The sequence below is a fragment of the Eupeodes corollae genome, chromosome 1, assembly GCF_945859685.1.
Source record: "Eupeodes corollae chromosome 1, idEupCoro1.1, whole genome shotgun sequence".
NCBI lineage: Eukaryota > Metazoa > Arthropoda > Insecta > Diptera > Syrphidae > Eupeodes > Eupeodes corollae.
The window spans coordinates 1,272,534-1,327,703 of record NC_079147.1 but is presented as its reverse complement, the minus strand read 5'-3'; the positions used below and the strand labels follow the sequence as shown (position 1 = coordinate 1,327,703).

At 32.4% G+C, this 55,170-nt stretch overlaps 3 protein-coding genes across 6 annotated transcripts; 2 read left to right on the top strand and 1 right to left on the bottom strand.

Annotated features, from left to right (window-relative positions):
* Positions 1-6,440: 6,440 nt before the first annotated feature.
* On the top strand, positions 6,441-19,909 carry LOC129939893 (lipase 3). The gene is made up of 3 exons (XM_056048077.1): positions 6,441-7,199; positions 18,596-19,300; positions 19,366-19,909. Exons 1-3 carry the CDS (start codon positions 7,065-7,067, stop codon positions 19,780-19,782), a joined length of 1,257 nt encoding a protein of 418 aa, XP_055904052.1. The 5' UTR covers positions 6,441-7,064; the 3' UTR covers positions 19,783-19,909.
* A 4,864-nt stretch (positions 19,910-24,773) lies between these two features.
* On the bottom strand, positions 24,774-38,814 carry LOC129939209 (uncharacterized). Of its 4 annotated transcripts, none has more exons than XM_056047136.1 (6): positions 38,459-38,814; positions 28,273-28,600; positions 28,036-28,203; positions 27,465-27,972; positions 27,250-27,397; positions 24,774-27,183 (listed from the first exon to the last, which is right to left on the bottom strand). In XM_056047136.1, exons 2-6 carry the CDS (start codon positions 28,414-28,416, stop codon positions 24,996-24,998), a joined length of 3,156 nt encoding a protein of 1,051 aa, XP_055903111.1. In that variant the 5' UTR covers positions 28,417-28,600; positions 38,459-38,814; the 3' UTR covers positions 24,774-24,995. The 4 variants fall into 4 exon arrangements, with proteins under 4 accessions (XP_055903111.1, XP_055903110.1, XP_055903112.1 ...); XM_056047135.1 differs by lacking the exon at positions 38,459-38,814 and adding an exon at positions 38,187-38,438; XM_056047137.1 differs by lacking the exon at positions 38,459-38,814 and adding an exon at positions 31,060-31,152.
* A 6,324-nt stretch (positions 38,815-45,138) lies between these two features.
* Positions 45,139-52,919, top strand: LOC129940873 (60S ribosomal export protein NMD3). Its single transcript, XM_056049393.1, has 4 exons — positions 45,139-45,288; positions 45,348-46,171; positions 51,953-52,397; positions 52,456-52,919. Exons 1-4 carry the CDS (start codon positions 45,233-45,235, stop codon positions 52,658-52,660), a joined length of 1,530 nt encoding a protein of 509 aa, XP_055905368.1. The 5' UTR covers positions 45,139-45,232; the 3' UTR covers positions 52,661-52,919.
* Positions 52,920-55,170: the final 2,251 nt, after the last annotated feature.

The window sequence follows — 55,170 nt, the reverse complement described above, 5'->3', positions numbered from 1 at the left end:
AATAAACTAAAATTAAAAATATTAAGCTTAAGCTGGAATTTATTAGCTAATGCTTTTTAATTTTATCTGTGTTTTATTCACATAAAAGCTGGACATGTCTAGATCAACGCCAACATTTTTTCCGCAAACTGTGTGAACCAGTGCCTTAGGCGGGGGTGATCAGGGGGATATATCCTTCCATTGGGATCGATCATTGTTGAAAATAACCAATCATGAACCAAATAAATTAAAGAAACGCACTCTGAAATTTAATTAAATCTAATTATTATTATTTCTTTTTTCATCAATGGATACATAATCTGTTGACTACAATTAAATTATAATTTATCATTATACATCATTAAAAAAGTTTAAAGCAATACTCTTAAACATATCCCTATTCATTTGAAGGTCGACTTCACTATGAATTAAATTAAAAAGAGACAAATTACGAGTTATGGGTTCATTAGGTCCATAGTTCGTCCTGTGACTAGAAATCAAAAAGAGAACGTCCCTATTTCTTAGATTTCTCTCAGGAACATAAAAAGATATAAGGGCTAGTAAGTCCGGAGACTTTATTTTACCATTTAGTATGTCCTTGATAAAAAGAACCCCAAGGGTATCTCTACTGCTTTTTAAAGATTTTAAAGCTATCAGTGCGAATCTAGAGCCATAATTGGGAAAACCATCTGACCACCTGAAATTCCTTAAAGCAAAGCGCGTGAATCTTCTTTGAATGTTTTCGATCCTGTCTGAGGAATTTTGATAAAAAGGTGACCAAATAACACAACAGTATTCCAGTATAGGTAATATTAAAGATATGTAAATCGTTTTCAGAGTATAACTATCTTTAAAAACCCCCGTGTTGCGTTTTAAAAAAAACCTAGCAAAGAATTCGCTTTTCAAATAATAAAATGTATGTGTTCAGAAAAAGAAAACTTAGTGTCAAAAATAACACCAAGGTCCTTTATTTCACTCACGGTTGAAAGACTTTCATTGCCAAGACTGTAAGTGAACAGCACTTTAGGTGTTGTACGAGAAGCTCTAAATATTTTACATTTAGAGATATTAAGCTCGAGATGATTATATTTACACCAATTAAAAAACGCATCTATATCTTTTTGAAAGTTAACGCAGTTTTCAACTGAAGAAATTTGGGAATACAGTTTCAAGTCATCTGCGAACATCAAACAATTAGAGAATTGTAGACAGTTCGGAATGTCATTGACGAAAAGATTGAAAAGGAGGGGCCCCAAATGACTTCCTTGAGGAAGTCCTGATAAGACTTCAATAAAAAAGGATTGATTGCCTTCGATTTTAACAATCTGTTTTCGATTTGACAAGTAAGATTCTAACCATTTAAGAAAACCGAATCTGAATCCCATCCTCTCCAACTTTCTTAATAGAAGTCTATGATGGACTCTATCGACCGCTTTCACAAAATCCGTGTACAAAACATCGACCTGCATTCTTTTTTCCAAAGCAGATAAACAAAGAGTGACCACTACAAAATCCATGCTGTCTCGAAGATATTATGTCTTTCACCGTGAAACTAAGTCTATTGAACAGCAACTTTTCAAAAAGTTTTGGAATCGCTGAAAGTTTTGAGACTGGTCTATAGTTCTTAATTAAGTGCTTGAGACCACTTTTATAAATAGGGCTGATGGATGATATTTTCCACTCTTCTAGAAAAACCCCAGAATGGAGCGATTTATTAAAAATAATTTTTAGACCTTTACAAAGCGAAACAGCACATGCCGATATCAAAAGAGGAGGAATCAAATCTACTCCAGCTTTTATATTAACATCAAGAGAAACTAAGCCTTCAAATACCTCTTGATCAGATAGAGAAAACACATTAAAATCAACTTGAGAACTAATATCATTATACAGGTTTTCACTATTAGGTATAATATCTATATTATAATTCGCTTGAAAAAAACTTAGCAAAAAGATTGCATGTAGCTTCAGTACTATGGGAGGTCTCTCCATCAAGCTCCATAAAGCTAGGAAAAGCAGAACTTTTGCGTTTAGAATTTAAAAAAACCCAAAAAGATTTCGAGTTGCATTTGATATTCCTTTCAACTGAACTTATATATTGTAAATATAGAAATCTACTCAAAAAATCAAATTCCCGTCGCAGTTGCATAAAACGAATTCTATCTTCAGATTTGCCTGTTACCTTACATCTTTTTAAAGCCTTGTTTTTTACATTTTCTAAATTCTTAAGTCTTTTATTAAACCAGGGAGATTTAAAAGACGATCTCTTTCGAACTACCGGAACGAACTTCTGAACACCCTCAAACAAAAGTGTTTTAAAGATGGTATACATCTGATTTAAAGATTTATCTGCAAATAGTTGCTCCCAATTAATGTTATTAAAATAATTATTTAGCGAAATGAAGTCAGCCTTCTTATAATTAAATATAAAACAGTTATTTGTAATAACAGGTTGAAAATTATAAAGTTCAAATACAACCATAATGGCTTTATGATGAATTTGGTTTCTTACTAAAGGAAAGTCTGATTCAAAGACCATAACTATCTACGCCACTGGAGTGATCCACACTTTGCAACGTACATATATTTTAAACCGACGGATTAGTATCTATTTTTGAGATAATTTCCTTCGACTTTTTAACAATCATTATTCTTAAATGTTCTCAAATTGAAGTTTCTTTTTCGGCAAATCCCTTACTTTTGAATACACATTAAATTTTTTGAGTTATTGTTTTATTAATTCTTATTTCATCATAATCTATTTCTTATTATTCTTTTTTAGATTCTTTCTAAAGCACACCTTTTTATCTATTATGCCATTGTTATGGTTTATGTTTCAATAAATGTATTTTTAGTGAAGAAAATTTAAACAACATTTTTTTAAATTTAATGTTGTATTAATCAAATGACTACTAAGACTTCCAGCAAAACTTCACGCATCGATTTTCCACAGAGCAGATTATTAGAAAGTTAAGAAAAAATCGAATAGGCATCGAGAAAAAAAGAAAGAAAAACAGACCATAAATATGTAACAACCTTTTCCATGGAAATGTTTATTTAATTTATGCATTTATAACATGTTTTTTTCATAAAGAATAATAACTTATAAACTTAATGTATGGAAAATTTAATTTTCTAAAAATTTGAAATGATTAATCATTTCGGCCCTATTTTCATCATAAAATTATTTTATTATTTCAATAAAAAACTTCATTGTGATAGTTTATTATAACATATTGTGGAGGTTTTTATTTAAGTTAAACTGTAATTTAATATCAAAATTTCCGAATGTCTCGGAATTGTGATTCAATATTTTTATAAGTGATTTTAAATTATAGGGGCAGGTTTACTATTAGTGAAATTCATCAGTTTATTTCTCAGTTTTGAGCATATAAGGATTTTATTTTCAGCAAAAGATAAATGCAGTAAGATAAGTTGTAAGGTCAAAGTATTTTATTTAGGAAACGATGCGCTTGAAGTTTAATTTATTTCGTACATTTTAAAAATTTTGAGGATACAATTGTATCTTTACTGAACAACGGATGACATTATAATATTTGAATGTTCTCTTTTAATCAGTAAGAAAGGTACAGCAAAGAGTATGTGCTCCTGGCTATTTAATATCTATCTCTAATTTATTAATTGCTAGAATAGTTCACCTATTTATATTTATATTTCAGATCCCTCCTGTTCAAATGTTTATTGATGGTTTTTACTTATAGCTACGCCCGTTCCCATATAAAATGAGTGGAAATGTACGTCAAAATAAACTTTAAGGAGGTACAGCCATGGAATACACTAACCCTTGTATTTTTTTGTTTATAAGTTACAGGCACTCAAGGGGTTATTAGTACCCTTTATATGATTATTAAACAAAATGCAAGCATTAGGAACATAGGGAAGGATTTAAAAGAAGATACAGGTGCACATTAGTCTTAAAGTTCTGAAATGGGAGGAAAAAACAGAGTTGGCTAAAGCATTCCACATCCTCGATGTGCGATTTAAGAAAGAATCTCTATACTTGACAGTACGCCCGAAATTGAGCTCAAGGGTAAACTGATTAGCATTCCTGGAAGTGCGAGTATTACGGCTTAATCGTTTAAGGGGTGGAATGCAACTTACTAATTCGACAGAACATTGTTTGTAAAAATATCGATAAAACAACGAAAGGCGATGTAAATTTTTCGATTATAGTTCTATCGCCCATCATTTTTAAGGCCCTTTTTGTATTCTATCCAAGAGATTTAAACTTGTTTTAGGGGCACCTGCCCAGATATGCGAATTATATTCAAGTTTTTGACGGATGAAGGCTTTGTAAATTACAGCCAGATCAGAAGGGGTAAACATTTCTTGCACCGCACTGTCGGAGAAATCCTTAGCACCTGGCAGCATTTTTGGCAATATCAAATATATGATTATTCCATAAAAGGTGATTTGTCATACACATACCAAGTATTGACAGTTGATTAGTTTCTTGGATGCAAGTGCCACTCATAGATAGTGGCATCGGGAGTGTGTTACGCTTTAACGACAGGAGACAGCTTGAGTTCTCAAAGCATTAAATTCTACACGGTTTTTGATTTGAGCTTATCATACGCTGTCGTTAAAGTTTCACATCCGAAGGACAAGGATGTGAATCTAGACACGAGTATGAGAAGCTGGGGGTACTAACCTGGGCGAAACAGTTTAATGGATTAGAAGTGGCAGACATAAGATCATTTATGAATATAAGAAAGAGAGTCGGAGACAAAACGGAGCCCTGGGGAACACCAGCATTTATTTTATGAATTTCAGACTTGGAACCATTAAATACAACTTGTATTGAACGGTTAGAAAGGTAATTTCTAATCCAACGAAGAAGAGATTCATCAATACCATAAGCACGCATTTTCGATAGGAGAGCTTGGTGCCAAACTCTATCAAATGCTTTTCAAGCGTACTTATCTTACTTTCTCCAAAACGATGTAGCAGTCCTACCCTCCGACCACAATGCCTAGGGCACCAATAGTGCTCTATATTTATTGAATTGAATTTGTTCATATTAATTCCGTTTACATATAACGTCTGGTTTACTTTACTAGAAAAGAAGTCTAAAGTTAATTTGGATGCGATGAGATGATGATAAGTTATCAATAAAATCTTAATTAATAGGCAAAACCAAGTCGTCTAAAAGCAACTTCAGGGTCATATAATAAAACAAGACAAAGTTGTGTTTTATTTTAAACTTATGCAAGATAAAAAAATAGATTATTTAGATGTAAACGTTATTTTTATTGAACCTATTCTTACTTTAATTAGTTTCTACTGGGTCTGCAAGTATTTGAATATCTTCGTTTAAAAATAAATAAAATAAACCGACCATAATAAAACTAGTAACCTTCACCCTTTAAAACTTTTTGTTAAATCATTAGGAAAAAAACTTTCAAAAATCTTTTTTTTTGCAAAGCAATCTGAATTTCCTTAAGTTTGATTCATACTTTATACTTCATCAGTAATGGATTCTTAAGTTTGGGGATAAATATTGTAAAATTTATCCTCCATTTATGTATTTTGTTTCCTATTTTTGAAGATCTCTGCTTTTTTATTTGAGGCCTCACGTAAAAAAATATGAGAGGTTAATCGAACAATTAAGCTTTCCTTACATGAAGTATCCATTGCAATTTTTTCCAAATAATATAATCGAAAGATAATATATGTACCTACATATAACGTGTTTCAAATATATTCATTGAAAATTCAATGGTCAGTCAACTTTTCAATATCAAGTCTTTTGATTTATACATGTTTTAATATTATTCGAGCATAAATTGAATATAAAAACATACATATTATAGTATGCCTAAAATAATATTTGTATAAAATTAATCTATTTACATCACAGAAGGGCAAAATTTAATTATGTATACCCAATTAAAATTCCAAGTGTCATCTGATGAAGAACCACTTAACACATATCAATCAGATATGCCTAGGCCTACCTGTATTCAGGGGCGTAGTGCGGTTTCAGTAGGGGGTGTAACACAGTCCCCGCTGTATAGACTATATGTTACATTAAATGTTTGACTTATTTGCATAAATTAAGAATAAGCATTAAGGAACTGGCGGTACTTTAAAATGTTTGTTTAATTTTAAATAATTCTGTTCCAGTCGATAAGTCTGTGTTTCAGTAAGAATTAATCCACCACAACGCAACTATATCCCTTGCTACTTTTCTGTTTTTATACTGACCAAATCTCAAGACCTATAAATACATATATTAAATAACCCGCCCAAAATTCATTCATGAACTTCGAAGCCCCAACAATCCCTTCCAGAAGAAGTAAAGTTTGTGTGTGGTTTAATATTATGAAACAAATATTTCCATGAAATATCTACGTATCCGCACCGCATTACCCATAACGAGTGTCGACCACGAACGACTCGACGCACCAGCCAGCAAGACCATATGTGAAGGTAAGCCAAACATTTGTCATTCGAATTATCCATTAACGAAAATTATTTGCATACGACCCGTCGGCGGGTAAGCATCGAGTTTCCTACTACTGCTTCCACTAAGTCTGAGTGCTGTGCCCAGTCTAAAATCCAACTCAAGACTCTAACGCTGCGCTGCTGTGGTGTAGTCGTCGTCGTCTTCGTGGTTTCTGTCGCTTCCTAGGCTCATATTAATTCCTCTGTTAAGTGTGATCTTTTGAGCTTCCAATAGCCAAGCTCAACAGACTAGTGTCGTTTGTCCAATCGCCCGGACGCGAACGGAACGGGATACTCACTCCAACTGCAACCGCGAGTCGTTTCGTTATTGCAGTGTTCATAACTTCCATGTCCTACTAAACAAAAATGAAAACGAGTTTTCAGCCTGCAGTGTGCATCTTTGAGATTCACGTGTGCCTATTATCTCGTTATCTTTGAGTGTGGATGACTTTCGAGTTTTGAGTTTCAAGTTTCGGGTGTAGATCGTGATACACGCGCCAAATTTCACCCAACGCAACGGAGATGTCCTAAGTGCGACGGAAAAATTAAAGTGCTGAAACGCTAGTAGATATTTAACACGACATACAAAGAAAAACTCGGATAGAAAAGGATTAACAATGCAAATGGAGATTTTCATATTGCCAACGTTAACGACGACTTTTCTTCTGTTTCTCTTAAATTTTGTGGCAACCTCTTTTACAAACTCAGATGCAATATTCTCGAAGGGACGAGAGATCATCATTACCGACGCGGTATGAATTTTTGTGTACTTAATTAAGAAATTGTCATGGTTATTTAGAGAAAGTTTAATTCAAAGGGAAATTATAAGTTTTATTTCATTTATTTCTTTTAAAATAATGAAAAATTGAAATTTCAACACAAATTAAAATGTGATGGTAAAACCAAGTAAAGATTGCGTCACATGTTGTCCTTCACATGGTTCAACAATATTGTTTTTTCGTTTTTCGGTTAGAATGTGCTATATGATTTTTGATTTGAATTTTTGCGGATTTTCCTGGAGGTTTTAAAATGCATTATGAAAATTATTTGTTAACCAATTGCCAAAGTTCTTGTATTTTACAAAACCACACTCTATACCATATTTTAGTGACAATGTTAACAAGAAAAATAATAGTAAATAAAAAAAATTAAATACTTTGAATGTTGTTACTAAAAGAATAATTTTGTTAATATTCTTTTAAAGTTTTTGAAATTTTTAAATTCTTAGTTGACTAGAAATATAAAATTTTCAAGTTCTGATACAAAAAAACGTTTACTTTGAGTTTGTAAATGTAATTGTATGTACTTTTATTAAAAACTGGAAAAAATGATTAGGGACTGTGAATTTCATAAGTGTTTTTAATTTTAGTGCATATAAAATAAATTTGGAAAAGGATAGATTGTAAATTTAGTGTTCAAAACTTTAAAAAATTCTGAAAAGAAAAAAGTAAAGTGCATGATAGAGCCCAGCAAAAAAATTAATAATAAATGTATCACAAAAGTGAAGAAGTCGAATTGAATAAATTCATTTATGAGGCATTTAAAATCTTATTTCTTCGAAAATTAGACATCGATACTTTATTTACATTCTTTCAAATTTGTGAAGTTAGGTGAACACAAACTGACTGTTTTTTCGCCATTTTTTGTTTACACAAAGAGTTCACATTCGTAGAATTTTAAAGACCAAAGGACTAGCAAGCATTTCAGTCTTGAACATAATTAAATTTCGATCGAAATGATAAAGGATAATTTACCATGAATATAAAAAGGCTAATTGAAATCAATCCGGGACATTTTTTTAATGGATATATAACTATGTTACCCTTTTGTTAGAAATGAAAATTATACACCGTTCGATCGGAAATCACACATAGAATTTTTTTGAGAAAAACAAAGTTTAGTTGCGCAATTTATTTTTTTGCTAAAAATTCATTTTTCTGTTTTCATGGCCGGAGCGAACGGAAATTAATTTTCCTGCTAATACTTTTATGTCTAAGGGGCCGGTTATAGCTATCAGTAAAATGTTTGTTTTTAGGTTTTGAACATTTTAGAGATTTATTTCTAGCAAAAGATTGATGCAATATGATGTATCCAATATTCAAGTATTTTTTGTTTCAAACAAAAACAATGCATTTAAAGTTAAATTTAATTTATAAATCCATTTTAATTTTGTTGATCCTGAAATTTTATTTAACTGATCAGCTTAGTGCCAAAAGCCAAACAAAATTAAACTTCGTTTTACTGTTGGTGTTGCAATTTATTTGGAAATATAAATTAAATAAAACTTCAAATGCATTGTTTCTATTTGAAAAAAATAATTGAATATATATAAAAAATGCATCTTATTGCATCAAGCTTTTGCTAGAAATAATTCTGTAACAGGTTCAAACACTAAAAACAAAAATTTGACTGATGGATTTTACTGATAGCTATAACCGACCCTTTACTGTTGAAAGCAACAGTCAATAAAATGTCCGAGACGCGAAGCTCGATGTTATGATCGCAAGAAAACAATATTTAATGGCGTAAATTTGCTGATTGCTTTAAACGTTCACCAGTAAAACATTTGACATTCCTCCTGTTTTAAATTGTACTGATAGCTATAACCGGCCCCTAAAAGTAAAACGTATACTTTCCACTGATTTTATTCCAATTTCACACAATTCCAATGATTTCTGTCAGTAAAAATTTGTCGGTGGATTTCAATCAGGAAATTTGTCTTAATGACATACAGTTTTAATGATCGCTATAAATGACCTGCCAACTAAATTCCAATGATTGTTTTGAATGATGAAAACCAATGATGGCTTTAATTGGCCCCTAAGTAAGAGAGATCAATTATCTCCTTTGATTCGTTCCATCGTAAGATCTTGTCACCTAAGAAATTTAACAGGCTGTTGGTAGTTTAATGCTATTGTTCGTTCAATTATGTAAAATAAGGTAGTGAAACAGTTCATTGACACCCAGGACCTACTAGTGACTTATAACTTTCAACTTTTCCTGTATACGAATGGTGTCAGGTATAGTGGGGACCTACAGTGTTTGCTTATTACTCGCGAGAGGCAATACCCGTGAACAATACTTTCGGTCGCACAGACAGGTATTGAACCCAAGATCTCTAACATGGCAGGTCTACGGACTAACAATGTCATAAGTCATGTCAAAGTCAAGAGCGCTTTTGTTAATTAGATTAGATTAAAAGCTATTTTCGAGACATTTAGAGTCCTTTAAATAAAATTTTATTTAACACGTGAAGAGCTTTTAAGCATACGAGTATGTGGACATTTTCAGAAGGCTCATTTAAATTAATCCTCCCTTCCTGTACTCACAACACTCGCACATTTATTCAGTAATAAAAAGTAATTTCTGTTGGAAAATAATGTGATTTTGGTACTTTTTTTGGCTGATTGACCGCATTTCATTTGTGATTGGTAAGAAATTCATTAAAATTCGCTTCACATATGACTGTTTTAAATTTCCTCGTTACAGTGGCAGTGGTAATGGCACGCGCTGCAATTGCCAACAGTGGGACATGTTGTTTCAAAATTCGGGCTAAAAAAGGTTCTGAATTGCATCGGCTCAAACCTTAAACTAAAGTTAATTGCTTATTGCTTGTTTTGAGCATGGGATGTTCTGATTCCGTATTGTAGCTGTAGGTGCCCTGACCAAAAAGCTGGATTAGCTATTTTTTATTTATAGGCACGGAAATAATTGTATTTTCTGATCTGATTTGAAAACTGTGTCATTGGATTCACTTTGTAAAAGTCTTCGACAGGCAATTATAACATAGATAGTTTAATTTTTGGTATTTGGCTTATTAATAGAAATAATATTTTTTTAAATATACTTTAATTAAATATTCCACTGTGTGCGGTGTTTCTCATAATACTGTCTCCAGAGTCTATTCTGAGGCCATACAAAATATTGTTTTGGCTTTTCTTATAGTAGTTCATATAGCATGTGCTATGTTTATGTGCAAACAATTTTATACTTATGCATACGTTATTTAAGATACGGTTTTTGTCTGAAAACAAAATTGTTTAAATAATTACGAATCAATCCTGTTCACGTAATATTAGTTATGATGTTGTTTATTTTTACATAATACTTTTTAACTTGGTTTACTTCCTTTAAATAATATATTAAAGGTTAAATTTTGATTACGTGTAATAAATATTGGTATTCAAAATAAAAATGATTACATACAAACCTACATAAAATTTAAATGAAACATGACATTCATTGTTGCAATTAAATTTTTAGTTAACCTTACTTTTGAATAGTGTAGACATTTTTCTTTCCTTTTGTTCAAAAATGTTTATTTTCAGATAATAAATCAGTGCAAAACTGTATAGGGATAGGAAGTCTTAAAATCATTTTAAATTGTAGTTTTTGGATTAAAATGGTTTGAAAACACATCAAAATAACAAAAGTGTCTTGATCTTAAAGCTGTGATATTACGTGGTATATGTATATAGGTACCGCATGGTTAATTTGATTATTTTTTTCTGTTTTGATTCGTGATTTGTTTTGTTAATTGATTTTGATTTGGGTCAGTGCCATTTGAAGTAAAGATTTCTTACGAAAAATCATTACAATATATTTTACGAATTCATCCTAAATCAAAAAATTATTAAACTAATTGATAAACGTTCTATTTACTGTTTGGGAAAAAAATTAAAATAATAATTAATGAATTTTAAAATTCTTTAAATGCTGTAAAGTATATTGACGTATCCTATGAATATTTAATTATTATTGGTGTGCATTGTTTTAAAAAGAAAATCACGAATTAACGTGAATACCATATAACTAAGTTAGTAAAATGAACTGTTAAATCATTAATTAAATGAAAGTGGCTGAAAAAAGTTTCAAGGTTTGTAAATACATATATTTACTTGGGGTCTCTATGTTTTGAGACTACATACATGACTTATAGATATAATTTAGAAAAGTTATTAAGTACATATTAGTTTTTTAATTTACCAACTCACGAAATTTGAATTCCGTCATTTAAGATAGGGTGTTTTTTAGACGCTTACATATTTTCGATCGATGTTGTCTATGGTTTGTTAGTTGAATATGGGGACATACACTGATATCCCGGTTTTTATATTCCCGTTTCTTAAAATCCCGATTTTAAAATCCAGTTTTTTTTTATAACCCTGCTTTTTATAATCCCGATTTTTTATAATCCCGATTTTTTATAATCCCGCTTGATTATTTAAAATTAAACAACTAGTTTTGAATATAAAAAATTAAATCATATTGAAAAATGAGGTATTTTTCTTGATTCATTTTATTGTAACCTTTAACAAAAATAATAATCAAAAAATACAAATATAAAGTAAAGTAGTATTCTTTTAAAACAAAACAACAAACTCAGATTAAAATTCACAAAGTTAATGATAGGGATAAGACCGTTTTCGAGAGGTAGATTTGCAGTAGGATGCATTTTGTTTGTGCTACAATTAATATTGTAAACAAAAACTATTGTTGTAAGTACAGTAAAGATAAAACAAATTACGATATTATTATATATTAGTTTTATTTGTAATTATTACATACATATTAGTCAAGTAATTTAACATTCAAACCATTGACTCCTATTGTTATTCAGTTTAATGCACTTCTTTTGTAGAAAAAAACGAAATTGTCGGGATTTGACGGGATTTTAAAAAGGTTTCCGATACACTCCTATTCAAATCTTATTATTATTGTTTTAGAAATAAGAATGTTTCTGCCATTAGGATGAATCGGGAGCACTTTCGAGAATGACCGATTGTTTTATTTCACAAGTCAATCAGCTTAACGTTCGACGGCATTTGGTTCAAGCAAAAGAGCGTAACTTTTCATAAAATTTGTTTGGTTATTAATTGTTAGCATAATCAATTTAATGACATAACCTTATTTCCAAAAGTTATATAGTTTTTTTTATAGATCTCAAGTTTTCAAAAAAACACTCGATGTGTTGAATAAGCAAAACATCAATCTAAAAAAAGCAAACAGACGTTCAAAATTAAATGAAAACCCCAGGGACGCTACTTTTTCAAATTTTAGGAATAATCGGTAATTGAGGATTACAGGCCCGGATTAATAGGGGGCTAGGGGGACCTGTAGCCCCGGGCCCCTTGAAACGAGGGCCCCATCCCATTAAGAAATTTAAACTGTAAAACCGCGATATTCAAACTGTACAATCTATTAAACCCCAAAAATAAAAACCAAAATTAATTGACCCCATAAAATCCAAACTAGAAAGCTATATACAACCCATTTAGCCCAACTCACAATTAATCACATAAACTTTAAACCAACATAGCTCAACTCGCTTGTATATCCAAAAGGTCAAACCCGCATAGCCCAAGTCGCTATTAACCCAAAACTGTATACCAAAAAAAAAATCAATGCAGCCTAACTCAGCAAAAATTAATCCCAAATCCAAAAAAACTCGAAAGCTATATACCCCAAAAACGTTACACCCATATAACCCAACTCGCAATTAATCCTATAAACTTTAAACCCACATATCTTAACTCGCTAGTATCTCCAAAAAGTGAGTTTAAATAGATTTGACGCCACCAATTCGTATTTGCAAAAAGTGGAACTAGATTTAAACGTACATAGCTAAAAACATGATGCTGTCATTGATTGAATATTTAAAAAATACACGAGATAATTTTTCACAAATTGAAATAGAATCGAAAGAAAAGAAAAATTACAAAAATATTGAACGACGCACGGAGAAATAGAATCTGATAAGTTTAGAATTGGCGCTTTTTACATCACTGATATCTTTAAAATTGTTTGCAATATTTTAAGTATAAGTAAAAATAAAGCAAACAATTTAGTCGAAATTTATCATAAAGATTTAGAAATTGAATTGAAAATTGGCCTTAGAATATTCGTAACAATACCTATAGCTAATTGTGAATATCTTTCTCAGTCCTTAAAAGAATACAAAATATGTACCGATATTCCATGTTGGATGAAAGATTATCATCTCTAACTCGTTTAGCAATTGAGATCGATTGAGTTTAATGTTTTGGTTCAAGATTTTGTAAAAATGTAATTGAGAAAAAAAAAATGTTGTTGAAACTCATTCAATTTAATAAATACTAATTACTAAATAATTTGTTACTTTGAATATTTAGAGTTTAGAATAATCAAAAAGAAATGGTTTGACGGTTCTAAGATCATGGTTTTTAGATTAATTACAAGTTGTTTTATGTTGGTTTAACGCTTTAGGGTTTACGATTTTGTATTGGCGATTGCAAAATAAACACATTTAATTTTTCAAAAACGTTAAAAAAGAGCCCCTGATGAATAATTAGCCCCGGGTATCAAAAATTCTTAATCTTATCGAGGGTTGGAGCACTTGGGGTATAGCTTCTTGGATTTTCCATGCGTCGGGTTATTGGGATGGCTCGCTTGGGGTTTAGGACGCTCTGGGTTGGCACGCTTGGGTTTATATCTTTTTAGGGGGCCTGAAATTTGAAATAGCCCCGGGCCCCCATTTTTCTTTAATCCGGGCCTGGAGAATTATATATTATATTTGTACATTATATTATAAAATTAAGCACTAATGTACGTTTCTTGTAACGAACTTTTCGGGTCTAATGAAAACTGGCTTTTAATTCTACAGCCGATATGTTCAAAGTTAAAATCATAAAAAAGAGGTCAATATAATTGGTCCTCAATACTTTTATTAGATTTATTTTCTACCTTAAGAAACTTTAGCAAGTTAGGTCTTAACCAATGCTTTCAACGCTAATAGGGACTACATATGTATATTTAATTGTCTTTATTTTTATTAACCGAAGTATACAAATGACCGCATTCTGTTTTACAGATCGAATTTGCATATATTTGTTGGTTTTAAAAGAGGTCATTGTTTCCATTTCGTAATTTTGCACGTACACGCAATAAACACTCCTTGTTTTAAATTTAATACATAAAATATCAAACTGGTATGTACGAGGTGTGTTCAGAAAATAGAGCCTTTAAATTCGCAGGTTTTGAGAGTATAGATTGTCACTATATTTGTTTTAACACTTATGTTTGTTTACATGTCCTTGAAGTACGAAAGCATTTTTAAATGTTTTATTTTTGTAGCTTGTTTGTGATTTATATCAGACAAATTTGCATACAAATGTTGGATTTTACTCAAAATTCAAAGCGTATTGAGTCATATGACTTGAAAATATTCTTGAACTTTTTTTTCTTTAAAGACCCTTTACTAAACTAAGATGTTATGTTTCAAACATTGTGCAAATTTGGCTTTAGTAGCTATTTGGTTAAGGTCCTGGTGTACTCCAAAAGGGCAAGTTCTTGTTTTTCTAAATACTATAATCTCGCTAAATTGAATATAATTTGTTTGCATTTAGGTTTTGTTGCTGTGTGCCTTTGAATAAGTAAGTGTTGATAATATAATTAAGTTGTTTTTTTGTTTTTAGGTCAGGTGTGCCTTATGCTTTTGGGTTAATTGATCAATTAATTTTGTATCATATGAATATAATAAAATTTGTTCAAGTTGTTCTTAAGACAACTATGTTTAAGTGTTTGGATGTTGTGCAATAAATTCGAACGCCCTTCAGCTTTCTTAAATATGATAATTTGCTAGGGTCGGAAGTAGAAACAATTTAGAGCGGGGAATTTGAAAAATGAGATTTTTATGTATGTATAAAATTTTATTGTAGGTACATATGAGTCATTACTTGAAATAAATTATGTATATCCATAAGTTTTGATACGTTTGCCATTAAACCAAGGATCTCTTCATAATTCACCTGTATACATGGATGGCGTGATAGTTAGTGCGGAGGACAGTTTTGGTCTTGGGCTTAATTCCTGTGCCATCTAAAATTTTTCACTGGTTCTGCCTCTTGCGAATAATTGACGAATCCTCCAAGAGTCATTCTAACAATGAAAAGTGCTTTCTCAAAGGAATCTATCGGATTCGGCTTAAGACCATTGCATTGCATTCCATTCAATCCCTGACAACATTACTCGCAAACAGGAATGGTTAAGAGTTGTAAGTTACTAGGCTCTACTTCTCAACGGAATGTTACGCCACCTAATTTATTTGTTTGTATACCTATGCATGTTAAGTATAACTTCAATCTCTCCTAGCCAGTGTTGTTTCCTATAAACATTTTTAATCAGCGAAAACAAGAGAAAGACCGTTTGAAGTCACAGTCTAGGGAAGAATTACTCCGATCTGCATAAATGATGTATTGTTTGATATATAGTGAAGCATTGCAAAAGTTGAGAGCTTTAATAAATGATTTTAAACGTCTATCCATCGAAATACTTAAGCAATTTCTGCAACCATACCTAATTAAACTTCTTAAATATCCAATAAAAGTAAATAGTTCCTGTTACATCTTTAAATTTATAATTTAATTTCAAGAGGATATAGGAACACATATAAATCCACACTTACATAAAAGCAAGATAATTTATATTTGTCGATAATTGTAAAAGTGAAAGTATTAAGATACAATCTGAACTTTATGTTAATTTGCATAGTAATTGTATAAAGGTAAAAAAAAAAGCTGAAAAAGACTCTCATAAGTAAGATATAATATTTGTTCTCATTATATTTACTAGTGGGGCTTACTTGTTTTTTTACTCGAAATGCATACAAACCGTTTAAACTTATCCTTTATATAATTACCTCAATCATAATGACACTACCATTATTAAGGAAGTCATTATTCTTTAAAGTATTTTAATCCAGCGTTTGTATTAATTTTTTTTATTTAAATTTTTGGTTTGAATAAAACCAATCAAAACTGTTTTTATCGTCTTTTACATTTGTTTTTTGCAAGTAGAACTACTTACCACTTTTTTTAGTGAAATGAAAAACCATTTTAAATTATGACAACAAATTTTTTGTGTTGGTCACCAGTTATGCTTTTTATTAAATCGGTACAAGTAGAATTTTTGAACACTTATAAATGGTAGACTTAAGTAATACAGGGTCCGGCAAAAAGATCTCCATATTTTAAAAGGCAATGACAAATAAATAAACAATTTAACAGAAAAATTGAATCAGACTTCTTTGTGATTCCTAGTAAAGTGATTTAAGTTTGGTGGGAGAAAAGTCTCAATTATGTGACAGTAGCAATCCGCATTAACTGTAACTTTTTGCCCATTTTTTTCAAAAAAATATGGACCTAACCCACCAAATTCCTCAACAGCACATCAAACTGTCACATATGTGTGTAAGGGTCACGCCATTATGATTACTAAAAACGGCACCCGGAATACCATTTTATCTATAAATAGCTTTTATATAAACATCTAAAAATCCCGGAGTTTCTTTTGCTGGACCCTGTCCTTAGAAAGGGCGGTTGAATTGGTCCGATGTTGATTTTGAATAAAACACAAATTATTTAGGAGCTTATTGCCTTTTGTTTTATAATGATAATGTTGGTATGGTTCAGTTTTGTATGGAACAAAATATCGGCCAAATGACCGCCGCTATCTCGGAGGCACACCTCCATCCGATGGTCAAAATTTTCGATGGCGCTGAGGCATAATTGAGGTTCTATGCCGTTTATCCCATCTTTAAGCTCTTGAATTGTTGATGGCTTATTGACGTACACCTTTTTTTGTCAAATACCCCTAAAGAAAGTCCAACGGCGTCAAATCATATGATCTTGACGGCCAATTGACACCGCCACCAAGTGGGATAACACGGTTATTGTATTGTTGCGCAAAAGAGCCATTGTTTCGTAAGCAAGTGTCAACGCCCTCTTGAAACCACACATCGTCCACATAAATATCTTCCACTTCGGGCTATACAAAGTTCATTCACAGTAACTGCCTGATCGACATTATTTTGGACAAAATACGTCCCACCGCCAGCCCATAAACCGCACCAAACAGTAACTCTTTGTGGGTGCATTGGTTTTTCAACAATCACGCTTGGATAATCATTCGCCGGTAATTCTGTTTATTGACGAATCCACTGAGGTGAAAATGCGCCTCATCCCTGAAGATAATTTTTTTTCCAAAATTGGACATCCATTAATGCCATTTTTTGCCACAATGGACGACGCTTGAAATTTTCAACATGCTTTACTTCTTGAGAAAATGCTATGAGAGGTGCAGTTGTTGGGCACGACGAACGAGTTAAGGTAAACGGCTCTTTAGTTCAGCCACACTATTGCGAACAGGAGCAATATGTTCTGCAGAACGAGCTGTACGAGCATGCATTGGTGTTTTAACATCTACTTCAGACCCGGTTTGCACAAATTTGTACACGATTTTTCTGATTGTACGCACATTTGGACGGTTAAATTGACCGACAAAATCACGAAATGCATTTTTATTTGAACATCCATTATCAAAATAAGTCTTAATTACAAATTGAGTTAATCTAAAATTGAGAAATGTCAAATAAAATACAGAAAAAAACTTGACGTTTAGTTGGGGTTTGCGTTCATTATCGGGCCTTAAAATTTAACCACCCTTTAGAATCTCAAGAAGAACTTACGCTATGCAGTTGAAATACTTAAAATTTGGAAATTTTGTTTAGATTCTTTAGGGTGAGTTATACATGAGAGTAGTATCTAAGAACATGACTGTGTTGGGTACTGCCTTTTAATGCAAGACCTTGACTTCCTATACACCTTTGTATGAACATTCTACTAAAAATAAACTTTAATAACTTCGAAGATACAGTATTTACTTCTTAGTACGAAGAATTTATACGAATTATCTTAAATAGAAATTATTTATTGGGCAGTTGAGATTTTCAATTACAATGCATTATAAGTTCACTTTTAACACGCTATGATTAATTGTTTTGTTAAATGTTCATACAACAAGTGCACGGGTCTGCTAATAGTAACAATAAAGACAATGAAGTATCAACTAAATATATTAACTAACAAAAAAACGCCACTGTATCGTACGTTCATACGTATGATGCCATTAAGATGCTTCAAGGGCGTTGAAATTGTTTGTTAATAAAAAAATATGTAGGTCATTTAAGTTTAAGCATTTTTAATCAATTAAACCACGTTAACCAAAAATGTTTACGTAATAGGTATCATGTAGGTTGTTTGCACTTGTCGACATTTACCTTTTTATTATTTCTTTCTACGGAGATTTTATATTGTTTTGTTTTATTTTTTAGGTAAAACGAATTAAACGAGATGGATACCCTGTTGAAGTGCACACAGTCCAAACACTTGACGGCTACATACTTAAACTGCATCGAGTTCCGTACAATGGTGGTGAACGCAGACCGGTTGTCTTTCTGATGACCGGAATATATGCGTCATCTGATGCCTGGGTGCTAAACGGTCGAGAGAATTCATTGCCTTACTTGCTTTCTAACAATGGATACGATGTTTGGATAGGCAACAACAGGGGGAACATTTACACAAAGAAAAACATCAAGTACTCGCCCAATGAGCGAGAGTTTTGGAATTTCAGCTGGCACGAAATGGGGGTTTACGACTTGCCTGCCATGGTTGATTACATCCTTGACCTGACTGGCCAAAAAACAATGCATTTCGCAGGAGTTTCCCAAGGAGCAACCATTTTTCTAGTCATGAACTCGATGTTTCCCCAATATAATGAAAAATTCGAAACGGCTCATCTGCTGGCACCTGTTGCTTTTGTCGATCATACAAAAGGCCCTTTGGCTGGCATATTTGCAGGAATACTGGGCACTCGGAACTTCTTGTCGATAATGCTTGAAGGTGTTGAGATGGTTTCTACTAATAAATTTGTGAAACGCCTCCTGACCATGGGTTGCCTGCAGGACGAAAATCCACAAATGTGTGCGAGTAGAATTTGGCCAGCGGTAGGATACGACTCCATGCATCTGAACAGGGTATGTATAATTTTGAATTATTATTTAATACTATTGATTTTAATTTTAAATTTAATTTTTTCAAGACTCTAATTCCTGATATAATGGCAAACTTTCCAGTTGGTGGATCATTCAAGCAAATCATGCACTATTTGCAAAGCTATAACTCTGGCAAGTTTCGACAGTACGATTATGGACCGAAAAAGAACAAGATGGTTTACAATCAGACGAATCCCCCTGAATATCCATTGGAAAAGGTTACCGTTCCTACGTTTATTTATTTTTCTGTGAAAGATTATATCGTTTCGGTCAGGGATATCCAACGATTGGTTAGCCATTTGCCAAACGTTCATGCTCTCTACCAAATGCCATGGGAGAAATGGAATCACCTCGATTTCATTTGCGGACATGGAGTCAGGGAATATATTTTCGACAAAGTTGTTGATATCGTCAATGCCTATACGTATTACAAGGAAAAACGAAAAGATATAAGTAATTTTTAAGTGTATGTTAAAAAATTGTGATGCGACTGAAACCAAAATGTAAAATAGTTTTAATTTTAACGATATAATAATTTAAATAAATATACATACATAAATAAAATCATCGAAGGAAAAGAAAGAATTTTCAGTATTGTATTTTTTATATGACTTCAATTTCACCGACTGTTCTTTGAATTTCCTTTCATTTGACCTTACAAATATTTCAGTTATTTTTCCCATCACTTGACTGCTATCGATTGATTGCACAGACTTAATGCTTTCATTTGAATTCTTTTGAAATCTTCATTATTATTATGCAGGTTCCGTTCAAGCAACATAAGGGACTTGAAAGTAAAGCAAGTTTCCAGCTCAGCATCTGATTAGCCAGCTGCTAAAAAATTGCCTTTCAATAAGGCAACTTTATTGGAAACTTGACTGGAAAGTAAGTCAAGAAAAATCTCCCTAACTATTAAGTCAAGTCAATCAACTGTCAAGTAGAAAGCTAATTAATTGCTCTAGGATTTATTTATTTTTTGCACAACTTCATTTAATGTTCTCAGTAAAAAGGTTCCTTGTCAATTTGGAAAAGAAATAAATAATATTTCTTTACAATACAAATTACAAATCTTTATGAACTTGTAGCTTGCATGATGACTGTTTTGTAGACAATAATTTGTTTGGTACTTTTTTTATGAACATAAATTGTAGGTTTGCAAATTAAAGTTCTTTATTTGCCTTGGTCAAAATGTACGTTCCAAGAATGAAGTTGACTGCAAATTAAGTCCTTCTTATGTTGCCTGAACCTGCCCATTACAATGCTCGTGATTGATAATGAAGGCAAATACTTCAAAAGAATCCAGGATTAGGTTAGGTTAAAGTGGGAGTGGCTGTCTATGATGGAGTAGGACACACTTAGCCCAGTTTAATAGCCCATTGTGCTAAAACATTAATCTTCAGGCTTTCTTCTAAGCTCAATGAAACTTGTTTGAGTCCCTAAAGAAGAAAAAAATTAAGAATTCTTCAAGGCACTTCTTGTTTTTTTGAGCTAGAGCAGGGCATGTATAGAGAGGGTGAAGAACTGTTTCCTCCTCTTCCTCATCCATACAGCTTCTGCAAAAATCATTTGAGAATATGACAAGCCGCGTAGCCTGCTTTCATATAAGACAGTGCCCGGTTGTGACATCAATTATCGAGCTAATATGCGATCTGCTTAGAGATAGCAAGCACCTCTCGCTTTTAATCAAGATGTTTTCTCTGACACGTGGTGATGTTATTCCACCAGATTTTTGCCGTCTTCATAGCGTCCTGCATTAGCAATAGTTTACATGTAGCGGTTGGTATGCCAGCATTTGCCAAACGTGGTAGAATGGGTTGTACTGTACCATTTCGGATATCAGATGTTGATATCACGTTTTGTTTATGCCACGACAAGACCTCTTTTATCGTCAAAATTTCATCCTGGAACACGCTACAATATAGTAGGCTCGTTTCACACTACACGGTGTTGACCGTACAGCAAAAAACCAGAAGGTATAAACCGGATCAATGGCTAATTACACATAATACGGTTTTAACCGTACGGTAAAACACGATATATGTATGCAGGATTCCTGTCCTTAGTATACTTTTTCACAGTGTCTTGAAGTTGCTGATCGAATTCTGCCGCACGAATAAAATCGTTTGATGTGAAAACAAGCATTTCGTCAATTACGCCACTAAGCTTACCGCGCCGTATTGCTGCCGTATACTGTAGTGGCAGTAGACGGTTGCTACACGGTGCGGCGCCGGCATTTTGCCGTGACTGTATAATATGAAAGGGTATATGCTCTTCTTAGCGCCTCTAAAAAAATGTCGCCGTCCGGTTTTTTTCCATACGGTGAAAACCGTATAGTGTGAAGCGAGCCGTAGGGAAGGCGTTCGGAGTACACACATTTTTTTATTATTATTTTGTTATCTTTTCTTTTTTACAATAATTTACAAAATAATAATTTAAAAAATGGCATACTTTTAAGTGTAAAAAAGAAAAAGATACAAAAGTTATTCTGTATCCATTTAAGCCTAGTGACGAATGACCCTTTAAAAATAAAAATAAATGTATTACGTGTGGGATCACGTTTTAATTATTTGTATATAAATAAAAATGTAAAATGCTAGAAAAACTGATGCAAATGTAATAAATAATTTTAATTTATAAGAGAAGAATATAATTATAAAATTTTTAAAAACATAAAGAATATTCAAAAAAATACAAAGTTTATTAAACTACATTGTTTATCAATAATTTTTTGATTTCTGAGCTACCTATTGTAAAGTGCCATATTTTGACTTTTTTTAAAAAGAGGCTTTATTGTGAGGCAGTTTATTTAAAATTTTAGGTGCTATGACATTGAAAAAATTCGAGTAGAGGGTTTTGTTAGAGGCTGGAACTTTAACTAAACATTTGCCATTTATGCTCAAGTTGTACTAATTTGAGTTTCGAATTGCAGAAGGAACCACTACGCATAAAGAAAATTTTAAGTACTTTATAAAAATAAAGATGTTTTAGCGGTAAGATATGAAGATTATTAAATAAACGCCATGTGCTAATAAATCTGTTCGTTTTGCAGATAATTCTTATTACCAACAAGGATTTTGAGCAAGATGGTCTTAACATAAAAATGTTTCGAGTAACAGATAACATTTACTGTTTTAATTGTGATGTGTGTGCTTTGCAGATCAGATTTTTATCAAATTAAATACCTAGATATTTGAAACTCTCAACCGACTCTATTTTAAAACAAGTAGATGAACAGATAACATTTTAGGTGTAGTTTTTACTATTGCAAGTGTGGATCGACACGCAAATTTTTTTACATTCTGCAGAGTGAAAATAAATGTCGCAATCAATTGCTTTTACATTTTGTAAACTGCAAATCATAAGATTTGTTTTTTCGCTTACTAATAGCTCATGTTTTGAAAACCATTGTCTTAAAACTTGCAAGTCTATTTGTAGTTTAACTAATGATTCAAATTAGTTACTGCTTTCGTACGTAATAGCCATATCCTCAGCAAAAGCCGTTACACTACTACTCAAATGTTGCTGGAATATGGAATTCACATATATTAAAAACAAAACTGGGCCCAATACAGAACCTTGCGGTACACCAATACTAATATTCATGACCTCGCTAAAGACATTTCGAAGTCTTGCTTTTTGAGTGCTGTGGCTTAAACAGGAAGCAAACCAGTTATGAATTTCACCTGTAAAACCAGCTTTATAAAGTTTGTTCAAAAAAATATCATGATTGACAATATTAAATGCTTGAGTCATGTCAATAAATAAAGCTATGGTATTACTTTTTTTTTGTTAAAACCCTCGCATATTTCGTTGCATAATTTAAATATTGCATCTTCTGTTGAAATCCAAATTGACTATCACTTCAAAAAAAAACTATTTTATTTAAAAATGTTCCCATTCGCAACTTCAAAAGCTTTTCAAATACCTTATAGAAAGTATGGAAATGAGTCTAAATTGGCTTAAACATTTTCTGCTGCTTTATTTCTTAAATTTAAACGGTATAACTTCCGCAACTTTTAATGATTTTGGAAAAATACCACAAGTAATACTCTTGTTAAACAAGTAGGCTAAAATGTCAGCAATATAAAAAGCTATATTTTTTAAAAGATTAAAAGATTATTATATTATTATATATACCATTGAGTGTTTGTTATCAAGCGACATTATACATTTGAAAACTTCATGTGACGAACAAGGTTAAAAAACACAAGCCAAATCTGAAAACATATCACAACTACATGGTTTTGATTCAGTCGCAATACCTTCACCAACTTCTTCTTTTGTTTTTGATGCATCTGTATAAAAGTGGACTCGTGTTCGAGGAATACCCTATCCTTCTAGAGAGATCTTGAAGTTATAGATATGGGAGTTTCTGTCGAATTGCAGTATGGGGATGGTGTATTCTGTGTGCTTTGGAATTGATTGTAAATACTTATGAATTACAAAGTGCCCAATCTTACTGTTAACCTACTACGACGAAGCTATAAGGCGAATAGCAAAGCTTGCAGCGATTTGTTTGCTACATATATCAAGAGGTGTTAGATAGAATAGGGTGTCCAGTGCCGCAGATGGGGTCGTGACTCGTGCGAAGCGATCCGCTTATATATAGGCAAGCTGAACGGTGGACTTTATTAATTTTGTCGCGGTTTATAGCCTTTTCTAAATCAGTCAACCATATTGCCACACCGTACATTAAAATCGGTCTGATTACCAATGTGTATACTGTATAACCAATAGCTTTTTATAAAAAAAGAGAGCTACAGTAGCTTTAATGACTCTTTCTTGTATATTTCATTTCCAATTTAGGTTTTTGTTGTCTAAAATAAGACCCATGTACTTAGCCTCGTCTGAGAAGTTTAATTGGATTGAACACTACCTTGCGGTGTTCCTCTACTAAAAAATCTTCTAGCAGAAGATTTTTCCAGTTTTGAGTTAATTATTCTGCTAGTCAACATTAAATCATTAACTCCTCAAGCGAAATCTCTACGTTTAGAGATGTAAGTGCAGATGTGTCCACGTTGTTAAAAGTGCCTTTGATGTTAAAGAAAGCAACCATAGTGACTCCTTATGATGGAGAATCCAGGATTGCAATTGAATAAAAAGAATACAAGTGAATGCAAAACAATACGTACGTCTCATATGATTAGAAACACAATGGTTACTGGTATTATCCTGAAAAAAGAGAAATCCAAATACCTTAAACATTTTACTTATATAATATATAGGTAAATATATCTCTTTGACTCAGTATATACATACGTATATTTGATGACCTTGATTGTTTTATTGAGCGGGTCAGGTTCTTTAATGTTTAAAATTTTGAAACCTGATGTGTACAAATTGAATTGTATTTGTCAGGGAGGCATTAACTTCCAAAGTATGTATTAAAGAAATTCAAAAGTTGAATTTCTAAATTCTTTAAAATTAATATAATGAAGTTTTAACCGAAACACTGTTTTTTTTAATATTGGAAAATAAAAATTGTTTAATTTTTTATCAGTTCATTTTTACAAAAACAACAAAATTTTCTCCAATGAAACTATTTTTTTCTTGTTTAACAAAAGAGGTTAGATTTAGTTAAATTACCTAACAGTTGAAAAATAGAGGTATTCTAAAGGTAACAAAACAAAAACTTAATTAATTAAAATAATATTACATATTTCTTTTCTATTTAAATTTAATTTTCTAAAGCTGATCGCAAGAGGCTCTCCTGAAGTCTTTTTGCTTTGTTCTCGTTCAGACGTTGAAACAGTGTGATACGTTTGGTGGGTGTTGGTGGGGGCGATGAAAAATTAGGAATTGAAGGGAGAGGATCGACGAAAGGCAGCACGTGAGCTTTTTTCACGGGCTCGATGAGTTGTTTAGTAGCGAACTCCTGAAATTCTTTTTCAGTCGGACAAACTGAATTGATTTTTTTATCTTCATCACCAAAATATCCACTGTCGTTTTGGGGAATGTTTCTTATTTGGGATTTCTTTCCATTAAAGCTCATGTCGACCTTCATCAGCAATGAGTTAAGTGGACTATCTGGAAGTGAAAGTCGAGGTTTTAAGTTTAAATCGATTTTGCGCCGCTTAGAGAAATTATCAATGAAGCTGTCTTCAGAGAGCGACGCTCTATACTGAGCTTCCTCTAAATCGGAGGTTTCAATAATGGGAACGCTTCCACAGCTTCGGAATACGGACATCAATCGCGAACGCATCAACGGACGTTGAGTGGGAATTTCTGGGAGTGTAGCTAAAGCGGCTCGGCCCTGTGATACTAAGTTTTGAGCCATTTTTTGCGCTGCACCTTGCACAAGATCTTTTGACAAAACAAACCCAAATGTTGATTTTTCAGTTTTGTGGAGATCGTTTATCACAGGTGGAGACGGTGTGGGTGAAGGCGAGGGCACTTCCTGATTGATTTCGTCATGTGCTACTGAAGTTGTATTGCGTCTTTTAAGTGATTTCATAGATTCACGTTCAGCAAATATCATATCCTTTTTGAGAAGATTCGACAGATCATACACAAAGTCCTTGTTCACAGGTTTAACTCGATTTCGGATCGGCCGCTTATTTGGAATTAAATCGTCCGTTGAAGAAAGAGATAGCTGTGATGAAGATCTGGTAATTTTGGGTTCGCTTGGTAATTCGGGTGCGACAACTTGTCGAGATGTTGATGCTGCATTCATCTTAGAGGAACCCCTCGGACGACGTTGCCGTTTTTCTTCGACTTTGTTATCTTTTGGAACGTCCTGGCTGTCCGTTATTAAGACAATGTCCTGCTCAACGCCGTCTTTGAAATACTTTTCTTCGTAGACGCGGACGAACTCCAAGGTCGTTTCTTTATCACCGGCAATGGAATGTGTCGATCCCAGGTGGTTTATAACATCGTACTTCCTAAAAGCCCGATAGTCGCAGAGTTTGCAACCGAATTTACGACTGCGATAATGAAACATGGAAATGTGACGCCTTAAGTTGCTAAGTGCATCAAAACGTTTATGACATATTTTACAGAAACATGGAAGTTGTTTCGTATTTGGATTGACACGTTGCCTTGGTTCTACTTTAGCCGGCGCGACCTCGCTAACTTTTTGTTCTACTTTTTTGATATGTAGACCTTCATTACATTCTTCATGTTCCGCGGCTCTAGTGAGATTGTCCAAGCACACTGTCTTCAGAGAAAGTTCATCAGTATTCTTACCTAAATTAGCAAACATCTCATTGAGCGTGTCAGAGTCAACATCATCGTTGCGTGCCAGGAGTTTAGGGGGCTTGCGACGTTTTCGACGACTCTGACCAGTGAACTCTTCTTTGATGTCTAGCAAATCTAAAGAGTCCTTGCTATCTCCATTGATGTCGTACTTTTGTTCCAAATCAAATGAATCCACCGAATTAGAATTGGAATTTATTTTTGACTCATCTGTAAGTTGTTTTATAGTAATTTTGTTGGTCGCAGTGGTTATGGTGGTGTTGGTGGGCACTGGCGAAATTCTATTTGTTGCTGAAGTCTTCTCAGCGACTAGATTTGATATTTTGGTTTTTAAATTTACAGGCGATTCTCTATTTGCTGCTGTTGATGATGATGATGATAAATTTTTCTCAGAGACTAGATTTGATAGCTTGTTTTTCATTTGGCAATTATTTAAGTGAGTATTAAGCACTGCCTTCCGTTCGAAAGTCTTTCCACAGTAAGTACACATCGGAGAGTTGTCTGCACGCTCAATATTGTCCAACCATGCCTTGTTTTCAGCGTCGCGACGTTCTTTGTCGGTTTGCAAACGGGCTAATTCACGACTTGGACCTTTTGTCTGTACTTCATCCATGCGAATGCGACGTTTGTAAATTGCTTCACGCATTAAGCGAATCTTTCGTGTAGATTTTCTGCAAAAGAAGTTATAAAATTCGTCGAGTTTTTTTTAGACAAAAATTACCCATATCATTACTCACTTGTGATCGTTGCTGAGATGGCGAATCACTGCTCCCGGCTGCAAAAATGTTAGTGAGCAAGATGGACACTGAAAGACAAATGTCGAGGAGATATGTTTGGTTTGTATATGTAGTTTAAGGGTTTTTTCGGTAGCGAATTGTAGCTTGCCTGAAAAAAAAATAGAACAATATATAAGACAAGATGCTTCCACAATAAAAACTGTTACTAAACTTACAAATCTCACAACTTATTTCATTGGAGTTTTGGGTTTGTTGTTCTCTGGGTTCTGTAATATTTTGATCAACATCATCAACAGGCTCCTTTTTGATTTCTTTTACTAGAGAGGAAGTGCTAGTTGGAAGAGCTTTTCCATCTGAACCGACAATAGTTTTAGTGTTCTTATCGTGCATATCATGAACCTCGTTAACTTCAATTTTTATATTATCTTTGTCGTCCTTTTTCAATGTCTGATATACAGCAACATCACTATTGGGCACTCTATCCAATTGCAGTACGTGTTTTTGTTGAAGGATTTCATCTTGAGTTAGTTTGTTGTTAACCTGGTCATAGAAGTCCGTCAATTTCATGAGTCGGTTGTTTTGCTCGCGTTTCAACAAACGCTCAATTATACTACTTAGATCCCTATTTGCATTGGTGCTATCTTTGGAACTTGTCGAGGCGTTGTTGGTTTTTTTACTGACAAATTCCTGTTCAGCTTGGATAATGGTCGAAACATCCTGATCCTGAAATGTATACGTTTTTAAAGCTGATTTCTCTGATTTTAATGGATTTATTGATGAACTTACGATGAAGCCATTTTGATTATTTGAATTAAAGCTGCCGTTGAAATGATTGCTTGAATTTCGGCAATAAACTCGCTTGTGACTTATAAAATTTGTCAAACTCCTGAACATATTGCGGCAAGTATTGCATTCGTATATAATATCGCATTCACGTGCCAAGAGTCTTCGCACCTTTGTTATTATTATGAACATTAGTATTTATTTTTTTCATGAAAAAAAGAAAACGAATAAACTACTTACCTCGTCCGTTCCATTTTCGTATGCTTTTTTTGCTTCAAGAAATCCAGAAAGTGCGGTATGAATTGGCTTTCGGAGTACACTTAAATCATCTTTTTGTTTGTTTTGCTCAGTGTCAGAACTGTAACCAGAAGTTCGACCCTTCATGTTGAATTTATTAATATTTCTTGTTTAACCAGTAGATAAGTAGGCAGCTTTAATATCAATTTGTATGTACTGGTTATTAATCTTGATTCTTTTAATTTCTAAAGTGGATTAAGCTCTGATGAATGATTCAGTTTTTAGATTTTGATGTTTTTGTGTTGTTTAATATTTTGTTGCGAGGAAACATCTAAAACAGAAAATGTAAAACAAATTGTTTATTAATTTGACATCAAATATAACTTTTCAAAAACTTTAACCCTAATATTAAATTATTCAGAAAGACACGTCACCAAGGCTTTATTTTGAATTAAGTGTGGTAACCTTATATTTTTCTATTAAGTACCAATATTAATCTTCTATTTTACACTGTTTTTCATTGAACTCCATGAGCTAAGTGGTGATCGGAAGAAATCTCCAGAAAAAAAACACATGCTATATGTGTAAACATATTTTGAAACCAGTGGTAACTAATATTGTCGAGTATTACAGCTCATGTGGCCATATCAAAACGATTTCAGTGAAATTAACTTTTCAGAATAGTTTGAATTACAGGTAAAACAGTTTTAAATTATATATTATTAAATCAATTTGCTTTCTTGGAAGGTAAAACTAAACGTTTTCGTTTTTCCAAAGTCTACTTCAAGTAGTAACTTTTTAAATAAATTAAAATTCATTTTATAAATTTTGAAATCACTTTCTAAAATGTGGATTATAAACATTTATTGCATGCCTTCAAACTTTGCTTACTTTCTTGTAATCTGCATGTTAGCACATATTCAAAGTAGAATGTGCAACTTGGTCTATCTTTAGGCCGAAACTAAGACGTGCACAGGTATATGTGCCGTTGCAAATCTAAGCCCTGCTGTTAGATCATTTTTGTTATGAACTAAAAGCTGTTAACCATGTTGTTTATTTCAGAAAAGCTTGCAATAAGGACGAAAATGAATTGCAATGTTGTGCCAGTAATTTGACAGTATTGGTCACTTTCGATGAACTGAATAGAACACCATTCTTAGAGTTGAATCGTTACTTTATTGACATTCCAGAAATCGAGTGTGTAGGTGGGTTTTAAATGTGTAGCTAGCAAGGAAAGATGCCAATCCGCTTACATAACAACACTCAAAATGTAGCTACCAAATTGATTGTAAAAACACTTAAGTTGATTTTTTCCGACAATCGAAATGTTCGAGAAAGAATGCTTCGCAACAAGAGCGGAATGGTGTCTATACAAACATTTTATAATACAAAACTATCCACATATTTTAAATTAAATTAAACTGATGTTTCCGACAGATAATTTAAAATAAATAACATACCTACAGTAAAAATTTACATTGTGATTTATAGGCAGCCTTGCTTTTTAATATCAGTGGATTCTTTTAATCCTTTGTATTAGATATTATACTAAAATTTATTTTATTTTTTAAATGGAACCCATATTTCCTTCATAACACAAATTTGTTTCTCCATACTGCATTTTTATTTTCATAAGTAAGTATATTCATATATAGAACTACAATTCCACATACACATAACTTTGTACATAAAACAAATTTGCGCAATAACATTTCCGGCAAAGAAATGCTCAGGAAATGAACCTACTCTCCTTAATGATGTTGAAGTTGAAGAAGGATGCATAAGTTACGTGTACATCTAATTTTAAATCCATGCAAAATAGAAATCGTTTTTTCCGGGTATGACATTTTATGTACATACGTATATTGGAATCTACAAAACGGATACAAATTGTTAACAAATCATTACACAAAAACAACATAATTATTGAAATTTGTAAACAATAAAATTGATAAAATATATTGGAGAAAACTCCATAGGCAGAAATCTCAACTCATTACTTGTAGCTGAAGGAAAATTGAATAGTGCAGGGGTATGCTTTTTGCATCAAAGTCCAATGGCAGAAAAATTCCGTATTTCATCAATTATGAAACTCTTTCGCAAAATGGGATATTCCCTTAGACTTAACTCACTTGATGCCAACTTATTAATTCAAAACTACCTCATTTCATACTATGAACAAGAAGATAACGTGCAATGATGAATAAGTAATTTTCTTTACAGCACCTGATAAATTGCACGCACTTTAGGTATAAAATTATAATAAGCAAAGAACAATTTATTATAAATGTTTATTTTTTTAAACTGATACAAAAAGAGAAAACAAATTATTATAAATATTTGTTTGTTTGAAAAGCCCAACAGAAGAAAAAAGTAACTAACTCACCAGCACTGTTAAATATACATAACTAATTCACTTGTTTAGTTCGGAATCTGAGAAGCTTAGTGAAATAAGATTTATGCACAAATTTAAAGAAGTTTAAATCGATTAATTGGACATTTACAAGTAAGCCAAACAGATGTTTTCAGCTCTGCCAGCTAAACCGCACCATTTCGAATAATAATAGATATTACTTGATTTTTCTTTCTCATATATAAACTTGAATGTCATCTCATAACTTTACATCATCCCTGTTTCGGTCTCGGTCTTGGTCTAGGTATAAAATGATGAATATAAGATTTTTATTTTTATTTTAGCCTCTTAAAACTTTATGGTAACAATGATGTTCAATTTAAAGGCAAATTAAAAACATAAATAATTAAATTTATATTAAATTACACTTTACATACATTACAGCATGCGTTTAACAGAAAACAGGTACAATAACACTTGCTAAGAAAAAGAGCTGATACTAAAATAACCTCGTGTCATTGTTTTCCGATTGCAAATTAAAAGCTTTTCTCAGTGAAGATAAAGTTTCGAAGAAAAAGCTTATGCAAGTCTCATTCACTTCGCTTCGCATATCATTTTAAAATATGACTGCTTGTAATGCCTATACGGGAAGTTATCTATAGCTACCTAATCCAAATTTGAATCTAAATCGGAATGAATCTACCTATTTCAATAGAAAAAGGGGTCAAATAGGTATTAATAACAACAGAAAACAGATACAACAAAGTTAACTACTTAAGAGGTTTTGTCGATATATGATTTTGATGAAAAGCATCCCATAGGGAAAAAAACAAAAACAAATAATATGCCGATTGCCGACCATAATTTCTAGGAATGGTATTGATTTTTAGTTGGAGGTGTGACGAGTGACGACTGATTGGCCTGGCCTAGGTATAGTCTAAAGTTCACTCATTTCGCATACCACCTGTAATTCATTTTCTTCAATCTTCGCAGAGACAACGACAAGGCGTATTATTGCTTGTAATCTCTTGTCACTCTGCTTTTATCAGATTGACTTTTGTTTCGATTGGTTTTTATCTGGAGCTGAAGTTTCTCAAAGAATTATTAAAAAAGCTTTTCTCTTGACATGTTTGCAGAGATTTTCTTAAGTTAAAACTTACGTATGTATGTAGCTTACTTGGAACTTGATATTAATAGTACATAGGTACCTGTTATTTGTCATATTTTAAGAATGTAAGTACATACTTCACATTATTTAAATTCAATATTTTATTTAAAATTGGAAAAAATAATTGCCAGCTCTCGAATTACATTAAATATGAAAATATCTGAAGGACATCCTTATTTTGTATTTGTAATGTTAATCTTATGTTTGAAGACTTGCCTTATTTAAAATAATTAGGTACTTATGTATATTCCAGGCAAGCTCATGTGGAAATACAAAAATAACACAAAGTTGCATGTATTATTATAAGTTGTAATCAAAATGTTGATGTTTGTTAATCTGGTTGAACTTAAGTTGAACTTAGGTTGGTACGAATTTTGTAAATTATCATTAAGAGTCTCCATTTGTAAGAAGGAATAACATAGAGTCCCTGGCCATATTATTAGACGCACTTTAGATTTTATGCAAAATCATAGTTTTTATCTATTTTAATCAGGTTTCGAATATTGTAATGCATTAAAATTATTTTGTATGCGGAATATAAACTTCTTCCTAGAAATAAAGCAACACATTTAAAGAATTTTTTTTTTAAATTAATATTTTCAGTTTTTTTGTTGTTGTTATTTTTGTATTTTTTTCAATATTTTGTTGAACCTCCTCTTGCTTTAATAAGAGCATCAATTCTGCGTGGCATACTGTCAATGCATGATTTGACTGTTTCCTGCATTTGTAGGTGGTGATTCCACACGTGAACTAGTCTTTCAAAAAGTGAACGCATCTTTAGCTACTTCCCTCTTCATCAGCTCCCACACGTTTTCAATTGGGTTCATATCAGGGCTGTTTCCCGGCCAGTCCAACAGAGGGATGTTTTCTTCCCTCAAACAAGTTTCTATGGACTGGGGTGTGTGGCATGGAGCTCCATCTTGCATAAAAATGTAACCAGTTTTGAACGTTATAAATATTGCGAATAATCTAATAATTATTAAAATTCTGTGGTGCGTCTGATAATATGGCCAGGGACTGTATGTAAGTGTATTCCACAATTCTCATTCGAAGTTACTGAAACCTATTATTAAAATATCTAAGCTATTTTTTAAAAATATACTTCTTTACTAACCCAATTGTAAATTTCAATTTTTTTTTACAGAAACTTGCGTTTTTTGGTAAAATTATGTAAATGAAATACAGACAACTGTTTCAAACAAACCAACAAAACATTGAAAACGGTGTCATTTAAGGGTTAAAAGCAAAACCAAGAACATTTTGGCTTTTAACAAAATTATTTAAAAAAAAGCATTCATCTTTTATATATATGTAAATAGAAAAGCATGTACAAAAAAACATTCAAATTTTATTCAGAAACCTTAAAGCCAATTCCCATTTTTTGATACAGATTATGAACAAGCCTGATATTAGACTCTACAATTCAATAATGAGTAACCTTTTGCAAACAAATTCGTCGCCATTCAAGGAATGAAGCGCTCTTGCAGGGTCCCATGGCCTCGGGTTAGAACTAATCTAGATGGATGGAGTGGGTTGTTTTCAAAGGTACTATCTAAGCTTTAGCTGCATCGTCCACATCTACAAGGCTAAAATACAGAGATTTAAATCATCGACCTGAAGCTGCTTATAGTTTCAAAACAGAACTTGTAAAAACTATATGCACCATTTTTAAAGCAATAGTGGAAATTCTTGGCTTAAATTATGTTCCGCATCGATTAAATTTAGCAATCTTTTGTAATTATTTGCAACATATTTAAGCGCGATTATGTTGTGTTTTATAGTTGTGTGCGCAATTCTTTAGGAACTTAGAAGGCATTATTTCCATCAAAGTTACTTCTCTAGAATACAATCGATTGAAATTTTGAACGGAAACTATTTCTTGAAAGTCATGAGTATATTATTATAGTATTTGAATGTTTAATTAATGTATATTTTCTTAAATATTTATATTTCTTCTATTTTCTAACTTTGTAGGTACGAATTTTGTAAATTATCATTATATAGTAAAATTATGTTAGAAAAAATAAAAGAATCTATATTAATCGACACTGGGATATACAGTCATTTTACCTTAAAAACTAGGTTAAGTTTAATTTGACTAAACACCTGAAAGCTTATAAGTTATAACAAAGCACCTTAACCATTAAACAAATTCGTTTCATAATGGAGTGTAAAATACAAAATAAATTAGGTCCGTTGAGGTTCCTCGCAGGAGACAGTACCTGTGAAAAAAAAAACTTCAGATGGCACAGGCAGGGATTGGACCCAAGACCTTTCGCATGGAAGTTCTACGCACTAAACATCACGCCACGGATGCTAAGATTTAGGAGTGTACTCGATTGAGTATGCTCGCTTAATATGATATCATTTATTGTTAAGACCCACTTTTTTGTAGAAACGGATTGGTGGTGAAAATTTTGTTCTGTGAATGCGAATTTTGCTTATAGCATGATTTTCAAAAAAAAAAATGGTGTAGTCACTGTCACACTATCAAAGATTGAAAAACTGATTCATTATACAGTTTTGGAACTGCAATAAGTATACATAAATTCGAATGTTACCCATGAAAGCACCCATTTTTAGCCCTTTAGATGAAAAGCTTGTCGTATCAGATTATTAAAAATGTATAGCTTTAATTTAAAATTATAATTGAACATTTTATTTTTTAAAAGTCAAGTCAAATTGTGTTATCTTTTTTATGAAAAATGAATGCTTATTACTTGGTTACAAAATTAAGCCACAATAGTTTTTGAACCATCACCGTCGTAATGCAACTCAAATTGTCAAATTGAAAATTTTGACATTTCTCGACGTTTCAAGGTCCCTAGAGTCGAAATAAAAGATTTTTAGAAAGATGTCTGTGCGTGCGTGTGTACGTACGTTTATTATCTTACGAACCAAAAATACTAGAGACTTGAATTAAATTTTATATAATATATTGTAACGTGATATCAAACAAGTATATTTTTTGAAAAAAATCCATTTCACGGTTCTTTTTATAAATCAAAAAAAAAACTGAAAAAAAAATATTTGTCACCTCCAAAATTGTACGACTAAAATATGATTTCATCTCTAAAACAATTTTGTGCAACGAAGAATAATATTTTTGACATCTCATAAAATTTTGAGAAAAATCGAATTGACAGTTTTTTTATAAAAATAAAAATCTAAAAAAAAACATTACTCAAAGTTGGTAAAAATTGAATATCGACTCAAATATCTTTTCAAAACCTTGAAATTTAGGCTTCAAACTTATTTTAACTTATAAGAAAGATTGTTTTTAACATTTTAAAAAATCTTGAGAAAAATCGAATTGACAGTTTTTTTTACAAAAAATAAAAACCTACAAAAAAATGAATAAAAGTTGGTAAAAATTGATTTTCGACTCAAATATCTTTTTAAAACTTTGAGATATTGGCTTTAATTCACTTTTATCTTTCAAAAAATATTGTTGTTAACATTCAGTAAAATTTTGAAAAAAATCGAATTGACAGTTTTTTTTACAAAAAATTGAAAACCGAAAAAAAATTAACGAAAGTTGGTAAAAAACAATTTTCGACTCAAATATCTTTTCAAAAATTTTATATAATAGCTTCTGACTAATTTTTACTTATAAGAAATATTGTTTTCAACATTAGGACAAATTTTGAGAAAAATCGAATTGACAGTTTTTTTTACAAAAAACAAAAACCTAAAAAAAAGGTATAAAAGTTGGTAAAAATCGATTTTCGACTCAAATATCTTTTCAAAAATTGTAGATATTGGCTTTAAACTACTTTTATCTTTCAAAAAATATTGTTGTTAACATTCAGTAAAATTTTGAAAAGAATCTTATTGACAGTTTTTGTACAAAAAAATAAAAACCTAAAAAACATTAAACAAAAGTTGGTAAAAATTGATTTTCGACTCAAATATCTTTTCAAAAATTTGAAATATTGTCTTCAAACTTATTTTATTTCACAGAAAATATTGTTTTCGATATTCAGTAATTTTTATATAAAAATCCAACAGTCCGTTTTTTCATAAAAAATTAAATCTACATAAAATAGTACGCAAATTTGGTAAAAATTGATACGAGTACATATAGACAAACCTTTAAGCAAGACAAAACGACAGACGTGATGGGAAGTTATCAGTGTGGGTCGCATCCCAGCCTCTTTTTACATATTTCTATTAAAAATAGTGCAGAATAATAATTTAGTGCAAAATAAAGTGTTTACCCATACATTTCTGGTAAAAGTCAAAAATACGTTTAATTTCGCTGTCTGTACGTAGTACACTGTATTCAATATTTTCCATTCCTGCTGAAATGAGTTTTTTTCAAATTATTTCGAAAAAATATAACTGTAATTTGTACATAAATTTCTATCTCATATTCAAAAATATCAACTGCCGAGCAATGATGTTCTAGATAAGATGGATGACTATGATGGCAGTTGGAAAATTTCATATTGGAGGACTTTAAAGACAAAATAAAGTACTGGTTATGTTAAAATAACCGTCAATAAGTTGCAAAAGCGGTGCCTTTACACGCAAGGTTATGTACTGTAAAGGAGGCTTACCTGCATCGCCTACACGTTTAATATCTCGTACAAGAAATAATTCAAACAAAATTTACATCCGTTGGCCTACTTTTCAAGTTAGAGGCGGATACAAATTCTTCTTTTTTTAAATTGTTCTTTTAGTTTTTGGCACAGGTATTAAAGCTGTTGTAATTTAACAAATTTATTGTGAATTTTCAGAAATTAGAACGTATTAAAGATTTTTTAAGAATTACATTTTTGGTACTTAGGATGAAAAAATCTGTAAAAAAAAAATGTAAAATTACTATTTTAAGTTCTACCATAAGAGATTTTTATTTCGTCAACGATTTTATAAAAAAGAAAGCCAATCAGTGATGACGAGTGTAAATAATCTTTTAAGGTAATAATCTTTTAATGACTCATAAAACCTCCAAAGACCTGGGCTATTATTCTTGCTGACTATGGAAACTCGCAATGATGTATCAGAAAGAACTTATACAATGCAGTTCTCTTTTCTTTTCACACTTATTATGAAGATATAATAGAAACTACTCCAGCAATTGGAAATCTTGGTGCTTACTTACTCCTGCCTACTCAGAAGTTGAAACATACCGATTTATTTTATAAAAAATTTTAATATTTAAAAGCAATGAATTTCATACAAATAATCAAATCAATATTATTTTGCAAACATGCATTAATATAACCGTCATCCACCATCTCACAACACTTTCATTCTTCCATTTTGAAACGCCCTTAAAAAATAAAAACAATATGCTTACCTACCTATCCATATATGTATATAATTATCCGCCTACCTACATAGTCTTATTATAACAGTATTTTTAAAGGATACTTTTGAAACTTATAGTAGTTTTGATTATTGGGTATTGAGTAAGTTAATGTTTGATTACATTGGTTAAATACTCTTAACAACGCATCCACTTGTTTAAATTTTAAAAGCTGAGAGACTGAATTTAATAACTTAATATGCGAACAATTTTCACATAAGCTTCCATATGTATACCTATAGTATACAAAACTAAACGAAAAAAGCTAAGTGGGCACAAACTGATGCAATGCGTCATGATAACTAAAAAATTCATCGGGTAACTTTTGTTTTTAAAGATTCCTGTTTAAACTTATTAAAAAACCTTAGTTTTTTTTATGCATATCTAAAAACTAAAACAATTATTTCACTTATTTCAAAACAAGATGAAGTATGAAAGAACATAGGCAACAACACTATCAATTGAATACCTACCTAGGTAATTTAAAGCACAGGAAACAGTAAACCTAAACCTCTGTGTAGATATATGTACATATACATGAAAAAGAACAATGTTAAGCACATGGTTCACAAAAAATTAGGTACACTACATAATTTTAATTTGTTAATTAATTTTTTCATTGTAATTGTTCCATTCTTTATTTGGTTTGAAAATTCTTCACAGCAAGGTCGAAAATCGACAAGTGAAACCTTTTTAGCATGTTTCTTTATTTATGCACTTGATTATTACATAAGATAAACTTTAAGTTGCATGTAAGTGAACCAATCAAATAGAAAACTAGATCAATTAAGTCGCGTGTAATTTTATATTTTTAGGTCGTGAGCTATTTAAAAAGATTTGTATTCATTGTTTGCACATGATTAAATGAAAAACTGCAATAAATCCAAATAATTGAATGCCTATTTCTTTTCTAGAACCAAATGGGTAACTATGTAGTTGCCCATATTTTATTTGAGTTGAAAATACAAAAAAAAACAAGCACCCACCGAACTTTATTTAAGTACAACAATCATTAAGAAATTAGCACTAATATCTATTGATAATCTTGATTTTTATACTTTTATGTAGATAGGTATACTCACATTTTAAAAACCGAATAGGTACATGAATATTTTTTAAAAGCGGAACAGGTTTGCCTGTTTAATCAAAATACACTTTGCCGAACGTATGGGAAAAAGTTTAAGTTTATTTTTGCAGGTTTAACATTCACCCGGATTGATGTAAGCATTTATAGAAAATGGAACTTTTCTTGTAAACCAAAACATGGATAATAGATACGACACAAGTGAGTGAAGGAATATTCATATTCTTGAAATCAACGCGCGCCATACGCCATTTACATGTTATAACTTACCTACTAAGTTGAAATAAGACAACTTTTTTAATAGAGTTTAGATTTTTGAAGTCATTTTAATAAAACTCCACGTAAGTTTCTGTTTCAATTAAGCAATACATCACGGAATTGGTTTCTTTTTTTTTGCTAAACAATTATACATAATGAAGCTAAATGACGTGCAGACGATGACGACGGCGACGACGGTCAAGTCAAAATCAAGAGAGCGATAAGTGAGTGAGCCCGAGTTGTTTCGGTGTTATAGTTTTTCGCAAACAATTGTTTGAAAATCACAAGGCAACCACTAAAGAGTCAAGAAATTATCTAAAGATAGGTATTTAGATAGTGTTATGAAGGTCCTTTTTATGCGTTATAGAGTCACTATATAGGTACCTTCTTTTTATTTATTTCGATTTAACAAGAAGAGCACTTGATGAGATTATGGACAGCACTAAATTCTCAGAGTGTTGAGTAATCACTTTAGGTTATTTGAAAGCACCAGCACAGCCCCATAGAAGACTGATTGCCTATATTGCTAGTGGATAACGTATGTGATTGTGGTGTTGTACAAGAATCTATCTACATTTGTTGTATGCACAATATACGCGATAGATAGAAGCCTAAAGCATATTTACACTGAAAACTATGACAAGATTTTCTTTTATTCAAACTATATTATATGTACATATGTAAATTAACTTTAACTTGCCTTTAAACTTCAAATCGAATCCGAATCGAATCGAACACCACCTTCGAGCCGGAGGACACAAGAAAATTCACAATTTTATCAGATTTTGGTTAAGTAAACTTATAACTTTATTATCTAGAACTAGAGATAGTAAGCAGGTAGGTGCGTAATGCGTGTTGTGTCCCCTTATCTCCTCCGGAAAATTGGATCTTTTTACCGTTTTCTATTTGCCCTAGCCCGCCCGGCAAACAAATTATTTTATTCCGACAATTTGAATGGAAGAGACAAGATTAAAATATTTTATTAAGGTTCTTTAATTTTTTTCATTGATGAGCTAAATTAAGAGACAGATCTTTCATCTCACTTTGTCTATTGTATGCAAAGGTAAACTTGCATTCACTATTTCATTCTAACTTGGTGTGGTTTTTTCGTTTGCCTTAAACTTAAGAGTATTGTGCTGAGTTGCTGAGTTTAGCTGCCTTACAAAAGAGAGTAGAAATCATACTGAAAGGGAATGAGCGAAAGCACTGGCCAGGGGTGCCGTTTTCAAGACTACTATGGGATGTTTATATTTTTGTAACGCTATGGTGGAGTTACACTGTTCTGGATTTTCAAATTTGTATGAAAAGTTGAAATAAAATTTTTGAAATCACATTAGTTGAATTGAGTTAGATAATCAAAGACAAAACAAATTATTTGACGCTTCATAAAGAATACCTGAAGACAAGCTTCGTAGAATCACTAGCTCTAGCATTTGGTTGTTTTGTATGCTTAAAAGTATCTTCTTTAGAAAATTATCTACAAAGCTTAGTCTTTAGCTGAGTGATAAGTAGCTTTAGCATACATTTATTATTGTTGTTATTATTAAAATTATAATGCTAATATACAAAAACGAGCACAAGTTATAAGGACCTGAGGTTAACTTAACTAAATAGAAAACTAATATTTAGTTAATATTCATTATAAAAAATATAAATTATATTCAAAATTATTTAGATAGGTTTATGTTAATTATGATAAAGTTAAATGTCAATTTTTAGTTTGATTAATAAATTATGTATATTTTGAATGTGTTCTTGACTAGGGCGTTGTAGGGCTTCGTAGACAGAAAAAGTTGGTGTAGCGTTTATATTCGTTGGTGTAGCTGGGCAGTTGTTCAAAATATGAATGATATCGAGCGAGCGTTACAATACGGACAAGAAGGTGGAGCTTCATTATTAGAAATGTGATGGTGTGTACTGACTGTATGACCAAGTCGAAATCTAATGAAAACCATGTTCATGGTTTTTAATGTGGTGACAGGAATGATAGCTTTAAGTCTCCCAGTGTTGATGGTCGAATAATGGTGGTTGTAGTCTCTCTAGTCGGATAAGCGATTAAATTCAAGTTTTTTTTTTAAGTAGCGTAATTTGGTGATAGGTTCAAAATAGTAGACAGGGTCATGATGGGCCTGCGTGGTGGATAAATCTGCCAGCTCATTACCTTTTATACCCAATTGGCTAGGTACCCGAATAAGAATACATTTAAATTTTTGTTTCATAATGTACATTAATATTCGAGCTGTCAACATTTAGCGGATTAGTAAATTGTTTGGTGCATTTCCTACAAGCAAAATTTTGAGTGTTGGATGTCGTTGCTAAGACGTAATCGTAGGTGTGAATCTTTCCAGGAAATTTGCTAACCGATAAAAATGATATTTTGAATATAACTGCGAATACATATAATATTACCATAGCTAGAAGCCCTGGTAGCTACTAGCTTTAAAGTATTGTATTGTACGTGTATATATAGTTCCATAAATAATAATAATACTAATAAATATAATATTACCAGCTACAAAAAAAGTTAAAAATCATAAGGGCATATTCATAGATGTTTGGTAAGTCTTGCTAAGTTGTTTTTAAGCTAGTCCAGAGTTTAAGTTATTTATAAATAACGTTTAACATAAGCTTAGGGCTAAACCTGTGGTTTAACTATAAACATAGAAATTGCAGTGTTTAAGTAGTTATTATCACACACAAATGTCATATTTGATTATTGTTTGTAAAAGTAAATTATATCAAATTAATTTTACGTAAGTTTTAAATTGACCGCTGGAAGTTATTGTCAGTTTCATAGTCAAATGTGACTACCACATTGGGCTTCCCATCTGTTCATTCATTTTCTTGTAATGGTTTTCATCGTAAAATGATGAATTTGTAAAACAAAAGTAGCAAGTTGGCTCATATGTTATACTTTTCCTTCTCTTTCTTATTTTTTTATAAAGTTAGGCTTTACGGTAACGAGAATGTTTTTTGAAAGGAAAGAAGATAAGCAACAAAAATTTTAAAGGTTTTTTAAAGATTTTGGTGGCTATATTCAAGTTGCTACAAAAATGTCAAATTCGATAGAAAGTGACTTTCACATTTTTCTGTGATAGCTATTTTGCTATCACTATGGCATATTCATAGATGTTTGCTAAACTCTATATTATTATTCAAGTCCAGAGTTTAGACTTTTTATTTAAACCTATTTTTGGGGCTAAATCTGTGGTTTGACTATAAACATAGCAATTGCTGTGTTTAAGTTGTTGTTATCACAGCCAACTGCTATATATGAAGTTTATTTGTGAATAAAAAGGCGTAAATTGTATCAAATAAAAAGGTCAATTGATTCCGCAATTTAAGAAGATATGGATTTCATAAAGGAGTTTGAGTTATTTGGTGATCTGCAAAATATACCAGCAAATGAAAAATATACAAAACATAGGTCATTTCTTTTCAATTAAGCCACAGCAATGATATCGTTTGGACAAAGAAACAGTCACATTTTTGTAATATTATTATTAATCCAATTTGAGGAATGACAGCCCAAAATAACAAGTTTGAAAATATAAGAGTATTTTTTGGTTTGACCTGTCATTTGAAGTAGAATTGTAGTAGAATACAACCTTAACTTGGGGTTTTACTAAATACATCTGGAAAACTGACTATGAATAAGAGCTATGTTTATTTAACCAACAAGCCTTAAACTATAGATCAATAGATCACCCCAAACAATTATTAGAGATTGACAATTGTTTTATTTGATCGTTGTTTACCAGCAACTCCAACTTACTGTAAATATGCACTAAGAATCAAGATATAGAAAAAAATCTTTATCAAAATAACTTTTCGCAAGACTAAATCAAAATCCAAAGAAATGCTCATATCTGAACACTGCTCTTTGTTTTCCCCTTATTTGACATTTGAGTTTAATTTTTTCCTGAACGACGATTTTCGTGCAAGCTGTCAATGTCACTGTCATCGTCTTTTCAAAATCAAATCGAGAACCAAAAATGCTCCATTACCAAGATCGGAATCTCAGACTGACATTTCGGTTTGCCTACAAGCTAAGGACACATTAAATGTGAGAAAGTGTGCGTGAAATGATGCAAAAACCAAACACATTCTCACATTTAGTGTTCCGGCCCATCAAAATGCTTCATTATAGTCTGCAGGCACATCTAAATGCTTTATTTTGAATGTTTTATGGCCTCGTTCAAAAACTAAACAATCCTAACCAACAGAATCTGAAGTGCTGACATGGTCTTAAATTGGAAGATTTATATAGCTTTTTAATTTCAATCCAAATAAATGTTGTAAATGTATATTATTTAAAATAAAACTGACCAAATACATATTTAATGATTTATTAGCACTGTATTTTGTTTACTTAAATTATTTGCAAGTCTGTTGAATAATTCTGCATAATAACCAAAAATGCTAAAGAAAAATCATTGCAATTTTTGTGTATTTTATGAATTTCCTTTAATTTTTGGAACTCTATTTCTATACTGCAATGTTATTTTATATTTTATAAAATAAAGATATGGAATATATATATATTTTTTTTCATATTGTCAAACATTAGGTATGCTTTAATATATATTTGATTTTTTATAATATTTAATAACTAGACTGTATCACCATTTTAATAGAACATTCGTTTGTTTTCCTCAAACATTTTACTGCCACTGATTCAATTTTATAAAAAAAATGTATTAAAATATCTTGAGTACCAATCATTTTAACGCTTAAAGAAGTAAACAAGATGTTTTTGTCTGTGCATAGCACTCAAATGGAATGAAATTATTAAAATGCAATAATATTAAAAATGCTTGTTTTATTTTGTATAAACCAATTTAAACAAAGTGTGGAGGCACCCCAAATAAGCACTTTGGAAAATTTTCCTACGGAATATTAACTGTTATTTTTCGTGGTGAATTATGAAACTTCAATAATTTCATTGAATTTTGAATTCAATTCCAATACGAACTTGTTGATTTTTTATAAAAGCTATCAAAATTGTTTTTTTAAAAACAAATTGAATTTAAATCATAGTGTTAAGTGCTCGAATATTAAATTGACGTACCGTACCTTTTCATATTCATATGCAAAATATGGACAAATCACGAAAGAAACGCGTATGCATCCTTGGTTGTAAATTTTTCAACCATACTTTCGGTGCTCCTGATGATAACAGGTAATAAATTGATTAATTAGTTTAATTAACTAAACTTAATCGAAACACCATGCTGCTATAGTTTAAACAATTAAAAAATCGATTGAATCTTTGTTCCAAATAAACGTAACGAAAATGTACCTTGTTCTACTTTTCCCTAGGCTTATCCAAACTACAAAGTCCTAACGTTCCGAAACTATTTGATCCTTTCACATAATTCCAACGGTTCTAAGTCATAATTATCCTCCTCTAAGTGTTTCTCACAACCACTTTCAATTTAAATTGGTTTTTCTAAAAGTTTCTATATAGGACCTATTTCATCAAAAAATCGTATGAAATGCATGAAATCCCACTTACAAAGTCCTGCCGTTCCGAAACTAAGTACGGAAAATTCGTAAAAATTGATGTTTGGTTTTCGATGTCTCGGGAATAATAGAAGACATTGACTTCAAATTAATTTTATTCATTAATTCTCATTATTTTTTTCATTATAAGCAGCATTTTTACGATACATACCCTTCAAATAATAATAAGTAAACTTGAACTTTGGTAATTAAACATTTTTAAGGAACCAATGAAAATTATATTATGCGTTAAACTGTGGGAATTTACTAAACAAAACTTCTGTACGTCAAGAATAAACATTCAAGTCGAATACATGATCTTTTGAATGAGTTGTGCATGAATTCAGAACGGTTTTTGACATTTTAATTTTGTGATAAATGTCAAAATTTGCATTTTATTCGCTCTGCATTTATTAAACGGGTTCGCTATAACTGTTCTGATTATTTTTTTTTTTTAACATTGATGTTCCTTTGATGTGTTATATAGTTTTGTTTGATAGCAAATACACGTACGCTTCCATCAATCAAGAATGTTATGCATAGCTAAGGTATTTTTCGCTTATAACTCTTTTTTTTTTAATTTAATATTTATTAATCAAAATGAAATTGAAAAATAGTCCCAAACTTAAATTATGGAGAAAACTATTTACATACTTCGATTAATTAATTTAATACAGATTTTAATTGCAAAATAAATATTTGGGCCGTTCATTAACAAAATTTAGTAGTATCAATAAATTGCGCTCGCACCCTTAAATTGATGGTTCTTCGAACGCATCTTTGATACAATAATTCGAGGTTAATTATGAAATTTAAAGAATTTCGTAGTGATTATTCTAAATTAGTGAATTAATTACAATAAAATGATGTTGAACATGTTTTTTTCAAGACAAAAATGTACATTGGTTCGCTATCAACAAAATGACTGCAAAATTAAAGCTTAAAACTGTTTTTTTCATCGAAAAAAGTAAAAAGAAAAACCTGAAAAAAACATATTAACCACCCCATTTTGTTTTTGCTTTGCAAAGTGCCGCTAGCCCACGGCATCGTTTTTTTTTTGTTTGTTCTCACATCTATTCATGGACTAATTGTCAAAATTACAAATACAACAATGTAAACAAACGGGTTTGGGAGAGTGAAACGTACGAAAGATTCCGATCTTGGTAAATGGAGTATTTTTGTCGAGAACGAGAAAATCAAAAACCAAACACGTGCTGTATATTGCGTTCTCCAAGTAAAATTGGATTTATTTAAAGATTTTAATAAATATATCGACTAAAAATGGAGTACACGGAGCTTGAGCCGTCGGTTAAAAGGGAGGAGACTCTGGGAGTCATGTAAGTGTGAACATTTTAGATGATTATTCAGCGAAACAATTTTTCTTATCATGTTTCAGCCTTTGTTGTGAGTGCGGGGTAACAATAGCACCGAATCCGTCTAATATGTGCGTCACCTGCTTGCGAAACCACATAGACATAACAGAAGGAATTCCCAAACAAGCTGTGTTGCACTTTTGCAAAAATTGCGAACGATACTTGCAGCCGCCTAGCGAATGGATTCAATGTGCTCTGGAGTCTAGGGAACTTCTGGCTCTGTGCTTGAAAAAGCTGACAGGTCTCAAAGATGTAAAGTTAGTGGATGCAGGGTTCATTTGGACAGAACCCCACTCCAAACGAATCAAAGTAAAGCTGACTGTTCATGGCGAGATAATTGGAGGAACCGTATTGCAGCAGGTGTTTGTTGTTGAATTCACAGTATCATACCAAATGTGTTCCGACTGCCACCGAGTAGAAGCCAAGGACTTTTGGCGGTGCTATGTGCAAGTCAGACAGCGTTCAGAGAACAAAAAGACATTCTTTTACTTGGAACAGTTGATCTTGAAGCACAAAGCGCACGAGAACACACTTGCAATCAAACAACTGCACGGTGGTTTAGATTTCTACTACGCTAATGAAAACCATGCCCGAAAAATGGTTGATTTCCTACAAACAATGGTGCCAGTTCGGACAACCAATTCAAAGCGTCTCATTTCAACCGACATCCACAGCAACATCTGTAATTACAAGTTCACATACTCGGTGGAAATAGCTCCCATCTCAAAAGACAGTGCAATTTGTCTGACAAAGAAACAGCGGCAGCAACTGGGAAACATCTCGGCTGTATGCTTGGTCCACAAAGTTGCAAGCAAAATCCATTTGATCGATCCCACCACTGCCCAAAGTGAGTATTTTGTTCTATGATAAGTCTTTGAAGTTGCTTTTTTCGAAAATTCGATTTAGTTTTCTTGTTATTCCAAAAACATTAAAAGAGGCAACAGTAACTATTCTCTAAAAATACAATTAAATGTTGTATCACAAGTGAGCTATGAGTTAACTTAACTTACCTTTGAAGATTTTATATTTTACTTTAGATAAATAAAATATCGGAATGAAAGATAGTAAGCTGGAAACAGTTTCCTTTCTTTTGTTGTGAATAGAGTTTAATACATTTCGTCACTTCGTCGCAAGTCGTTAAAATTGTTATTTCGGGATTATCGTCGTTTCCAAAATTCTTGATACCTGTATATAATACTAGTTTTTACCCGCGACTTTGTCCGCATTAGATATTTTTTTTGGATAGTACTATGAAAAAACCTGAGCTGTACTTTTTTGTACGTATGTTTGAATTGTGCCGAGATGAGATGAGGCCATACTTAGTGTGATTGTCATAGGTTAAATTAGGTTAATACATTTTAAGAAGAAGGTAGGTTGCGACGTTTTTTGTTTTTCCTTCCTTGGCCAGTACGTAAAGATTTTGTGGGTTTGAGACTCGTGAGCACGCTACATATAATTGTCCATAGGAAAAACAGTTTTTTTTCCCAAATTTACACCTGCAACTTTTAACGTTTGAGGTTTATTTATTGTTATTGCAAATGCTGCTTTCAGAGGAAACTGCACTCTTTTAAAAGGAAACGGCAAATCCGTTAGTACTATCGGAATGTGGGGAATTAAAACATTTTTTCCCTTTGCTATTCTTGTCATGATTATAAAAGGTGATTTTTTAAGAGCTGGAGAACTTTTTAAAAAAAAAAAACGCATACAATTTGCAAAATCTCATCGATTCTTTATTTGAAACGTTAGATTGGTCCATGACATTTACTTTTTGAAGATAATTTCATTTAAATGTTGACCGCGGCTGCGTCTTAGGTGGTCCATTCGGAAAGTCCAATTTTGGGTAACTTTTTCGAGCATTTCGGCCGGAATAGCCCGAATTTCTTCGGAAATGTTGTCTTCCAAAGCTGGAATAGTTGCTGGCTTATTTGTGTAGACTTTAGACTTGACGTAGTCCCACAAAAAATAGTCTAAAGGCGTCAAATCGCATGATCTTGGTGGCCAACTTACCGGTCCATTCCTTGAGATGAATTGTTCTCCGAAGTTTTCCCTCAAAATGGCCATAGAATCGCGAGCTGTGTGGCATGTAGCGCCATTTTGTTGAAACCACATGTCAACAAAGTTCAGTTCTTCCATTTTTGGCAACAAAAAGTTTGTTAGCATTGAACGATAGCGATCGCCATTCACCGTAACGTTGCGTCCAACAGCATCTTTGAAAAAATACGGTCCAATGATTCCACCAGCGTACAAACCACACCAAACAGTGCATTTTTCGGGATGCATGGGCAGTTCTTGAACGGCTTCTGGTTGCTCTTCACTCCAAATGCGGCAATTTTGCTTATTTACGTAGCCATTCAACCAGAAATGAGCCTCATCGCTGAACAAAATTTGTCGATAAAAAACGGATTTTCTGCCAACTTTTCTAGGGCCCATTCACTGAAAATTCGACGTTGTGGCAGATCGTTCGGCTTCAGTTCTTGCACGAGCTGTATTTTATACGGTTTTACACCAAGATCTTTGCGTAAAATCTTCCATGTGGTCGAATAACACAAACCCAATTGCTGCGAACGGCGACGAATCGACATTTTACGGTCTTCAGCAACACTCTCAGAAACAGACGCAATATTCTCTTCTGTACGCACTGTACGCATTCGTGTGGTTGGTTTAATGTCCAATAAAGTAAACTGAGTGCGAAACTTGGTCACAATCGCATTAATTGTTTGCTCACTTGGTCGATTATGTAGACCATAAATCGGACGTAAAGCGCGAAACACATTTCGAACCGAACACTGATTTTGGTAATAAAATACAATGATTTGCAAGCGTTGCTCGTTAGTAAATCTATTCATGATAAAATGTCAAAGCATACTGAGCATCTTTCTCTTTGACACCATGTCTGAAATCCCGCGTGATCTGTCAAATACTAATGCATGAAAATCCTAACCTCAAAAAAATCACCCTTTAGGTTTTATAACATTTCGTCCTAGGATAATAATCTGTAGCTGTGTACCATTACATAACTTTAGTGCGTCCAGATTTCGTTACTTTTTAATTCATCTGTGCTACAGACAATTCGACAGATCTTATGACTCAACGTAATAGAGCCGTTGCAGTTTGTTGGCATGCAATCTTCTCTAAATTTTAGAAGGGCAGTGGTATATTTTCCTGCTTGAAAATCATTGTGTAGGTGTGCTAGCATAGTCGTAGTCAGACAAAACTTTTTTACATGTATCCATAACACCGATTCTTTCAAACATGCGTTTATTTCATTACCGGCAGGGTCTGTCTAAATTCTTTTAGTTCTTGATGTCTTTCAGTGTACGATCTCAACTGCTTTTTTGTTGGACACCTCAAATATATGGTAGTTTAGGAGTTAAAGCGACCAGATTCTCGAAAGTAATATATCCCATGGGAATGCATTGTTTTCGCGAGGTCAAAAGTAACTCATGGCTTTTCTTAAGTCTCAAACTATCTCCTTATCAAATTTGATTTAAATCTGTTCAGGCGTAAAGGCGATCGAACACCTGCATTTTTCCATGGGAATGCGTCATTTTCCCAGGGTAAAAAGTAGCCTATGTCCTTTCTCGGGTATCAAAATATCTCCATACCAAATTGGTTCAGTAGCTTAGGCGTGATTGAGTAACAGACAGACAGAGTTAGTTTCGTATTTATAATATTATAAGTATTTAAGTAACTTAACTTTGAAGTTGGAAACCAACTTTTTTTACATTTTGGTTTTTACATTTATTCCCACTACTTTTTTCCAAAAAAAAAACACTAAAATTAGACTGCTTTACGGAAACTTTTTGAGCTAAGGCTCTTACAGTACTGTGCAAAACAACTAGAATCTTTTTTCATTGAAAACAAATTGTTTAGAAAATCAAACAGCAAATTCTTTCTTTAGTTTACTAAACTTTTTTGATATAACGTTATAATTGTTGGGAAAAAATGAACACTCTTCACTTAAACAAAAAAAAAAATACCTAAATACTTTAATAGTTGGTAAAATTGTTGTGCAAAACATTAGCAACTTAAATCTCACAACTAAATTTTAAACTATTTTCTTATTTCAAGGCAAGGAAATCAAATCAAAAGGGGTGGCGCAACAGTCCGTTGTGAACCAAGGCCTAGTGACTTACAACTCTCAACCATTCCTGTGTGCGAGTACTGTTGTATGGAATGGAAGGGACCTACAATTTTAGGCCGATTCAGAACGGCTAGTTTGAGAAAGCACTTTTTCATGACAAGAATTACTCTTGAAGGATTTGTCAATTCCTCGCAAGAGGCAGTACCCGCGAAAATTATTTTTTTTAATTAAGGTGGCACAGGCAGGGATTGAACCCAAGACCTCTTGTATGACAGTCCAACGCACTAACCATCATGCTACGGGTACTAAAAGGAAAGGAAAGGCAAGGAAATGGTAGTATTTAATTGCGTGCCCTTTATTTTTTATAACGGCAATATGTCTGCTTGGCATCGAAGCTATACGGTTATCAATAACCGTTTTTGGAATGTCATTCCACCGCCTCTGAATTCCAACGAATAGGTCACTTTTGTGCTTAAAAATGTTGCTCCCAATTCTTTTCTTGACAATTTCCGACAGGTTCTCTATAAGGTTTAGGTCAGAAGATTGAGCTGGCCATGGTAAAACTTCAATTTTTTTTTCTGTAATCCACTTTGTGGCAACTTGGACTTATGTTCGGGATTATTGTTGTGTTGGAACGTTAATTTTCCAATGGGCATAAGTCAGCATGGTGTTACAAACGATGGCTACATAGTCTTTAGACTTCATTACGCACCCCACTTGTCGAATTGGGCCGATTCCGTGGCCAGAGAAGAAGCCCAAAACCAAACTTAAACTACCTACATGTTTGACCGTCCCTTTAGTGTATTTTGGATTTAGCTTCTCACCTCTTGGCCTCCTGACATGTTGTTTTCCACCCGATCCGTGAATATTGAACTTTGATTTGTCAGAAAACAACGCCGTTTCCCATTTTTGTGGACTCCAATTGAGATAAGTAAGCTAAAGCCAAACTAGCTGTCACATTTTTTTTTAATAAAAGGCTTTTTTTTATTTACATTCTGAAACCTACGCAATCCGGCATGGAATGCGGTCTGAAAGTTGATGAGACAATGGGTAACCTAAGTTCAATGTTTTCTTCCCTAGATGATACCGTTAGGTTTCTTGAAAAGGAATTTGTTATTTTTCAACCATCTTCTGCTGAGGTGCTTCGAGGTGGCATAACACCTTTCCGCTTTTGAAGATTCTACAAATAGTTGATTTGTGAATGGAATATTTCTTTGAAATTTCTTTTTGTAATGCTCCTATTTTTTATCAAATCAATCAAAATTCTGGATTTTATATCCGATGAATATTTTTTTCAATTTAAAAAGAATTTATTTTAAAAAAAAACGTTTTATCGAACAAAACAAATCAAGCTACACGTATAAACCAAAAACACTCTATATAAAGATATAAATCCGCGGTAGACATCTTGGTTTGCCTACAAGCTAAACCGGAAATCAACCTCATAAACTTTTTCATAGTGTGCGTGTAATTTCTCCTCTTATTTATTAAATTTCCCCAAAAACCTTAGGAAGTGTGTCTATGTATGCGTGAAAACACGTCAATTTTTCTCGTTGAATTCGTCCACATTACAAATACAACAATGTAAACAAATGGGTTTTGGAGGGTGATACGTACGAAGGATTTATATCTTTACTAGAGTGTTTTTGGTATAAACTTACCAACCTTAAAAATAAATCAGATTAACCGTTATAAAAATGGGACTAAAAGAGAAATAGCCACTAGTTGCAAATGTTTTGAACTGCTGAAATCATTATTGTTTTTGTAAAAGAAGTGCATTTGTAGAATTTGTGGCTAAAAAGCTCAAAATGGTTCGACAAGTAAGAAGTAATTCTCTAGATTCATGTGGTATCACAATGGGCCTTTTCTTTTGGCCTAAATGTGTGGATTCTTACCTAACTTAACCTAATCAACTGTAGTGTAAAGAAAAAAGATAATATAAACATAAAATATAAAGAAACATAATGACATAAGTCATTAGGAACCGTGGCCTTTTATTTCCATGGGATGATCTTAACACGCCGCTAAGTTAGCAAAGGACTCTTCTGAAGAACAATGCACAAACTGAGAAATTCTTTATTGAGGCAAACGCGATTAAAGTTTTGAGTAGTAGACATTTATAAAAAGTTTTGCAGTAACTTTGTTACTAAAATTCAAAAACCAAGGTATTAAAGGTCCTACAAATCCTTGTAATAAAAAATGGGATTTAAAAAAAAAATCTAGTTAGCCCTTACGTTTAACTTTATCTATCTAATGCTCGCATAAAACATTTTCCAATGTTTATAATTTTAAACATGAAATCTATAGAATTTCGTTTCCCTCGGAACGTATGTTTATTCAACTCCAACAAATCCTTTTGAAATTTGTTTCCCAATAGGGCCAACATTTTGATAGAAACATTTTAATGAACTATGTTTTGAATATTAAAGTATTCCCAACAAAATTGTATTTCCAATGCAACCAACATTTATAATAAATGCCCTTAGACCTGTAATAAAATTATTAACATTTTGAAAAACGCTTTAACATTTATTATATTTCTAGTTGCTGAAATTTCTTCAAACGTATATTTCCGAGCTCCATTTGAAGCTATATGCAACCCAAAACAATTGGTGGAATTCATTGTGATGGACATCGACATAATCAAAGAAAAGGACCGCAAAGTTTACCCTGGACAGGGTGCTGTTTCTTTCAAGCATGTTCTATGCGATGTGTGGATTGTCAAGGCTTCCGAATTGGGGATCAACGACAATCCCATTCACACAAAAACTCACCTGGGACATTTACTTAAAGTTGGCGATTCTGTGCTTGGTTACAATTTGATCGATGCCAATATCAACGATGAAACATTTGAAAAGTTGAGTAATAATGAGTATCCAGATGTTGTTTTGGTGAAGAAATTCTTTGGGGATCGCATGTCCCGATATAATCAACGACTCTGGAAACTTAAACATTTAGCCGAGGACGAAGCCGAAGAAAGAAAGAAGAAGTAAGAGTTTAATTTACTTTTAACAAACTGCATTAACTAATTTATTTCCTATTTTCAGTGACTATCATGATTTCTTGGAAGATTTGGAAGAAGATAAAGAATTCCGTCAAAATGTTAACATTTATCGCGACACATCAAAACATATTCCAATAGATACGACGCCTCAAGTAAATGATGATTCAACTCCGCAGATAACACTCGCTGAGATGCTGGAGGATCTGGTTTTGGAAGACGATAACATGGGTGAAGATGAAGAGACATAGTTTGTTTCTTCATTGATAATTTGATTAAACAAATAGATTTTTGAGTTTTAAAATAATAATTATTTAAAAATCTTATTTTAAAAAATGAACTAACGCATATTATTGCAAGTAACGCTGTTACATTCAAATAAATTGTATTTATTGTTTGTAAATGAATTATATTTATTTATAAACAAGCGTTTATACAATGCGATCATGTTATATGTAAATATAAATCGGAAAAATAAAAGTTTTTTTTATCAAAAGTTATTCAAATAAATGAATTGAGTTTTCTTTTTGATAAACAATTGTTATGAATGGCATTTTTGTGTCCGCTTGTGGAATTTTCTACTAAGGTAAATTGTGGAGTCTGCTGGTTGTAAGGGTTTTTGGTAAGGAGTTCCTCTTAATTTATTTTATTAATTAATTTATGCTTTGCTTCGGTACATTTCTTCTTATATTCAGCCACATTATGAGATTAAACCCAAACGTATGTTTACCTGGAAACATGCAATAAGTTCACTTCAATAACATTTTAGTTTAAATGAAAAATTAGTTTTTAAAATGATATTTCGGGGCCATAATAGTATTTAAATTAGGTCGAAAGTGGAATCATAATTAAAAAAGTACATTTTAGTCAACCACTGGAAAAATGAATTGGTAATTAGACAGGTCAAATTATTTTATAGGATAGGACACAAGGAATTTTTTTTAAATTTTGCACATTTATTTAGAGCAACTTTCTTCAGTCCCTTGCCTGGTGACGATCCCCCGTGTACCGTTCACGAGAAAATTAGTATTTTGAAATTGTTGTTTAAATTATATACTTTTTATAATTTTATTTTTCGAAGAATGGATATTGCCGCTCTGAATATCGATGATGGGTAAACAGGCTCATTTTGAGCAGTGTTTATTTTGCTACGGAGACTTTCGTAACTTCTCCAACTAACTAATATTTGATCGATGTGTCTCTGAATATCTTTCCTTTTAAACGTAAAATAAATGAATAAGGTGGAGCAACAGTCTGTTGAGAACTAGGGCCCAGTGACTTACAACTCTTAACCATTCCTGTGTGCGAGTACTGTTGTCAGGGATGGAATCGACCTACAGTTTAAAGCCGAATCCGAACGACTAATTTGAGAAAGCACTTTTCATGGCAGAAATTACTCTGGGAGGATTTTTAATTCCTTGCAAGAAACAGTACCCGTGAAAAAACTTCAGATGGCGGGAATTGAACCAAAGACTTCTGGCAAGACAGTCCATCGCCCTAGCCATCGTGCCACGGCTACTTATCAGAAATAAAAACAGGTATTTCATTTTAAAGCCTGGCTATTTACAGGTAAATTCGTTACCAGGTATACCGAAATAACTAGGAACCAGAGGTAAAATTCGACGAGTATTTCCTTAAAATTCCCGCTCTTAATATAATGTCATTTTCTTCAGTTGCTGCAAATAAGGAATTCAAGTTGAAAACTCTTGTTTCAAATTTTGTGTGATTTGTTTTATCTTGATAAAATAAGTTCAAAACTCTGGGATTATGTTCCACAATTGAAGGAAAGAATTGTGCCGTTTGACACATGTGAATGGTAATTCATTAAAGCAAGATTACTCTAAGCAAATTTACGTGAAGTGAAAGATGGATCGAATCAGGTTGCTGAATAGGCCTGAATAACATCATAGACATCACTGTAAAACATTCATAATACTTTTTGAATGACAGTTTTAGTGTTATTTTAACAGACTATGATGTAGAGAAATAGACATGTATTAATCCTCTTCAACACTTCACTTAACACCTGCCTCTGCCTTTTTCAAATGAACACAGTGTGTTAGGCAAAAAAAGGGTATACACAAAAACCTTTAGTTAGTAGTAATTAGAGAAAAGTAGCTTAAGGTTCGTTAATGCCTGAAAACTGGGTATTTTTGTTGTATGTAAAACTAGTTGATTCGGTGAACCTCGTACTGTCTTACTGTCAATTAATATTTAGAGGATTTAAACATTAAATTCAAAGGGCATACTGGTTAAGATGATCGGAATTCCGGAAGTGAAAATTTCATCACATTTGAATTGTTCTACATTACAGAATTATTAAAGTTCGTTTCGAAGAACAATGACTGCCAGTTTCGTCATCTTTGCAACAGAGTCAGTTAATTGGAAAGAATTCAGAAAGCCAAGAACATGAGTTAATTCACAAACGTAAAATTTGTGTTCAGCGATTCAGCACCCCTGCTTAGTTGCGATGTTGTTGCTGATGCGATACTTGCTTACTTAGGTCCTCAGACCAGTTAAGTTCGTTAAGAACCCCTTAAGGGGCATAGGACCTCTACTACGCCTATGCGCCATCGTGTTCGGCTTCCGGAGATGTGTTTCAGCTCCCTCCAACTTTTGCCTAGTGACGCTGATTCCGCCTCGGCTGTTCTGCGCCATGTGCTTCTCGGTCGACCAGCTCTTCTTGCTTCTTGTGTGAGCGGATTGGCCTGCAATGCAGTCGTTATCTTTTCGAAGCGTATGTTCAATCGATTGCCACTTA

Coding starts and splice junctions, on each gene's coding strand:
- LOC129939893 (XM_056048077.1), top strand. CDS start 7,065: ATGCAAATGGAGATTTTCATATTGCCAACGTTAACGACGACTTTTCTT. Junction 7,200..18,595: donor AGATCATCATTACCGACGCG/GTATGAATTTTT, acceptor TTTATTTTTTAG/GTAAAACGAATTAAACGAGA. Junction 19,301..19,365: donor ACTCCATGCATCTGAACAGG/GTATGTATAATT, acceptor AATTTTTTCAAG/ACTCTAATTCCTGATATAAT.
- LOC129940873 (XM_056049393.1), top strand. CDS start 45,233: ATGGAGTACACGGAGCTTGAGCCGTCGGTTAAAAGGGAGGAGACTCTG. Junction 45,289..45,347: donor GAGGAGACTCTGGGAGTCAT/GTAAGTGTGAAC, acceptor ATCATGTTTCAG/CCTTTGTTGTGAGTGCGGGG. Junction 46,172..51,952: donor CGATCCCACCACTGCCCAAA/GTGAGTATTTTG, acceptor TTATATTTCTAG/TTGCTGAAATTTCTTCAAAC.
- LOC129939209 (XM_056047136.1), bottom strand. CDS start 28,416: ATGAAGGGTCGAACTTCTGGTTACAGTTCTGACACTGAGCAAAACAAA. Junction 27,398..27,464: donor TGAAATAAGTTGTGAGATTT/GTAAGTTTAGTA, acceptor TTTTTTTTTCAG/GCAAGCTACAATTCGCTACC. Junction 27,184..27,249: donor CATCTCAGCAACGATCACAA/GTGAGTAATGAT, acceptor CTTCTTTTGCAG/AAAATCTACACGAAAGATTC.